We start from the raw sequence: 60948 nt of genomic DNA, 5'->3' as shown, positions 1-60948 counted from the left end.
ACAAGCCTTTATTTATGATAATATCCATGGTATAAATGTTATGACAACAATTTACAGTTATTTAGGCTATACTCTGCACAGCACGGGCAACTGCCCACATAACCACAGGTGGGACTTACAGTAACGTACAGTCTAATTTGTAAAACATTTTTTAAAAATGAGAGATTATAATAAATAACACAAACCCATTCTTTTGCAAGTTTCATCCCCCTCGTCTTCTCTGGCCCCAAAGTTCCCACCGAATTACTAATTGTGCTGCCCAAACCTGAATTTCCCATAAGAGTACTGGCCTGTTGCTCCGGCTGTTGGCCCCAAAGTTCCCACCGAATTACTAATTGTGCAGCCCAAACCTGAATTTCCCATAAGGGTACTGGCCTGTTGCTCCGGCTGTTGGTGGTCCACCTGGCTGACTGCTGGCGCTGTAGCTGGCCTCCATTCCAGGTGGCAGTGAACCTAACCAGCTGCTGCCACGGTAGCAGCCTCCTGCCCCGGCTTGGTTGGCTCTCCGTGAACCTGGCTAGCTGCTGCAGTGCTAGCCTCCTGCTGCACCCAGTCCTGCCCGTTAGTGTGATTGCTGCAGCTGCCCTCATCACCGGTTGTTGCTTTTCTGACTCGTTTTGAACCATTTTTCTTTTTTTGAAAAAAGACAGTAAATGCAACTGTCTTTTTGGCATGTTGGAATACCGTTTGATCCTGGCTGTTTGCCTCCAAGGTGTTTTTTTTTTTTTTTTTTTTTTAATGTCATGGGCATGATTTGTTGGTCCAGCTTTTGCATCAACAAATCTCCGACTCTTTCAAATGACATTAATTTTTTTTTATAAACAACATGCGATTCTTGGGATTTGTTCTGTAAATGAATTTATGCATATTATTATTTTCATTTCATACTGTAATGTCCGTAACTATGCACGGTCCCTTTAAGAGACGCTGGGACTGGAGAGCTGTGAGGTAGTAGGAAGTGAGGGGGAGATGGGCGAGAAGCAAAAGTTAGCAGTCGAATGTAGTGGCAGTCCACTGTAATTTTGTTTATTGTTTTCTTATTGTTGCCACAATAAAGTGGAGAAAGCCATCAACGACTCCTCTCTTCTTTCCCCCCATTTGGGACTATTACAATTCTTTTTTTTTTTTTTTTTAACGTTTTTATATTATTATTATTATTTTCTATAAACGAGAGGTGCCGGATCTGCCCAAAAAAGCCCTGGAACACAGGGAGGCCAAAATCAAGAAGTGCCCGTGTTCCGGCAGGAACCGACCCAAATTAACCCCTGCTCTGTTGACTCATTGGCTGACATTGACGGCGCTATACATCCAATCTATTTGGACTGGGAGGGGCTAAAGCCAAGTGGATTGGACGTCTGGCGCCGTCAATTGCTCTGAAAGATGAGCATTCATGGCCTTTTTTCCCAGTTTAAATAAATTGGATGCCTGGAGAGTGTTCTACCAGCCACCAGGGGACAGTGTCCACTCATTAATACCCTCCAGTTGTAATGTGATGAAACACAGCACAGAAACAAAAAGTGATGAAAATCGAAATGAAATGAAATCGTTTCTTTTTAATGCATCACATAATCACAGCGGCACGGTATGACGTCACCACATTGCGACGTAAACAACAATGGTGAGTTTTGACGGAATAAGGTTTTTACTATTACATTAAACTGCGTGTCATTTTCAAAGCTCATTTTAGATGAGTTCCTAACATTAAAATAAAGCATATAAAACCAACGTCATTTTACTCGGGGTTCCTTGATTAGTTTTTGTGAAATCCTGGCGTGCGCTTAACTTAACAGTTGGTGGCGGTAATGCACTTTTTTAAGTTGCCAACCGCCTTTAAACCTCGAAGAAGAAGGAACGGCAGAAGAAGACGCCAAGAGACGCTTCAGCTTACTCAAGAGTTTTTGTTTTTGTATTTTTAGCGAATCGTTAGCAAATGGCACAACATTATCTACGTCGAGCGGTCCCCGGTCGGAACAGGGTTGTCATCAATCTTTGCCCAAGAAATGTTTTCTGAAAATTGCTGTACTCTCAGAAATCATGTCTGCTGTAACGCCACAACCACCTGACTTGGCAGTGGCGTCTTCAGAAAGCCAACGAAGGTGCAGTTCTCTTCCTCAAGCTGTCAATGACGCGAGACCGACCGAAGCACAACAGCAACCGAACTGGGTATGAAGCTAGCTTATCCATTTACGAGGTTATGCTAACCTGACAGCGATTTAGTTGTGTTTTTACCAACCATATATCCTGAAAGTAGATTTTCCCCATGTACTGGAACTTTTATGTGTTGGAAAAACTCTACGTCAGCAAGATGACATATTTAACGTGCTGATTGTAGTAACAGTATCAAACATTCAAGTTAGCCTCACGGTTGGACTAATGTGATTTGTGCTTGGATTCTTTATGTAGTTTTTGTCATGAACAATCTTTTTAAGCAGTTGATATCACAATTAATTGGTAATCATCAGCATTATCGATCGGTTTAATGTGTTTTCATTAGTTATGTGGAGTCCTGTGTTTACATTTTTTACTCCCTAACACTCATTTTGAGTTTTGAGGTGGACATGGACAACATTAATTACTAGTCCTCAAAAAATTAGCATACTGTGATAAAGTTCTTTATTTTCTGTAATGTACTATAAACATTACACTTTCATGTATTTTAGATTCATTACACACAACTGAAGTAGTTCAAGCCTTTTAATTTTATTGATTATTTTGGCACAAAAAAAAAAGTCAAGAAAGACCAAAAATCCCTATCTAAAAAAAATTGGCATATTTCATCCGACCAATATAAAAAAGTATTTTTATTACAAAAAAAGTCAACCTTCAATTAATTATATCAGCTATGCACTCAATACTTAGTCGGGAATCCTTTTTGCCACTTAGATAGCGGCCTTAACCTCATCCACAGTGTTGGGTCTGGTGTCTCTCAACTTCCTCTTCACAATATCCCACAGATTCTCTATAGGGTTCAGGTCAGGAGAGTTGGTAGGCCAATTGAGCACAGTAATGCCATGGTCAGTAAACCATTTACCAGTGGTTTTTGGCACTGTGAGCAGGTGCCAGGTCGTGCTAAAAAATGAAATCTTCATCTCCATAAAGCTTTTCAGCAGATGGAAGTATGAAGTGCTGCAAAATCTCCTGATAGCTAGCTGCATTGACCCTGTCCTTGATAAAACACAGTAGACCAACACCAGCAGCTGACATGGCACCCCAGACCATCACAGACTGTGGGTACTTGACACTGGACTTCAGGCATTTTGGCATTTCCTTCTCCCCAGCCATCCTCCAAACTCTGGCACCTTGATTTCTGAATGACATGAAAAACATGCTTTCATCTGAAAAAAGTACTTTGGACCACTGAGCAACAGTCCAGTGCTGCTTCTCTGTAGCCCGGGTCAGGCGCTTCTGCCGCCGTTTCAGGTTCAAAAGTTGCTTGACCTGGGGAATGCGCCACCTGTAGCCCATTTCCAGCACACGCCTGTGCACGGTGGCTCTGGATGTTTCTACTCCAGACTCGGTCCACTGTTTCTGCAGGTCCCCAAAGGTCTGAAATCGGCCCCTCTCCACAATCTTTCTCAGGGTGCGGTCACCTCTTCTGATTGTGCAGCGTTTCCTGCCACACTTTTTCCTTGCCACAGAGTTCCCACTAGGGTGGCTTGATACAGCACTCTGGGAACAGCCTATTCGCTTTGAAATTTCTTTCTGTGTCTTAGCCTCTTGCTTGAGGGTGTCAACGATGGCCTTCTGGACAGCAGTCAGTTTGGCAGTCTTGCCCATGATTGCGGTTTCGAGTAATGAACCAGGCTGGGAGTTTTTAAAAGCCTCAGGAATCGTCCACAGGGGTTTTGAGTTGATTCGTTGGTTCAGTTGATTAGGTTAGTGGCTTCTTTAGAGTACCTTTTCATGATAAGCTAATTTTTTGAGATAGGGATTTTTGTTTTTTCTTGACTTTTTTGCCAAAATTATCAATATTAAAACAGTAAAAAGCTTGAACTACTTCAGTTGTGTGTAATGAATGTAAAATGTATAAAAGTCTAATGTTTATAGGTACATTACAGAAAATAATGAACATTATCACAATATGCTTTTTTTTTTTTTTAAAGGACCAGTAATTGACTGACATGATGGACAGACGTCTTATCACCATCAATGGCACCTCGAGTCAATTTAAGGAATAACATTAAATGCGTTGAAATGCAGGAAGCAGTGGCGGATGCTGTTCTTTCAATGAGGGGAAGCTCAAAGTGTGTCCGCCTGTGACTGCTTTGTGACGGTGGAGGGGTTCAGCAGCACCCGCTGCTCAGTAGGGCAAGCAACTAGAGTGCTAGAAGTCAAGTCTCCAAACACAAGCAGCTGCAATTAAAGAAATTTTAAAAAAATAAATAAATAAAAATAGCTTTATTTTCGCTAGTCGTTTTTAACAAAGCAAGTGTCGATTCTGGTTCAACTCAGAACAACGGAATTAGGATTTAAGAATGCCTCCTGTGGATATTAATATGTCAGGATTACTGATTAGCTCATTTCGCTGTCAGTCAAAAAGGGATTCAGCCCCAGATCATCCAATCATCATGTAGAGAATCAGTGTGTCTGGGCCAGTCGAGCCGCTCCCACTGCCCATAGACCTCCAGAGACGCACAGCCATGGGCGGGATAAATCCAGCCTTTAGCCAATGACTCATCTCGTTTCACTGTAGTCGAACATTGCACTCTCAACTCTGGAGACACACAGCGTATAGCCTAAACCCGGAATGCCCCAAAATCAACAGGTATTGAACTAGACTTGCCACAAAATAAACAGAACGTGACCCAGAATGCCCCAAATTCAACTGGAATTGCCCCAAAATCAACTGGAAAGGACCCAAAATGAGAAGTGACTGGAATGCCCAAAATCAATAGGAAGTAGGCCTGAACGATATATCGTTTAAACATCGCCATCGCGATGTGCGCATGTGCAATAGTCCCATCGCAAGGACGTGCGATAGTTTTTTAATTTCATTTTTTTTAATCCACAAACGTTTGTTTTGAGGAAGGAGAGGGGAAAAAAAGCGCACAGCTTCTCTTTCTCTCCAGCAAGTCATCGGCTCCTCCCCCTCCCCCTGCAACAGCGGAGTGGAGGGAGGAGGGGCCGAACAGCAGAGCGGAGGGAGGAGGGCCCGTTCTCAAAGTGAAAGCAAGCAATCAACACGTTGGAGGAGCAAGGAAGACTGTATCCAAAAGGAGTTTTGGAAGTATTTTGGCAAGAACAAGACTATAAGGGACAAAAAACAGCCCTGTCGACAGTGCCTCGCCATGGTTGCCTCAACAAGAAGTAATCTGTCAAACATGTGGGACCATTTAAAACGCAGGTATCTATGCATTCCTGCTACGAGCTCCCCATCAGAGGCTTTTTAGCACAGGTGGGAACATTGTTACGTGCCAACGTTATTGTCTCAAGCCTGCTATAGTGGATAAACTAATAGTCTTGGCCAAAAACCTATGAGACCCAGTTGAGAATTGCTGAGCAAGGAAGGTGGACGATATGCAGACAAATACATAACACAGCTGAAGGAATGTCTTTTCTTCTTTTAATGTGACAGCTATCAGGAAGGCAGGAAATTTGGGAGTTAAAATGGTTCTGTTATTCATCACAGTTATTTGCAGTTATTCAGTTCAATTATTTACAAGTTCAATTGAGTTTGTTTCTTTTATATTTAAATTTATTGTAAACCGTATTTTTCAAATAACTATATATAGTACAGCTGCACATAAAGTTTTGATACTTAATATTTTTGTTGAAATATTTTTACAACTTTGTTGCCGTTTTGCAGTTTTATATTGTTATATTTTGTGTAAACAACTCAGGGGACTAATGCACTTGCACTTTTATTAGTCAGATTTAATATTTAAGTTCAAATATGTTGACAACTTTGTTGTTTAACTGAGGTTTTTATGTATTGTTATAGTTTGTGAACTCTTTTGTCATATTTAATATTTTTGTTCAAATATGTTGACAACTTTGTTGTTTTACTGAGGTTTTTATTTGTTATAGTTTGTGAACAACTCTTTTATTTGTCATATTTAATATTTTTGTTCAAATATGTTGACAACTTTGTTGTTATTTTACAGAAGTTTTTATTTGTTATATTTTGTCAAAAACTAAGGGGACTAATGCACCTGCTCTTTTATTTATCATTTAATGTATTTGCTGCTGTTGAAGTGTAAAATATTGTATTCAATAAATGATCTATTTTGTGCAGACATGACTTCCTGGATACCTTCATACAGAAATCTTCATCATTAACAAATTAAACGGTATTATATGAATACACTGTGGTCACGGTGTGTTATGTAAAGTATTTCCAAACACCTATTCAAGTCATTTAGTGAAAATTTCTTTAAAAAAGATAGATCTTTTTTTTTTTAATATCGCAATATAATATCGCAATATATTGCAAACCTAAAAAAAATCGCGACAATAGTTTTTTCCAATATCGTTCAGGCCTAATAGGAAGTGACCTGTAAATATCCCAAAATCAAGAGGTGTCCTAAAATCAACAGGTATTGAACTAGACTTGACACAAAATAAATAAAACATGACCCAAAATGAAAGGGAAGTGACCTGGAATGCCCCAAAATCAAAAGGGACCCAAAATAAAACGTTCAGTGACCCGGAATGCCCAAAATGCACAGGAAGTGACTCAAAATTAATGGGAAGTGACCTGTAAATATCCCTAAATCAACAGGAATTTAACTGAAATTGACACAAAATGAACTCTCCAATGCTCTAAAATCAACAGGAAGTGACCCAAAATGAGCAAATGACTCATAAATGCCCCAAAGTTAACAGTTGACCAAGAATCAACAAATTCAACTGGAATTGCCACAAAATTAACAGAACGTGATCATAATTGCCCCAAAATCAACAAGTGACCCAAAATTAACAGGAATTGAACAAGAAGTGACCTCTAAATGCCCCAAAATTAGCAGGAAGTGGTCTGTAAATAGCCCAAATCGAATGTCCATGAGGGATAGTGGCGATTACTCGAGGAAATTTACTTCAATTAGTAAAAGTCTTAACTGCGGAAAGAACTATATTTAGCACTAATGTCTTTTTTTGTAAACATTTTCTCCAGGTTGAGGGGAGCAGGGCCCAACCTTTGAGTAATCCCACCATGAGGTGGTTACTAGAGGACAATCCCAGCAGCAGGCAGCCTCCAATTGACGACTGCGTGCGGATGGGGACGCTGTTCGGGATGTTCAACAAGTGTCTGCGAGGGATGGGTTTCAGCCAAATGTACTTTGGGGACAAGATAGTCGAACCTGTTGTGATTGTCTTCTTCTGGCTTTTGCTGTGGTTCCTTGGCATTCAGGCCCTGGGACTGGTGGGAACGCTTTGCATCATTATCATTTACATCCAGGACTAAAGAGGTGGCCATTTTCTGGAAGCTGTGGATGCTTCTGCACACTGGATCAACAGTAAATGCTGAAAATTGTCGCATTTTAGCATTTCTGTGAATGTATACTACTCTGACAATGATTGACATCCAACCCTGAGTTTATCACTAGTAGACGTCCAAACCGTTTGAAGTAGGAGTGTGGCAGCGAATTAATGTTTTCATTTGCTGCCACACACCCACTTCAAACAAATTGGACGCCTAGCTCTGTCGTTGGCAGCCGATTCGTTAAAAATGTCCAAGGGCATGATGCCTTTTTTTTTTTTTTTTTTTTTTTTGGTGCAAGGTTAAAGGTCCATGACATTGCCATCCCTAAGGACATTGATCAGTCACGCCCTTTCATATCAAAACATCCATGCATGTCTTTTGGACCTTGCTTTGTAAGATGTGGAGGACCGTAAAGTTCACTACTGCTGATTGCATTTCCCGGAGGGAAACAATAAAATCACGTGGAAAATGAAAGCAAGTTCCTCTGACTTGTTAAACGTTTCATGCAAAAAATATGCCAACTTAATTAGGATTCATAAGTTTTTATAATACTCTAGTAGTGAGTAACAATGTACCGTATTGGCCCGAATATAAGAAAGTGTATTTTGCATTGAAATAAAACTGAAAAATGCGGTCTAGACATACCCATTCACGGAGCGATGTTCTGTCATGACAACTCTCAGCTACTCTCCCCATTCACGACGCTAGATGGCGCCAGATATCATTGAAGCGATGTTCTGTCATGACAGATCTCAGCTACTCTCAAGTTTGCATTGTTTTATTGCAGTGTTTTTCCTTATTCAGATTTGTATCAAGACTATAGTTACAGTTAGACTTCACTTTGATGGTTAATGCAGTTATTGCAATTTTGTTGTTTGGTTTATTTACATTTCAAAAACCAGAAGCCATTCATTTACGAATGTGATTGCACTTTAGTTTACATATTTAAATGTTCAGATATTAAGATTTGAATGAGGCAAAAGAACATGCTTTTTCTCTCAAATATATTGTAATTATTTTCTGTATAAAAATTAATTTGGTGTTCAAAAAGTCTTTTTTTCAAACTTGAGTTTTGAAAAAGAGGGGGTCGTCTTATAATCAGGGCCGTCTTATATTCGGGCCAATACGGTATATTGCCAAAATGATATAAAACTTTCTATTGGCATTTTACATAGATATAAATAGACTTGTTCCTGCAATGTACATCACTGCCAGCAAATGGCACCCAATTTGCGTGGACTTAAAACATTCAATATGCCATGGTAGTATCGACAAACGGCCTCAGCACTTAGTGTTTGCTAACCGTACGTGAGTAATGTAAGACGATTGGAAACACATAATAAAGACAATTCATTCCAATATCAAATTTAGAATAAAGCAGTCATAAGTCAAAACCACTGGTTAGAAATAGACTTTACCATTTACATCTGTATGCAATTATGCTGCGCATGTTTACACTTGTTTTAGGTTGCAGCAATACTTCAGGTATTTAACCTCTGCGGCGGGGGGGCGGGCGTCTTTGTTGTACAGTTTTTTTCACCAAATTTAAAATGTGCTATATCATGGGATATCGGTATATGACATTTTTTCCCATATTTAACAGTACTTGGGGCAGCGCGCTGACCTGATTGTGTATTCCAGTGTACGTCAGATTTAATACAGTGCTCATTGAAACGCCAAAAAGTGGTAAAGCTCATTTTTCTTCAATAAATTCTGATGACAATTTTTAAAACACTTTCCTATAGCATCACAAAAACAAAAGCAAAAAGCCAAAATTTTAACTCATTGGCTGCCATTGATGACAATAGATGTCCCATTCAATTTGGGGGGCGGCAGCAATCACTCAATTGCTGTCAACCCTCCTAGTCAAAATGGTTTGGACTTCAACGCCGATGAAACATGATCACTCAATGCCAGCCATCCCCGTTTACATGGATTTGATGTCTATGTCAATGGCAGTGAATGAGTTAAATATTCAAGGACAATATTTACATTATATACAAATACCTTCAATATTTCAGTGACTGTGTAACAACTACTCTAGTGTAACTTAGTCTAATGGACAATACAAGTTTTTTATCATGTGAAACTGAAATGACAGAACCACTGAGTGAGAGGCTGTAATATACATGTATATAAATATGACTTGGGGGAGGGGGTCAATGTCCATTGCTGCCTTCTGATAGGATGCGGCTCGGCTCTGTGAACTTAGCTGTAGCAATGTAGAACAAGGCGGGACCGGGAACGAGAGCCAACAGCGGAAGGTCCTGCTCCAGCTTGTCGAGGCGTGAGATGGAGATGATGCCATACGCATGGAGTAACCAGTGACTGAACAGGACTACCAGGCGCTTCTTCTTGGCAACCAGGTTTTTGAAGGTCTGTTTGGAGAGTTGAGAAGAACGAGTCATGAAAGAGTTCATTATTCTGGAAAACTCACAGTTAAAACAAATGTTACTGTAGTTAGGTAGTACTTTCATGCGTTTTCTCAATCAGTCACATTGTCATGCTTAACTGAGAACTTATTATATAGTCCAGTGAAGAAATAGATATATTAGGCGGGACTAGATTTAAAAGAAGAAATTCAAATTCGTGACTAAGCAATAAATTAACCCCTTGATACCTGAATTCACACTTAACAAATATACATCAAAAAGTCATGGGGGAATACATAATATATATAGACAGAAAATTTTAATTGACAAATACAACAAAAAAATTGGAAAATCCTAGATCACAATATTTTTAAAAATACTAAAAACTAAAAATTAGAAAATATAGATAATTACAGATTAAAATAAAACTTGAAAAAAGATGACAAAAAAATATATGAGCAAGTATAGAAACAATATTTTTTTGAATAAAACATTTTTTAAAAATGTATGAAAATATTCTTTTTTTCCATTTACTATTTAATCATTTTAATTTTTTTTGCCAAAAAATTTGATGAAAAAAATGTTTGGACTAATTTTCTATGTCTATTTGTATATGTTCTTTTTAAAACTTTTTAGATTTTCTCATGATTTTTAGCTATTAGTTACCTACTTTTCAGTATATTTTTTCAACAATGCTTTTTTTCAAATTTATGAATCCCTAGAACGTCTTACATATATTTGTTAACACTTCGTTCGCAACTGCTAAATTCGAATGAATTAAACTTCTACTACAGGTAAACTCTAGGGTGTGAAAATTTTGTTTGAAAAGAGTCACGTGATTGGACTTCTATCACCGCCAATTCCACTGAAAGAGTTAAATGTATATTCAGGCATTACAGGGTTACGTAAAAATGACTCGAAAACTAATCAAACAACAAAGTGAAGAATTTTACCTGTATCTCGGAGGCAGACATGTACACGGCCAGAGTAACCAAAGATAGGACAAGTATTATAAAGGGAAACGCATAATCTGAAACAAACAAATGTTTTTATATTATAACTTGAGCGAACACGAGCTGAGTAGTAGGTAAAGTAGTCCATACTCACAGAGTAATCCTCCCCCGACAGCCTGAAGTACAGTGAGGATAGGGAAGAAGTAAAGAGCGGCATAGATGCTCTTAAATCGATCAGACTTGCCCAGACCGCATGCTATCTTTTTAACCAGCAGAGGGCGTAGCAGCATCATCAGCACCAAGCAGAAGGCATAATAGATTAATACAATGGTGTACCTGAGGAAAGAAAAGAAAATGATCACATTTTTGTAGCCTAGTCCTTTGCGAATTGAAGACATTAGAATCACTGACACATTTTTTTTCTATCACTGGATTGCTTCCCGCCCCACCCACCCATCCATCCATCCACCCATTATCTACCGCTTAATCCGGGGTCGCATCAAGGTGGCAGCAGCTTTAGCAGGGAAGCCCAAACTTCCCACTCCTCAGCCACTTCAACCAACTCCTCCAGCAGGATCCCAAGGTGTTCCCAAGCCAGTCGAGAAACATAGTTTCTCCAGAGTCATTCCCGGGGATTCCTGCCGATGGAACATGTCCGGAACACCTCTCCAGGGAGGCGTCCAGGAGGCATCCGAAACAGATACCAGAGCCACCTCAGCTGGCTCCCCTCAATGCGGAGGAGTAGGCACTCGACCCTGAGTCCCTCCCGGATGACCGAGCTTCATACCATATCTCTAAGAGAGAACCCGGACACCCAGCGGGGGTGTCTCGAAACTCATTTTGGCCGCTTGTATCGGGATCTTGTTTTTTTTAGTCACGGCCCACAGCTCGTGAAGGTAGGAACGTAGATCAACTAGTAAATCGAGAGCTTCGCCTTTTGACTCAGCTACTTCACCACAACGGACCGGCACAGAGTCCGCATCACTGCAGACGCTGCACCAAGCCGCCTGTCTATCTCCTGCTCTCGCCTACCCTCACTCGTGAACATGACCCCAAGATCCTTGAACTCCTCCAAAACTCGAAACAGCCTACAGGTAACAAGACAGCCAGCACTTCTACAGTTTGTAACCAGCCTTTAAGCACATTCTATTGTCAGTGTTTGTAACCATAGGCGGAGTTTTACTTTTGTTGGGCTGGGGGTAAAGCATGTTGATGACAAACAAAAGTCAAAAGTTTGAACACACCTAAACATTTTTTCCTTTACCTATTTTCACTACTATTGTAAATCCTCTCTCAATACATCAAAACTATGAATGAACATGTGGAATGGCCAAAAAAGTGAAATAACTGAACACAGGTTTTATATTCTACATTCTTCAAAGTATCCACCTTTGAGGTGTCGCCAAACTTTTGGCCAATACTGTATATACATCAGAGGTTGTGCTAGACCTTTTCGTTGTCTGTCATTTTGACTGACAGGGTCATAAAAATCCGGTCATAATCTATTTTTACCCGTCACTTAAATTTTTAAAATGATAATAATGACATATTCAATAGTATTTAGTTTTCATTCATTTTTAATTAATATTGTAATGCTTGCTTGGCGGCGAAAAATTAGACACGGACGTCGTGGTATTTTTCTCCCTCTTTTTACTCTGCTTACCGCCAGCAACACCAACAAAACAACAACTCCGCCCCCAAAGAAAAAGAGGCAAATATATACACAGGCGGCAATCTAGTCCACCAATTGGATGACGCACTGGCACACTGGGTGCACCAATAAGAACCTCGCGTTGATATGTCAATCACGGTGCCGCCGCCAGACCCCGGTGACTGTACAATATTCTGTCCGAACAAGCTTAACAGAATCCACACCGTGCCATCAAGCATATGAATATGTAACTTTTTCTCCGCAGTGACAAAAACAGCTGACTGTGGCCCCAGCAGGTAGCCTACATATGGAACAAAGAAATTAACAGTTCACCTGCTGTGGCCTGAACGCAGTCTTCCTCCTGGTGCGCATGGACTTGAATTGCGTGCCCGCTTGTGCATAATCAAATGTCTCAAGTGGGATTCCTTCAGAGGCTATTGTCATGAGGTTTTGGACTTCTGCCTCGGACAGACGACTTAGTTCGGACACTCAGTTGCCTTGACATTTTTCCGAGTAAGGCCAACGACGTCATGCATTAAGAGAGACAATAGCTAATTTAATATGCTCCCTCGCCACCCTGTGGTCTGGGGTGTGAATTGCAACCTGTCAAAATGACAGATGGACTTCAGTTTTTTCCGTCACCGTTTTAAAAAACCGGTCAACGACGGAAAATATTTGGTTAACGCGACCCCTGATATACATATATATAAAACTGTTCAAGCTTAGTTGTTGTTGGTTGCGTTTGAAAGCTTAAGTTTACAGAAATTCTAAATGTCCATCTCGCCTCCACAGGTGTAGTTTTGGCTTAGCAAAGCAAAAGCTAGTGTTTTAGGTGCTAGTCAAATGATCTGCTCGAAAAATGATTTTGACCCATTATGAAATACATTGTAGGATTCTTGTTCATTTCATTGGTTTTTGTTGTTTGTTTTATTGCTTTACAACTTTTATAGACAATATTTTAACAGCTAGGTCTTTATTTTAAAGGGGAAATTCAGAATTTTTGACATTAGGCTTTATCTTGGAGTTAGCGGGGGTTTATTTAGTCGTTGGAGTTGATTTGAACAAATTCCGTGCAGTTTGTCAGTTGTTTGTTAGTTTCAGGGCACCGGGGTGGCTAAGCTAGCGCGAGTCAATGGTGGTTGAAATCAACTCCATCGACTAATTAAACCCCCGCTAACTCAAAGATTAAGCCTTATGTGAAAAATTCAATTACATGTGATGACATTTTTTTGTTGTCATTTTTATGTTGAGGCAGCAAAAGGAGAAAAATTGGTAAAAAAGTAACTGATACGTTAGTTTTAAAATAACTTATTTACTTTGATAATAAAGTAATCGGTAAAGTAACTAGATTACTTTTTTGAGGTGTAATCAGTAATCAGTAATTAAATTACTTTTTAAAGTAATCTGTGACAACACTGGATGTGGGATAAAGTAAGATATCTCACATCACTCCTTCATGTAAGCAGTGACACTACACAACATCACATCTGGATTTAGATCTACTGAATTTTCTCTGATTAAGCACTTGCACCATCTATGGTGTCAGACAGGCCAAACCTTGACCTGCAGCCTGCCATTGCAGAAGATCTGGTTGGCCCACCCATGCCGATGAGCCACCTACCTGCAGATTAACTACTACTTCAGACAAATCAGTAAGTATGTTAAGTACCAAACGCAAACGCTTTGGTCACACTGCTTAATAGGAGCGAGGGTGAGAGGCTGTGGTACTGTACGAGCATGAAGCAGAAAAGCATGCATATATTTTTTACATTAAAAACCCGATCCTTTTCACCCAATTCCAACCCCCTGAAAAATGGTGCTTTCGGCCCGATTTCTGATCACATGATCAGATCGGGGACATCCCTAATTTGTATAATACCGTTTAATCTAGGCTTGCTGTATATAAAAGGGATCCAGGATCTTCACATTTGCTTTTTTTATGAAGTAAAACAAAAGTTTACATGTAAAAAAAAAAAAAAAAATTGCATGCACTACAATATGACTATTGCGCATGCACAGATTGCGATGGCGATGTCCAAACAATACATTGTGCAGGCATACTACGGAGCCTTCTCTCGCTAGATCAAAGCAACAAACCTGTCAATCATCATTAACTTTAAGTACCAAAGGCCAGTTGCACTGGTGACCAACAAAAGCAGCAAGAGGAAAAAAGAGGCTGTACGAGCACAAAAACATATTTCTTTTAACTAAACCCCGATTTCAATCGATTCCGATCCTCTTAAAAATGGCGCGGCCAGCCCGATTTCCGATCAAGTGGTCAGATCGGGACATCCGTGATAAATATTATTGAAATGCATGTTTTTCCGACAGTTATAATGAGGATAAAAACACTGTTGAATCCGGTGGTTTGAGAGGACAGGACTTACAGTGGATAGACTGCTTCCTGAGTGCAGTGCAAAGTGTTGATGTAGTCCGGACTAGGATTATACAGCATGGTGTACCAATCTGAGAGCATTTGGACTCGACAGGAGTTGATACTAAGCTTCCCTATTGGCTCCATGACCAACAGCGTAACCACGGCAGAGACACTGCACTCCAACAAGGCTGTGATGTGCTGCAGCAAAGCACTGGAACTGATATCAGAAAAATCCAAAATTACTAATACATACATTTATTCCTGATACTGACTCCAACACCCTGCAAAAATATACACTTTTTTGTTCATACTAAATTACTGCATTTTCACTTGAATTGAAAGTAATTGCTACAATGGCTTGGTCAGACAGACTGCTTTAACTCTTCAGCCGCCATTAAGAATGGTAGACGTCCAATCCAGTTTAAGTGTAGGGGCACTTTCTATTCATTTCCGGGGCACTTCCTGTTAATTTTTTTTTTTTTTAAACAAACAGTCATTCGCTGCCTGCCACCCACCCACTTTTAATGGATTGGACGTCTACAAGTGATAAACTCATTTCTATTCATGCTAGAAGTATGAAAAGATCTTTCATTGCCCCAACCAAAGTTGCCTCAGGGCAGCCACGTTGGTAGCGGCAACGTTCCCACTAAAGTCAATGCATTGACATTAAAATTAAGTCATAACTTGTTTGTTTTTCAAAGATTATTTTATCAATGTCAAAGCAGCTGCTAGTTACTCAGTGGCTGCCATTGACATAAATTGATGTCCAATCCATTTGAAGTGGGCGGGCTGGCAGCACTGCTACCTTTCCAATGGATTGGACTTCTACTCACTTAATTTCACAGCAGAAGTATGATTGGAAACTAGATCTCTAAAAATACATACAGTGGTACCTCTACATACGAAGTCCAGGACCTTGCTGGTAAGTCGAAATGGTCATATGTCGAGCAGGATTTTCCCGTAAGAATACATTATAATTCCATTAATTCGTTCCACAGCCCTAAAACTTACACTAAATCCTTATTAAATATGGCAGTTACTATTCCAAATGACAATTACACATAGCAAAACAAATAAATTATAAATAAAATCGGAATAATATACAGTGCCTTGCAAAAGTATTCGGCCCCCTTGAACCTTTCGCCACATTTCAGGCTTCAAACATAAAGATATAAAATTTTAATTTTTTGTCAAGAATCAACAACAAGTGGGACACAATCGTGAAGTGGAACAAAATTTATTGGATAATTTAAACTTTTTTAACAAATAAAAAACTGAAAAGTGGGGCGTGCAATATTATTCAACCCCCTTGCGTTAATACTTTGTAGCGCCACCTTTTGCTCCAATTACAGCTGCAAGTCGCTTGGGGTATGTTTCTATCAGTTTTGCACATCGAGAGACTGACATTCTTTACCATTCTTCCTTGCAAAACAGCTCGAGCTCAGTGAGGTTAGATGGAGAGTGTTTGTGAACAGCAGTCTTCAGCTCTTTCCACAGATTCTCGATTGGATTCAGGTCTGGACTTTGACTTGGCCATTCTAACACCTGGATACGTTTATTTTTGAACCATTCCATTGTAGATTTGGATTTATGTTTTGGATCATTGTCCTGTTGGAAGATAAATCTCCATCCCAGTCTCAGGTCTTGTGCAGATACCAACAGGTTTTCTTCCAGAATGTTCCTGTATTTGGCTGCATCAATCTTCCCGTCAATTTTAACCATCTTCCCTGTCCCTGCTGAAGAAAAGCAGGCCCAAACCATGATGCTGCCACCACCATGTTTGACAGTGGGGATGGTGTGTTCAGGGTGATGAGCTGTGTTGCTTTTACGCCAAACATATCATTTTGCATTGTGGCCAAAAAGTTCCATTTTGGTTTCATCTGACCAGAGCACCTTCTTCCACATGTTTGGTGTGTCTCCCAGGTGGCTTGTGGCAAACTTTAAACGAGACTTTTTATGGATATCTCTGAGAAATGGCTTTCTTCTTGCCACTCTTCCATAAAGGCCAGATTTGTGCAGTGTACGACTGATTGTTGTCCTATGGACAGACTCTCCCACCTCAGCTGTAGATCTCTGCAGTTCATCCAGAGTGATCATGGGTCTCTTGGCTGCATCTCTGATCAGTTTTCTCCTTGTTTGAGAAGAAAGTTTGGAAGGACGGCCGGGTCTTGGTAGATTTGCAGTGGTCTGATGCTCCTTCCATTTCAATATGATGGCTTGCACAGTGCTCCTTGAGATGTTTAAAGCTCGGGAAATCTTTTTGTATCCAAATCCGGCTTTAAACTTCTCCACAACAGTATCTCGGACCTGCCTGGTGTGTTCCTTGGTTTTCATAATGCTCTCTGCACTTTAAACAGAACCCTGAGACTATCACAGAGCAGGTGCATTTATACGGAGACTTGATTACACACATTTGGATTCTATTTATCATCATCGGTCATTTAGGACAACATTGGATCATTCAGAGATCCTCAATGAACTTCTGGAGTGAGTTTGCTGCACTGAAAGTAAAGGGGCCGAATAATATTGCACGCCCCACTTTTCAGTTTTTTATCTGTTAAAAAAGTTTACATTATCCAATAAATGTTGTTCCACTTCACGATTGTGTCCCACTTGCTGTTGATTCTTGACAAAAAAATTATATTTCATATCTTTATGTTTGAAGCCTGAAATGTGGCGAAAGGTTGCAAGATTCAAGGGGGCCGAATACTTTTGCAAGGCAATGTAATAATAATAATAAACGTAATAATGTAACGAATCGGGTTGTAATGTGGCGAATGTTTTTTGCTGTACCTGAACGCACCACGTGGCTGATTTGACAGAGCGCGGGAACGGTGAGCTTGAGTTTACCTTCGTTTTCAATGTTTTCTTGAGAACACCGTCAACTGCGGTAGGCGTTTTGTGTTGGATAAGTTGCGAAGTAAATGATTAAAAAACGTGACGAAGCTGGCAATTTCTTTGGCGATGTTACCACAATAATAATTGTCACCTTAACTTATAAGGACTGGCGAACGGTGGTTGGAGGAGGACCGTGGAGATTGTTGAGCCAGTTTACTGATGCGCACCCCACGCTCATATTTCTCTATAATTTGCATCTTCATTTAGAAGGTAAGCGTTGCTTTTTCCTGTTTCATCACCTATACCAACCTTTTTGAAACCTGTGTTGATTTCTCACACAAGAAAATCCGCCGTGCGTTCGTCTGCGGTGCTGTCATCGTATCTCAAGCATGTTGTCGGATGTAGAAACAAATGGCGAGTCAAATTTTACGTTGAATGTCGAGAAGACCGTGTGTCGAAGCGATCGTAGGTCGAGGTACCACTGTATTCCACATTATCAGCGCATTTATTTGAACTCCTTGATAGCGATGATGCCATTTTAGTGCCGTATCGGTACCTATACTAGTACGCTTCCACCCTCCCAGTTTAAATGGACTGGACGTCTTTAAGTGTTAGACTCATTTAAATATACAGCAGAAGGATGAATATTGCATTCCTGTTGTTCAAGACTTTGTGCGACACATTTTGCAATTACGCATTTTCAAATAACTCTCACCTTTTCTTTCCAGAATACCACTCAATGAAGAACCAGTGAAGCACAAGAGGTAGCATGGCCATGAAGCCAAGATAGAGCCAATCATACAGTTCAGGGGACTCAGTGCAACGCTCGCACACTTTCTGGATATTAGCCCGTTCTCCACGAGGGCAAACCTGTAGTCGATCCCAAAAAATACAGGTAAATCAGATTATATGAGCTTTATTTGTTATTAATTGCGACAAAATTTAATTCCAAGTTCAGCCCCACCGAGACAGTTACAACATTACATAGAACGTGAAGGGTGTACAGGCCAAGCTGCCTGCCAGATCACTATTAGGCTCGAGCGTATGACGTGGCACTCGCGAGGTTTCCGCCGCTATCGCCATTGTGGAAGCGAGAAACATAAGCAATGAGGCATTTCAACACAGGTCGCTCTTTAAAAATGGTTGGAAATTATTGTGCGGTAAAGAATTGCAACAACCGATCGAATAGAAAGGAGAATGTACAGCTCGACGGAACACCATTGAGTTTCTTCCGGATCCCTACATGGAGAAAAGGCGAGGGAAAGCTCATATCTGAACTTACCAAACGTCGAAGAATGGCATGGGTGGCCTCGATCAGAAGGAAGGGCATAACGTTTGATTCTCCAGTTACACACTGAGTTTGCTCTATGCACTTCCACTCCGGTAAGTTAATTTCGTTTGTTTACGCAAATTTCAGTAACTTTACGCCCTAAGTCGGCCTGTTGTTAGCTATTGCTAAAGCTAAACAACTAGCATGCATACATGTGCATTGTCTTCATAAGACATAATTCATGTCGTTGCTAAATGAAAAAGCTGTAATATTTTGACGTGAGAGAGTGGCAAAGAATTTGTACACAGGCTACATTTTATGCAGCAAAAGATTTGTACATCCGTGGTCACAGACTAATGTAAACACACATTGCCTACCTTTGCTAGAAAGATGTGTTGCCGTTTGCTATGGTCATAAAGTGAAGATCCTGCACCCATCCGCAGCAAAACTGTTCGTAGCTTTGTAGCGATTTGTAGTTTCGGAATTGCTGATGAGTGTAGTAACATATACCAAACACTAAATACAGCATGATGTCCATTTCGCGTAGTGGTGGAAGCTTGTCGACATCTTTATTCCATTTGTGTTCGGCTTGCTCGTGAGGGTCAACATTTTTCACATCCTTAAAATTGCTCACATATCTGTCCTTCGCCGTGGTAACAAGTTTGTCTCTGTATCGAACTGGCAAGTATTCCTTACTTTTTTCCATCTTTGGTTGCCGCTAAGTTTAAATGTCCCGTGATGCTTCCGCAATGGTTGCGTTGTCGCAAATCTCGCATGATCCCGTGCTGCTGTGACGTAAACGCTCGAGCCTAATTAAGAGTGCTGCTGAAGTGTGAAATGGAACATTAGGGGGTTTAAAAAAAAAAAAAAAAAAAAAAAAAAAAACGACCTTTCACTGCCCTTCAGAGGAGGAGGAATGATATGCCCGAGAGAAAACAAGCCCCAACATTATAATGTGCACGCGTATAATATGAATGCAAGTTGATTAAAAAGTAACTCCCTATTTCAAAATACTATACAATATAATATTTTTCTGTTTTTTGGTCTATGTTTCATGATGTATGAGAATTAAATCAATGTTTTTATTTTTTTCTAAGGTCTTTTATGGAAAACTAGGCCATTTCATCAGAACTAAAGCGGACAAGGCCAGCACAAATTGCGATCAGCGCTCAGATCAGAAGCCTGCATCTGTCATAGTATGAGGTTGCATGAGTATGTTTCGTTTCGGCAAGCGCAAAAAAAGTATATTCATTAGGGAGGGCCCATTTTCTCTCTCATGTCCATAAGTTCTCTATTACCATCACCAATGTACCGATCTCTCTTTCTACTCAGGTTAAGAGTCTGGGTATCATACTCGACAGCACGCTCTCCTTCTGGTCACATATCAACAGCATCACCAGATCAGCCTATTTCCACCCTCGCAACATTTCTCGTCTTCTCCCTTCTCTCACCCGCCATACCGCTTCCACCCTGGTCTTATAACCTCCCGGCTTGATTATTGGTCTTATAACCTCCCGGATCGATTACTGCAACTCACTGCTCTTTGGTCTTTCTAACAAGTCCCTCCAGAAACTGCAGCTCCTCCAGAACTCAGCAGCACGCCTCATCACTCAGACCCCCGCCACACACCACATCACCCCCATCCTCCGTCAACTTCACTGGCTTCCCGTCAAACAAAGAATCAATTACAAGATCCCTATCATCACCTTCAAAACACTCCATGGCTTGGCCCCTCCCTACCTTCGCAATCTACTCTGTTTAAAAGATCCACCCCGTCCGCTTCGCTCTTCCACTATCTTCCCCCTTTCCATCCCCCGTGTCCGCCTCTCCACTTTTGGTTCCAGAGCTTTTAGTCATTGTGCCCCCCAGCTCTGGAACTCCCTAACCCTTGATCTTCGCAGTGTATCTACCCTTTCACTTTTCAAATCCAGACTCAAAACACACCAGTTCACTCTTTCTTAACCACCATGACCCCGAGCTCTGTTATATCTTTACTGTACTTTTAATCTTTTATCCTTTTAATATCTTTTTTTTTTTTTTTTTTTTAATGATTGTTATGATCATACTGTGATTCCATCTCTCTTGTGAAGCGTGTTTGTGTGGCTCGAAAAGCGCTCTAGAAATAAAATGTATTATTATTATTAGGGCTGTCAAAATTATTGCGTTAACGGGCGTTAATTATTTTTTTTTAATTAATCACGTTAAAACATTTCACGCATATAACGCACATGCCCCGCTCAAACAGATTAAAATGACAGCAAAGTGTCATTTCCACTTGTTACTTGTGTTTTTTGGTGTTTTGCCGCCCTCTGCTGGCGCTTGGGTGCGACTAATTTTATGGGTTTCAGCACCATAATTATTATTGACATCAACAATGGCGAGCTACTAGTTAATTTTTTGATTGAAAATTTTACAACCTTTATTAAAACGAAAACATTAAGAGGGGTTTTAATATAAAAGTTCTATAACTTATACTAACATTTATCTACAAGTCTTTCTATCCATGGATCGCTTTAACAGAATGTTAATAATGTTAATGCCATCTTGTTGATTTATTGTTATAATAAACAAATACAGTACTTATGTACAGTATGTTGAATGTATATATCCGTCTTGTGTCTTATCTTTCCATTCCAACAGTAATTTACAGAAAAATATGACATATTTTATAGGTTTGAATTGCGATTAATCACGATTAACTAATTTCAAAGCCGTGATTAATTTGATTAAAAATTTTAATCGTTTGACAGCCCTAATTATTATTATTATTATTTGACACGGACGCTTCGGGGCAGTGTTCTGGGGTGCTAATCACGTGACTGACTGATGACATCAGAAGCGCTCGATGCATTTTTTTGGTCAAACTGTGGTTCAGATGTCAAACATCGAGTAACAATCGGTGCGCAACTCTCTAGAAAATAGAATTTCATGTTGGTTTATAACAGTGATTCTCAATTATTTTCTATTATCCCCTCACCCCGAAAAAACTAAATGTTTCGTGCCGCCCCCCAACTCTCTGCAGCCACTGTAAATATTATCATTTGTCTATACAATTATTGTTATAAGTACACCTCTGCATAACACTGTGTCCTTTTTTATATTAAAGGAAACAAGGTAATATAGATCAACTTACAATAAAGTATAACTTTATTAACATTGTTTTGTTTGTAACAGAAAAGATTTGAAGTGCATCAATTTGTCTGATTTAAAAAAAACTTAAGTCACATCCAAACTGTAAATATGCACTCAAGGTATTTTTTGACCATTTGATACTGAAAAATAAATGTAATAAAATCAATACAGAATAATAAATTGTAATTGATTACCAACAATAACTTATGAGGACAATATGCCAAACAATTTAACCGAAAAAGCAATATGGTGCTTTATGATGTGTGCTCGCTGGTTTACTGATGAAATACTGACAAAGTGAGACGATTGTTGTAAATATTCAGCACATTTTTGCTGAAAAAAAATTAAGCGGCTTATCAGTGTGATTGGGGACTAATGTCTTTAAGTGACATCTTAACTGCAAACAATTTTAGACACAGTCAACAGACTTCTCTTTCCTCGTCTCCCACTCCATTAAAAGTCAAAGCCAAAAGCTACATATAGACATGTACCGCTTACCGGTTTCAAAGTATACCGTGGTATGAAAACGTCAGTTTCAAAGCCGGAAAAAAATTCTGTCATACCGTCGCTATGGTATTAGCTATTTTTTATGTCCCAAAAATGCAGGGAGGAATCCTCGCTTGCCGCTGCAACACTCAACCCTCCGCTACCGATTGTTGCTCTCTGTCAGTGAGTCAGCTTTGCTACATGGTGGCTGGAGGGTGTAAAACTCCTGAACTTTTTCTCCCTTTAAATAAAATTAAACCACTGGTATGAGAATAGTTTGGCTACAGAAAAGCTCCAGACGGCCGCGGCTTAGAGGAGGGGGGCCAACCGATATGTAAAACATGTTTGCAGAGGATACCTGCCGAGGACGCAATACCTCCAATATGATTTCGCATTTATACAAAATTAATGGTTCATAAACACTGTCATGAACGTTTCCCACCAGCTACGAGAGTTAACTCCAGCGTGTTTAGTATGTCTAGCAGTGGTAAAACATGTGGTGTTTTTTTTCTCTCTCTGGCAACTGTCTGTGTTGATAAAGAGTGTGTGTATAATGTAAGCATGTTACGAATCATACACATGTGCTTTTTTAAAATAATTGAATTATTTTTGTTCTGATGGTAATATTGTTGAGCTGTGGCTGTAGGTTTAGGCTCACTTAAAGTATTGACTTTATTTTAATTTAGAATATTTCAGTTAGTTATTTTATTTTATTTTTTATTTTAACTTAACATTATACTTAAGTTCCAATTTGCTGATATGTTTTGAAAAATAAACATCCTGTTCAATGGAAAAAAGTTTGGGTTTTTTTTTGTTTTGTTTTTTTTTTCGCATTTTCGAGCTGTAAAAGCAATAACGTGATAGCGTGAAACCGTGATATTTTGCCTTAAGGTTACTATACTGTCAGAGTTTCATACTGGGACATGCCTAGCTACATACACTTCGTCATATTTCCTGTCTTAGCTCTCCATATCTCCAGTGCTCCTTGCTGTGTGCTCTTGTTTGGGTCCAAAATACTGCCCGCACTCTGAAAATGAGACCGCCACTGCCACCCACCGAGTGGATATTCAATTACACTTCATTCTCGTACAAAAAAAAAAACATGTTCCCCAAAGTCACATGCGCCACCCCCGGCATCTCTCTGGGGCGCTGCACTATTTGAGAAGTACGGGTTTATACTTACACCACAGTCTCTTTCAACTGATCCATTCAACATTATTCTGCCGCAGTACAGGCCCGGGCACGTAGCGGTCATGGCTACACCTGAAAGAGATGAGACAGATATTACTGATTTTGAGTAACAAAACTTCATGTTGATCTATAGTTCATACATTGGTCAATTTTCAACAGATAACATAAATATGATATGTCATCAAATTATCGATTCAATGAATCATTCATATAACAGGGTGTAATAATCGAAAGCGTCATTTAACTCATTGGCTCCCATTGACGGCAATACAGATTCAATCCATTTTGACTGGGAGCTGGTGAACATAAATACACAATGTTCTGCTGGATTTGTTGTGTTTTGGTACTAGTTTACCTGGTACAGAAATGTTCCGTGTCTTAGCGGGGCCATATTATCAGTCCTAAAAAAAACTCCCAGTTCTCCCACAAAGGGTTCGTTTGCTTGCAGCTTTCAATTCAAAAAGTGGTATTTCTCATAATTCCGACAGCACGTGAAGGTAGCACTATTCCTTCGTTAGCTGCACTGCTTCAGCAATAAATAAATCATGACATTACAGATATCCATAGTTACATATAAATATACATACATACAAATACTACTGCTGCTGCTAGTAGTAGCACTGTAGTATGTATTGAAGGGAAACACCATTAGGCAAAATTTTAGCGACCTAGCAAAGCAATCGTTCCAATTCAGGAAACTGTAAACATTATCGCACAGGGTCTACTCAAAACACAAAATAGATTGTAACTGGTGTTCAGAAACACTAACCATTCATAGCGAACTATTCTCAAGGCCTCCGGTTTTCAAATATTACCATCCAAAGCGGAAATACTTGAAGCACTGTCAACAAATTACTGCCGATGCCAAACAAAGAAATGAACGTAGACGCCGCCTATTGCCGTATGCGATGCGTCAGCACTTCCGCCATTTTAGATGTGGCAGAAAGCAGCACTGATACAACGGTACACTGCAGAGTATGTATGCATATTAGGGGTGTAACAGTACACAAAAATCTCGGTTCGGTACGTACCTCAGTTTTGAGGTCACGGTTCGGTTCATTTTCGGTACAGTAAGAAAACAAAATGCAAAATATAAATGTGCTAGTTGTTTATTACACACCTTTCAACAATAGGAACATTAGCCTATACAAAGCTAGAATTCTTCTCAAAAAGTAGCGGGTATTTAAAGATAATCCAACAACAATTTGCCTTTCAGACCCCGCGTATTGGTCAGCTTTGTTTCTGGGAGAAAGAAGAAAAAAGAAGTCCTGTGCTAAAGAGAAAAGTAATCCCAATGACAAAGATTTTAACATGTATTTTACAAATGAAATGCCTCAATTAATCTTTTTTTTTAATATGAACGGTTTTCAAAAGCTTTACTGGTGGATTTTCTGAAGTTAAAGCCCCACACAGAAATTAATAAATTTAATTGTGTGAGCAGGATCTGTGTATTATTCTTATTATTTAATTACAGGTGTTTTAGCTCATTTCAATTTATTTTATTTAAATGGGCTATTATTTATTTTATTATGTGTTTATATTTTAGAAATGTGATGTAGTATTCATTTATATTGTATATTTTATGTTGTATAACTTTAATTCCTATGTGAATATTAGTTCCTACTTGTTTTGTTGTGGTAGGAGGGTTTTGTATTGAACACGGGGCCGTGTTGGTTATTATTATAGCAGAGAAGACAGCGGTAAATCAACAAAGACAAGTCGACTGTGCCCCGATCTACCACTCAAGAGATCTGATGGACTCAAAAAGTGGGTTACGATTGCGTATTAGTTTGAAAATCGACCGGATCCAACGCATTTTTACACAAGTGACTTCGGGTCTGCCCAATCCTAGCTACTGGTGGTAGTATTCACACAGGAGGGTCACGTCTCGCGTCAAATAATAAACTCTGCCGTTTTTTTCGCGTGCGTTGTGTTGAGCCGCTTCTGGGACACGTCTAACACGCGGCCGCACTGCGACTGGTGTGCATTGGCTGATTGACTTTAACGCTCACGTTTCACTGCGTTCTCGCTGCGGCCACGTTGTCACGCCGTTGACGTTTCTGGGTTATACTGTCCTACCGTGTTGGTCCTCATTATAGTAGAGAAGACGGAGAAAATATAATCTACACAAAGAAACTGTAACCCGATCGACACACAGTCTCGAAAAGTAAGGGTTACATTACGTCAGAAACTCGTTCGGTACGCCTCCGTTCCGAACCCAGCACCACGTACCGAAACGGTTCACTACAAATACATGTACCATTACACCTTTAATGGGTATATATATGGCGGAAAACACTCAGGTGACTTGAAGTTCCGCTCTGAGACCCCCAATTTGGCCAAATTTCAAAATTGTCCGATATGCATGTGTGATACATCATTGGAAAGCTTAAAATCTCTATTTTCTGGGGGAAGAAAAATTTGGGAAGGGAGGGCATTTTTTTTATGTTTTTTAAACAGCAAAACTCTATCTGGAGGTGAGAGCAGGCGAAAGCAGAATTACTGACGGCATGACTTTAACGAGATATTATCGCGTACTTTCCCTGTTTCGATCCAAAAACTCCATGTCGCATGTATCGCTGAGTGTCAAGACACAGCTGTGAATCGCAACAACTGGATTTTGGGGGGATTTTATGATTGAAACATAGTAATATAAAAAGGGTTGCGATGCAGAAATCGCAGAAATCAAGGAGTGGTCGAGATTTTTCTTTTTTAATATATTTACCCTTTTAAATGTTTTTTTTCCCAATTTTTCTTTGTTTGGATCGATTATTTATCATCTAACATATCGGGGGAAATGTGACAGTAACAAAAAATACAATTTAGCGATAGTTATGAGGTTGATATCCGTGACTTTTTTACAGGCGCCATTTTTTTCATTGTGACGTAATTTGTTTAAAAGTTTAAAATGTGCGAGTGAATAATTTTTTAAAGTCGTTTTTTTTTTTTTTTTACAAAATATTAGACATCAATTAATGATTCAAAGCTAAAAATGACATACATTTTGAATAATAAATATAATTGCTTACCTTGTTTTCATGGCTGGGTTGAAACAAAAACGGTTGCGCGAGGTTTCCTAGGTAAAACGGGCAAATTAAAAATAGTTTGGGGGCTTAATGCGCCATGAATCTGCTATGGCAGCATATAGACATATTGTTCTTTCAAACACAACAGTTGTTTTGGCTTAAAATACAGCTATTTCTTTTAAAGAGTCTTGTCTGTGTTTTCCGCCATGTATATGTATGTATATGTATGTGGCGAAAAACACAGACAAGGCTGAAAAAGCAGTTTCTGCTCTTGCACCCCTCTTTAAAATGAGCTGCTATACAATATCTCTATGTCCTACCATAACAGTTCATGGCACATTAAACCCCTGAACTATTTTTAATTTGTCCGCTTTACCCTAGACTCCTGTTTATAGACACCATGCAACCGCTTTTGTTTCAACGCAGCCGTAAAAAGAAGGTAAGTAATTAGGGCCCGAGCACTAGACGTGCGAAGGCCCTATTGTTTTGCAAAGGATTATTATTATTATTATTAGGGCCCGAGCACTGAGCGTGCGAAGGCCCTATTGTTTTGCAAAGGATTATTATTATTATTATTAGGGCCCGAGCACTAGGCGTGCGAAGGCCCTATTGTAATGCAAAGGATTATTATTAGGGCCCGAGCACTAGACGTGCGAAGGCCCTATTGTTTTGCAAAGGATTATTTTTTTTTTTTTTTTTTTTTTTTTTTTTCAGTGCAAATGAAAACGGCCAATTTGGAGGCCTGAACATGCACGAAAAGTCACCAAAATTTGCACATACGTCCGGAAAATTGTAAATTTCGATAATTTTGCAACGTTGCAAAAAAATATAACAAAATGGCTCAGTGGCGCCCCCTTGAAATTTTAAAATTGGCCTATAACATTAGGGTCTGTCAGCGTAGAGCAATGAAATTTGGGGGGTCTATACCTTGTCCAAAACCGCTCCAAAAAAGCATTTACACGCATATTCCAAACCCAACAGGAAATCGGTTATTTTGGATCAAATATGAAATTTTTATCGATTTACAGGGTGCACATTTGAGACCTTTTCGCCGAGGGAGTTAGTTGGATCATCTTCAAAATTGGTGAGACTGTTCAGGAGACATATGAAATCTTAAGTTTTGAAAATGGTGCGTTTTCATTCACGGGTCTGACCTGGGCGTGGTGCCAAAGTCGACCATTTTTTCGGCAAAATGACAAATTCAGTAAATGACTTATAGTTCCTTGACACAACGTTCAATCTTTTTCATATTTGGCATGTATGTGTGGTATCCCACCCTTAACACGAGTGCATTGAAATATTACCCATTAGGTCTAGCGCCCCCTAGTGAGAACAGGAAATGCCTTTTTTTACGAGACAGGTTCCTCCTCCAAGGGAAAAAAATCTGTTGACCTCAAACCTGTATCAGGGGAGCCTTAAGACCTGTGTTCAGGTGCCTGATGAAAAATATTGAGGTTTCGTTGAGGCGGAGGGGTCCAAACAGGAAAGTGAAAATGAACGTCAACAATTTGTCACGCAAAAAACTTTGAACAGTCATAACTCGGCAGATATACAACATATCTGCGCCAAACTTCCCGTGTTTGTTGAGAGTCATACCCTGAAGGTTCTTGTAGGGGTCATTTGCATCAACTCTACAGTGCCAACTAGTGGCGACAGAAAGAAGTTTTAAAAAAGGCCTTTCCTATTGGGTTTTTTCAACATAGAGCAAGGAAATTTGGGGAGTAGATACCTTATGCAAAACTGCTCCAAAAAGTCTCTTGCACCCATTTTCCAAATCCAACAGGAAATCGGGTATTTTGGATCGAATGTGAAATTTTCATGGGTTCACAGTAGGAGTTTACATTTGGAGGCTTGAATATGCACAAAAACTCGTAAAAATTTGCACATACATGCGGCTTTAGATAACGTTCGATAATCTTGCAATGTTACGAAAAAATGTAGCAAAATGCCTCAGTGGCGCCCCCTTGAATTTTTCAAAAAGGCGTTTCCTATTAGGTTTTTTTAACAGAGAGTGATGAAATTTGGGGAGTCGATACCTTGTGCAAAACTGCTCCAAAAAGTCTCTTGCACCCGTATTCCAAATCCAACAGGAAATCGGGTATTTTGGATCGAATGTGAAATTTTTATCGGTTCACAGTAGGAGTTTACATTTGGAGGCTTGAACATGCACGAAAACTCACAAAAATTTGGACATACATGTGGCTTTGCATAACGTTCAATAATCTTGCAACGTTACGAAAAAATGTAACAAAATGGCTCAGTGGCGCCCCCTTGAAATTTTCAAAAAGGCCTCTCCATTTAGGTTTTTTCAACGTAGAGGGATGAAATTCGGAGAGTCGATACCTTGTACAAAACTGCTCCAAAAAGTCTCTTGCATGCATATTCCAAACCCAACAGGAAATCGGGTATTTTGGATTGAATGTGAAATTTTTATCGATTTACAGTGTGCACATTTTACACATTGGCACCTAGGGAATTAGTTTGATCATTCTCAAAATTGGCGAGACTGTTCATGAGGCATATGAAATCTTAAGTTATCAAAATGGTGTGTTTTCATTCACGGGCCTGACCTGGGCGGGGTGCCAAAGTCGGCCATTTTTTCGCCAAAACACCGAATTTGGAAAATGACTGATAACTCCCTCATACAACGTTCAATCTATTTTAAATCTGGCATGTGTGTGAGGTATACCAGCCTGAGCAGGATTGGATTGAAAATTTACCATTTGTGCTTCGCGCCTCCTAGTGGGAACAGGAAATGCCCTTTTTTTACGGGACACACTCCTCCTCTAAAGGGAAAAAATCAATCTACCTCAAAGCTGCATAAGGGAAGCCTTAAGACCTGTCTTCAGGTGCCTGATGAAAAATATTGAAGTTTCTTTGAAGCGGAGGGGTCCAAACAGGAAAGTGAAAATGACTGTCAACAATTTTTCTCTCCAAAAACTTTGAACAGTCATAACTCGGCAGATATACAACATATCTGCGCCAAACTTCCCGTGCTTGTTGAGAGTCATACCCTGAAGGGCCTTGTAGGGGTCATTTGCATCAACCCTACAGCGCCAACTAGTGGCAATAGAAAGTCACTCGTTTTTCCAATACATGTCCAGTTCTTTTCAGGTTGGTCATTGTAGTTTCAACACCTATTAAAATACTTATTTACGGCCCATGTCCACGTGTCTCTGTCTGTTGCCGTGACGACCCTTTATTCGCCATTAAAAGGAAAACACCGAATTCAGTAAATGACTAATAATTCCTTGACACAACTTTCAATCTTTTTCATACCTGCCATGTATGTGCGGTATCCCACCCTTAACACGAGTGCATTGAAATATTACCCATTAGGCCTAGCGCCCCCTAGTGAGAACAGGAAATGCCTTTTTTTACGAGACAGGTTCCCCCTCCAAGGGAAAAAAATCTGTTGAGCTCAAACCTGCATCAGAGGAGCCTTAAGACCTGTGTTCAGGTGTTTGATGAAAAATATTGAGGTTTCGTTGAAGCGGAGGGGTCCAAACAGGAAAGTGAAAATGACCGTCAACAATTTGCCTCGCAAAAAACTTTGAACTGTCATAACTTAGCAGATATACAACACATCTGCGCCAAACTTCCTGTGCTTGTTGAGAGTCATACCCTGAAGGGTCTTGTAAGGGTCATTTGCAATAACTCTACAGTGCCAACTAGTGGCGACAGAAAGGAGTTTTAAAAAAGGCCTTTCCTATTGGGGTTTTTCAACATCGAGCAATGAAGTTTGGGGAGTCCATACCTTATGCAAAACTGTTCCAAAAAGTCTCTTGCAACCATTTTCCAAATCCAACAGAAAATTGGGTATTTTGGATCAAATGTGCAATTTTTATCCATTTGTAGTATAGTTTACATTTGGAGGCCTGAACATGCACGAAAACTCACCAAATTTTGCACATACATGCGACTTTGCGTGGATTTCGATAATCTTGCAATATTACAAAAAAATGTAACAAAATGGGTCAGTGGCGACCCCTTGAATTTTTCAAAAAGGCGTTTCCTATTAGGTTTTTTTAACGTAGAGCAATGAAATTTGGGGAGTCGATACCTTGTGCAAAACTGCTCCAAAAAGTCTCTTGAACCCATATTCCAAACCCAACAGGAAATCAGGTATTTTGGATCAAGTGTGAAATTTTTATCAATTAACAGGGTGCACATTTGAGACCTTGTCACAGAAGGAGTTTGTTGGATCATCTTCAAATTTGGTGAGACTATTCAGGAGACATAGGAGATCTAAAATTTTCAAATTGGTGCGTTTTCATTCATGGGTTTGACCTGGGCGTGGTGCCAAAGTTGGCCATTTTTTCGGCAAAATGACTAATAGCTCCTTGACACAACTTTCAATCTTTTTCATATCTGGCATGTATGTGCGGGATCCCACCCTTAACACGGGTGCATTGAAATATTACCCATTAGGCCTAACACCTCCTAGTGGGAACAGGAAACGCCCTTTTTTACGGGACGGGTTACTCCTCTAAGGGGAAAAAAATCTATTGCCCTCAAAACTGTATCAGGGGAACTTTAAGCCATGTGTTCAGGTGTCTGATGAAAAATATTTAGGTTTCGTTGAAGCGGTGGGGTACAAACAGGAAAGTGATAATGATTGTAGCCATTTTGTCTCACAAGTTTTGAACAGTCATAACTTGACAGATATATAAGATATCTGCGCAAAACTTGCCATGCTTGGTCAGCGTCTTACCCTGAAGAGTCCTGTAGTGGTCATCTGCATCAACTCTGTAGCGCCAACTAGTGGCAGCAGAATTTGAGGCCTTGGTGCCTCTGGGGCTAGTTGGATTGTCTTCAAAATTGGTCAGTCTGTTCAGGAGACATATGAGATCTTAACTTATGAAAATGGTGAGTTTTCATTCATGGGCCTGACCTGATTGGGGTACCAAAGTCGGCCATTTTTTGGGCAACACGCCAAATTCAGTTAATGACCAATAATTTCCTGATAGAACATTCAATCTATTTCATATATGGCATGCATGAGCGATACCTCGGCTTGAACACAAATGCATTGAAATATTACCCATTAGCCATGGTGCCCCATATTGGGAACAGGAAAAGCCATTTTGTCTCGCCACACATTTTAAACAGCCATAACTTAGCAGATATGCAAGATAGGTGCGCCAAACTTCCCGTACTTGGTGGGAGTCTGCAACGCCAACTAGTGGCTGCAGAATTTGAGTCCTTAACATGCTTGAAAACCAATATTTGAACATCTATGTGGCTTGGCGTAAATTTCAATAATTTTGCAATCTTGTGAAGAATTGTAACAAATGGTTTAACAGTGCCCCTTTGAATTTTTCAAAAATGCCTCTCCAATTACGTTTAACGTAGAGCAATTAAATTTTGGGAGTTGATCCCTTGTGCAAAATTGCACAGTATCATTTTAACTATATTCACAGCTAAGCCATCTGTAAATATCAAGTACATAATATATTCATGTTCACAGTACATCATTTCATGTGAATGTTTCACACTTGGTGGAGACACAAAGATAGGCGACCACAAAATAAGGGGAGTAGAGAACAGGTAAATATTTTTTTAATATATGAAACAAACAAAATCTCAGAAGGTTACATAGACCTGAATGGGCAGAAGTATGGTGAAAACAATACATTTAAATCACACAGTCAAAAATGACAATTTAAATTATTCCACAAACTAAACCTAGAATGCGAGAGAAAACTAAAAATAGCTGAACAAGAACAATGAAAGGGAGGAGTGAGAAGATAACTTCAACCTGCACTAAAAACTGTAGAAAACAGAGCAGTAGTACTGTGAAAAATTGGACTGGAACAAAGATCACAGATGGTTGGAAGTATCATTTCTGAATATCTGGCAGGGATGGACTGGAGACTTCTGTTGCTTCAAGCTCTGCTACTTTTTCTGCAGGAGAGACAAACATTTGCAATTTTAATGCAAAACATTTTTAAAATGCAAATGCAGGAGAGGTAACATTTTTCCAACATCAAACTGTAAATTTATACAATTTCTTGTATTTTTTTGCATTACATCCTTTTTTATTGTGTTAATACCACATATTTATCTCCAATACAACTTAATTTGACACAGAGTCGCAAGTCAGACTTGAGCCTATTCCAGTAGTGAACTTGCGAGAGGTGGGCCTAACGCTGAATGCGTTGCCAGTGTACTGCAGAGCCACCAGTGCATCGTCAGACCAAGTACAACATATTGAACATAGAAATTTAGCATGTACATATTTTATTGGTTGTTTTTTTTTTACATTACACTGAAGAGAAAACCTGCAATACAATAGCATATTGATCAACAATGTTGTTATAAGTAGGGGGAAAAAAAGCTTGTTTTTTAAATATTTTTGCATTTTAATTAGTTATTTATTAGTATTTGTATATTTGGTAATTTTACCTCCAGGAAAATGACATAGTCAGCAGGACACTGCAGGGAATTGAACCCCATCCCAGTAAACCAGGAGTACCATTACCAGTGTCTTTTGCTTTTTTGACATTACACTGAAGGGATAGCAAAACCTACAATACAACAGCATATTGATCATTGCTGTTGTAATGTAGGGAAAAAGAACCCGCCGTTTTTCATATACTTCATTTTACACTTATATAAATAACAATTTACATATAAATATTTCATTACTTCACGTATTTTTGTCCCTAAAATGGCAAACAATGCCCTCATGGTCACTAAAGTAGGTAGGCACAACTGAAGTCTCAACCTCATACTGTGTTGTTTTTACATACACATGGTCAATCAATGTGCCTCTTTCTGTTGTGGGCTGTGTGACTAGTTGAACGTACCCCCTATCTTCAGCAAATTTACAGACGCTGGAGGACTTTAGAATGTCTTCATTAAAATCACCCATGACAGCAATGGTGTTACTTAGTGGCTCTAACAAATCAAATAACTTGCTGAGGTGCTCTTTAAACAAAGACATGTGATAAGATGGAGGTCGATAAATGACAGCAACTAATATATCGTGATGACCATATTTGCTGACTGCACACTCCAAATTGAAATGTGGTACCTGAATTATGTCAAAGGTGACATCATTTGCACTAAATACGCCAACACCTCCATGTTGTTGGGATTGCAAATTTATAAACAGAGGATTATTGCCAGAATATGATAAAGTTCGTGGACAGCTGTGAAAACTATAGCCATCAACCTTTATGATCTCAGATGCTGGAAGGTTTGGTAGCCATGTTTCTGTTACCGCAATACAGTTAGGCTGTAAGTGCTCTGTGCATATAGCTAAATCTGGCGCATGCTCAATCAGTCCTTGCACATTCATCAAAAACACAGAGAAGGTATGTGGTTGACTTGGTGCGGATTCAACAAAAAAAGGAGGCATTCTCTGAATTGCCTCCTTAATGTTGTTTTTACAATAAATGTGTTCCTCTGCAAAGTCTTGAATAATTAATCCAGACAAGCTTCTCACGCGGCTTAACGCCACATATGCTTGTCCTGCTGAAAATATTTTATTCAAAGACACCACAGCACTGTCTACTGTTAGGCCCTGTACTTTATGTACTGTACAAGCCCAAGCCAGTTTAAGTGGAAATTGTCGACGTAATCCACCTTTACTAGTGACCTTTTCCTCTTCTGGCTCTATGTATGTAGAGGCCATCAGATCAACAGAAGCAGTAGCTGATTGTTTCCTCCTCTGTGAACCAACCTGATCTTTATCAAACTTGACATACACCCTTTGAGGAAAGCTGTTGTCTGAGGTTATGATATGCGTCACAGTGCCACACACCCCATTTACTAGACCATCCACAACATCCACATTCTTGCACAACATAACACGTGCATTTATTCCCAATAGTAGAGTTTCCTCCAAACATGTGTTATATGCCTTCGCATGATGTCCACTAATCAACTCGAGATTTCCCGTTTTCTTGTTGTGAACAAAATCTTGAGCTTCTACTTTAACATATTCAGGGCAAGTCCTGAATAACTCCTGAAGATTGTGTTGATTTACTTGTTTATTTGTCGGGAAGATATGCAATGCTGAGCTGACTTCACCACTTTCACAGTGCTTAAGTGTCTCAATATCACTGAGTAGCATTGGAGTTTCTTTGGACCGAGTTCTGATTCTGTTCAATAACTTTGCAAACAACTGATCTTGCTGCCGAACAACAGTGTTCAGTTCCACAACCTTAAATAAAGAGGACCATAGGTCAACACCTGGGTCAGTAACATACAGGGGTTTCCCTTTAACGGGAGGCAGCTGGTAAAAGTCCCCTACAGCAAGGACACTGACATTTCCAAATGGTGAAAAATCACCAGTTTGTTTAATTTGTCTCAGTCTCCCATGGATGTACGTTAACAACCTGTGATCTACCATGGAGATCTCATCAATGATTAGGATCTTCAGATCATTGTATTTGGCGCGTAGAGAATTTAACTTCTCTTCACCCAAAGGAGTATACGGTAAGCGTACATCCTTTCCTATGCTAAAGGTGGCATGAATTGTTGATGCCTGAAGATTAAAAGCAGCAATACCTGTGGGAGCTGTTAATAAAACACACATGCTATCAGGTTGACTACACACAGTAGACAACAATCTTGTTGCCTCATACTGGATGGCCTTGATTAAATGGCTTTTTCCAGTACCAGCACCACCCGTAATGAATACATGTAGTGGTGCTGGTTTTTCCCCTATTACTTTTTGAATGCACCACTGTCGAATATTATAAAAAATACAACGTTGTGTATCATTCAAAGACCGAATCAATGCCAAACCATCTTTTCTCGACAAGATGTTTCTCTTTTCTAAATGGGAAATTTGTGGGCAATTGACTGCTAATTCAGGAATACATTCTAAAAGTTCCACATCTGGCTGTTCTTGTTGGGTCCTCAATTGCAGAGTCTCTAAACACTCTAATTCCTGCTCAGGACACAACTCACACCAGGCATCTTCCAGTTCACCATTGCTTTCAACTGACTTTTGAAAGTCATCCAGCTGATCTGCTTCAAGTTCAAATTTGCTTCTATTGGTGTCAACAACAAACTTGACCGGATGTCTGGACCCATCGAAAAACTTTACTTGGCCATTATTGTAAAATTGTTCAAAAGTTTCACATTTGGGAGGTTTAAGTTGCGCATCTGCACGATAGGGAAGGAACAACTGCATGATACTACGATAAAATAATTCTGGATTTTTTGTCTTTGAAAAGCGCATGTACCGAACAACAGCAGGCTGTGTTCTAATTCTTTTCGTGACAAATCCACAATCATTTTTCAATCTAATCTGTATTTGCGATTTCTCGTTTTTGCTCAGAATACGATATTCAGAAGCAAAAGTTGCCAGGCACATGTCAGTAAACACAGCATTGTCTGGCCTATTCTTGTAACGGTCAACCAAACTCATCATCCAAATGTTTTCAGAGGTAAGATCATGTGATAGTGCCTTTTGCTTTAATACACTTAAAGGCAGACTCATTTTGACCACATTGTCACCTGTTGGAACAAAGACAACCTTCCTTGAACATTCCTTGAGATGTAAATTTGGTGTCAACCTGTATACAGCCTCCTGAGCGCACACATCTCTGTTGTGCAGGTAAACACTGCCAAGGTTCTTTAAGGCTTCTTTTGCACTCACATTTCCTCCAGCTGCTTCTCTTTGTGCATTCCCCAACAACAGTCCTATTTCTCTCTCTGCTTTTGAGATATAAGAAATAATGTACACCACGCATGCATATGCATCTGCAACAAACTGGATGTCCATGTTAGCATTCCAGCACTTTAAAAGTGGCTTACTGTACTGATTGATCCAAACTTCATTAATCTCTCTTTTCATTACTATTTGTGTGCCTCGAGCACAGGATTTATAGGCCTCTTCAAAAACTTCCTGACTGACATTTACACTCTGAAACAAATGCTCCAGACTCTCAAAGATTTTGGTTTCATCAGAAAGAGCTTTTTTGACTGAAGCCAGGATTGTTGCTGCTTGCTCTTTGGAAACTTTGTCTTTTTTACAATCACAGGGCGTCTTGTCATCTGCGTTTTCAGCATGACACATGCACGTCTCCAGATTTTCTACACTTTTCTCATGGCATATAAATGTTCTGCATGATGGTGGTCTGGGAAAATTAAAACGACAAACTTTGTTTTTCTTTTGACAAGTTTTTGAATGTCGTTTTGAATGTTGCTGTACATTTGTCACAATGTCAAGTAACTCTTTGTCTTGTGTTGGCAGCTCACAAGTGACATACTTGTCAATAAATGCAACAACCTCTTCATCACTGTTTTTATTAATCACTGGGGCATTTTCTATCCAGAACAAACAATGAACATGAGGAGAACCACGCTGTTGAAATTCAATGCGGTAAAAGTAGTCTTTAATTTTACCAATAGGTTCTGCAGGAGACATGAGAACCTCCCTTAAGAAACAATGCCAACGAAAATCAAACATTCTTGCGGCTGTGACAGGATTGTGACGCAAAAGTTCACACCTGTCAGCCCATTCTAACTGTTCCAATGTTTCTGTTCGACCTTCCTGCATTAAAATGCTACACAGAAGATTTTTCCAACGCATATCAGCAGAGGAAAATGAACAAAACCAAGTAGGAACGCCGAGCTGTCGAACACAAGCCAACAAATCACTCTGTGCTGCCTGCCAGAATGCTGGAGTCCCTCTAATAGGTTTAAGAAAACGATACCCATTGTCAAACTCCAACAGATTTTTAAAAAATGCATCATCATTTAAAATGTTAACATCGACTTGTTGGAAACCTTGCCTACCCTTCCCTTTTCTTAATGCTATTGACACATTTGAAATAACTTGTTGTAACTCTGACATGTACTGAGCATAAAATATGTATTCTACATTACGGGCAAATCTACCATCAGCATGTAAAATTCTGTTGTTAAAATAACGTGCCAATGTTAATTTGTGCTGCCTTCGTTCATGAAATGTGTTAATTCCTTGAGGAAACAATACTGGAAAGCACTTTGCTTCATTAGTCATATCTGAAAGCAATTTGACTGGATTGTTTCCCTCAGCTGGAGCTACATTTAATACATTATCAACATACTGGTCCAACACTTCCTGACCAATGTCCACTGGCATAAGACATGTGTCTTGAAACATACAGTGTTGTTGCCTGTCATGCAGCAGTTCATCTTCAGCCAAATCTGGAGATGCTTCTAGACTTTTTACATGGCCATCATTTTCATTCCCTGTAGTTTCCACTTCAGTTCCCTTACAAAAGGTATTCAGCCATGCATTATTAAATTCTATATCTTTGTAATGCTTATTATTTAGTTTAAGATATTGCAACGCCTGCCTAATTCGCACACTATCAACAAATTGATATTCATAATGTCCTTTATATGTTAGTTTACGTTTCAATTTAACTCCAATTAAAGAACCATCCATTTCATTACGAGGAAGTAAATTATCAGTCTGCACGATGTTAGCAGGAACACAAGTAACAGGACCATGAACTCCATTTTGCCCACCTTTAGGCAATGCTAACATCTTCATGAATGGAATATGTAAAGCAATCAAATGCTGTTCTAAACTATTTAAACAAGCCAATTCTGCTGGAATAGGCTCAAGTTCAAGATTATTAATTCTACTCTCAGGGGGAACCTCACCTTTATTAATTTTACAATGACAACAATAACAAATCCAAAGTTGACCTCTGGCTGTATCTGTATACTGACAGGGCAAATCACACTTTCCACTACATTGGTGTAAATAGTCCTCAGTGATGCACTTTAATGCTACTGAAGCTATAGCTTTGGTTTTGTAATCATCTATTTTGCACCCTAAAACTTGATTTTTAAACAACAACCTATGACAAACACAGCAAACAAAATCTGGACCGTGCTTGACTTTATCAAGAAATTGTTTCATGACAAAATCAAACTGTTCAGACTTTTCTTTAATTTCTTGCTTTTTCAACCTGTTTGATTTTCTAACACGGTTGCGATGCTCCAAATTGGCACTGTACTTAGCTTTGCTGTAAGCCCTAATATTCTGTTTATACAAAGCATTGTCCTTATATTTTTGGATACCGCGTGCTTTTAAATTTTGTTTATACAAAGCATCGTCCTTATATTTTTGGATACCGCGTGCTTTTAAATGTTGTTTATACAAAGCATCGTCCTTATATTTTTGGATACCGCGTGCTTTTAAATGTTGTTTATACAAAGCATCGTCCTTATATTTTTGGATACCACGTGCTTTTAAATGTTGTTTAAACAAAGCATCGTTCTTATATTTTTGGATACTACGTGATTTTAAATGTTCTTTATACAAAGCATCGTTCTTATATTTTTGGATACCGCGTGCTTTTAAATGTTGTTTATACAAAGCATCGTTCTTATATTTTTGGATACCGCGTGCTTTTAAATATTGTTTAAACAAAGCATCGTCCTTATATTTTTGGATACCTCTTTTTTTTTGTTTTTCTTGATAAATTCTATCTTCATGGTATTTCTTCTTATTCTTGCTTTGTACACCGTCTTGCTGTGAAATATAGGCCATTTTATTCAATTTACTACGTACATTCCTATAGGATGAATCTTCCTGATATTTAATTCTTTTATGCCTGTTATACTTGTTTTTCAAATAATTAGAGACACAAATACCAGGTCTTTGCACTTGTGTGTCCACATCAGCATCTACTATACTACTTACATTTGAAGTCACACGATTTGAATCAATCACATTGCTGTCTTTTTTAGTCTGTCGTCTGATATTGTAGACTGATGGAGTTGTGTATACTTCACAATAGCCATAACATTTGTGACTTTGTGGCAGATGAACGCATACTACATTTTCATAATGGTTGGCATTTACATTTTCTAAATACAGTGCCTGATTGGAAAACTGCATTGCACTACAAGTATATTCAATCCAGCGATCCTGATGATATGTAAATATACTCATTTCTAAATAATCGGCAGCTGCTTGAATCTCAATTTCTGTAGCCCAACTACCAACATAACCCATTTTTGAATTGCTCAAGTATTCAGCCACAGAGGAATACTCACTTCTCAGAAGACCCTGATACAAGATTGCATTTTTTTCTATCTGCTTCACTACTGCAAGTCTAATCTTTCTATGATAGTTTTGCGTACCGCTGACGGCCTGACTGACTGCTCTGAAGAAACAATTCCCATCACCAACTACTTTCTCATTTTTACAAGGTTTACCTAAATGGCCAACTTGGGTAGATTTTGAATCAACCTTTTGTAATTCAATATTTAACCGTGTACACAGCACTTGTGCTACATTTTCTCTTAGAGGGACAAATTGTAGTTCTTTTTCTGTTACATTACTGATAAAAACATCTGGAAGATCATTGCTGGGAAATATTACTTGCTCAGTCTGTGTAACAGTAGAGCCAAAGAGCAATGTGGAGTTGACGGCGGGAGCAGTGGGAATAACGCGTACACCTGCAATCTCAAAAAAGTTCTGTGTTAGGTTCATCATATTTGCTAACTTGACAAAATGGTCAAACACAAGATCAAGGCACCAGTACACCACAACAACACTGAATCCATTTACATCAACCATCCCATTTGTATTACGAGAATGAGAATCTACCACAGCGTACATTCCATTCTCCTTAATTATTGCAATTCAATGTCAGAAAGCAAGTGTCATACTTTCCACAAATCTGTGCCAAACCATCCTTTAAAGGAGTCAACACTCCTGCCACAACAAGGTCTCCACTAACCACATTTACATCACCAGTTACAAAATCACCATATTCAAAGTCAAAACTCTCGCCATCAATAACTTGCTGCTTGGGTAAATCTGGAACACAAAGAAGCTCAGATCCTCCACTGATCTTATTATTCTTTCTCAGAGAAGAATACAACTCATCACCCAATGTTACAACCCGATCAAGGTCAGCTGACTGCCATGAAAACACACTGTGGGTGGTATGTTTAGCGACAGCTACTAGACTAATAGCCATACACTGAACACCTCTAAATTCAAACCGAGCGTCTCCTTGGTGGAAACTCCCACGAACTGACCTCTTAATATCACGAACCCTAACAGAAAGAGACTTAGTCTTACCTTTGTTGCCTCCTTGCAAGCGATGTTCCTCAACACACTTACCTTTGTTGCCTCCTTGCGAGCGATCATTGTCAACAAACTGCACCTTCACACTACTCATTCCAGGTGACTTCACAACAGCACTGGATGCGCCCCTCTGTAAAAGAAAAAAATACATGATATAAAATAATCTCTTAATTTGTGGTTGACCTGTCGCGATATGCAATAAGACAAAATATCGCACAAGAAATAAAAATGATGGCAATCATTTTCCCAGCTGCGATTTATCGCCACGTGTATATGTGCTTGCGTGTGCTGCATGCACTCGGCACATGTGCATGTTGATTACAAATGAGAGTCCAGATTTCACAAATGTTTATTGGCCATCAACACACAGTGGAATTAAAGTTCAGACATACAAAACAAGGAAACACTTCTATATTAAACATTGTAAAACATTAGCATTGCTACATTGAGGCTAATGGAAAAAAAACTATGTACTAACCACTTTATACTCCTACAAAACATGACTCCACAATGCAAAATTGCAGTTAAAAGGTGACACATTAAACATGAAGACTCACTGGCACTGGATTAAAGAATTTGCAACCGATGCGAACAAAAAAAAAAAAAACTTATTGATACAACATGCATGACGACAGAGAGGTGCTTTCTTTTTACTGACGGTAAAGTTTACGGTTAGTGTCTTTGGTAACATAGTTCATGTGAACATTTCAAAATAAAAGCGTTTTATGTTCAGATTTCTGGAGGCAATCGTATATACTTCAGGTTCTACACTAAGAATAAATTTAAAAATGACACCCATTATGAAAAATTTTATTGGCCATGATATGTTTAATAACTTTGCTTCAAATTTGTTGCATGAGCACTTTGCAGTACAAGATGACAGTCATTTTGGATTAAATTAACACTTAATGGGCTCCAAGTGGCGAACAACAAAAATGACAGTGGGTTTCTCACCCATTTCATATTCTGCACATAACCAACTCTAAAATGAATCATTATGCAGTGTTTTTATTTAATATTTATACATTTTAAGCTCGTGTTTTATCCAAGAACAATTTTTCTACATTTCAATAAGTGATTAGGATGTATTGTCCCAATATTCGTGTTTGAATAAGTTACAAAAACGGCAATAACATTGCATATTGCAGTAATTTAGGAGACAATATATTGATTACTGAAATTTGTTATAGCGACAGGCATAGTTGTTGGATAAAGCTTGAGTTATGCTTCTGCGTTGCGATGATGTCAAAGTGACTACGGCGTCAATGAGTGCGTCTGATGAATAGAAGAGTTTTGCGTCCTTTGTGTTGTACAGGTCGTTTGTTAACACCGCTAGGTTGCCCTGACCAGACCGGATAGGCTTGAAGAGTCTAGCAAAGTCTTCCATGGACCGGACAGGAAAAAACAAGCCATCCAAAGCGTACGGGCAAAGCGCAAAGACAGCGGTCATCCACGTCGCCACACAGGACGAGAGCTCTCGTCCTGTGTGGCGACGTGGATGACCGCTGTCTTTGTGTTTTTTCAAAAAGGTGTACTCACTTTTGTTACCAGGGGTTTAGATATTAATACTAGGGCTGTCCCAAACGACTAATTTTCTCCCGATTAGTCAGCAGACTATTTTTACGATTAGTCGACTAATCTAATAATTAATTTTTTTTTTTTTTTTTTTTTAAACTAATTTAGCAATGAAATTTTTGTTGACGCTTATCAATTCACACAAAACATATTGGAACACTCAAATTATTTATTAAAGTACAAATAAACACGTAAATAACAATAATAAATCACAAATAAACAATGAGTTCAAATGCTGATAGAATTAACTGGTGTAGCATCCCGATTGAAAAGATGGTCTCTTAAACTGATGGTTTACAACTTTTATTCCATCCTTGATGTAAACACACCGTAAGAACTACGGTGCACACAAATAAAGCAACACAATTAGAAATTAACAAAAACTTTTGATGAATGAATTGCCTATATGAATTGCCTTTACCTTAATTTATTACCTTATCATTGACAATCTCTCCCTTGAGTACAATCACTGTATATATTTATGACCTTTTAACCTTATATAATTTTCTATACCATAAAATAAACCATAACATGAAATAAACCTTTCAATTAGCATTAAGAACAATACTCATAGCACTTATAGGCCCATTGTCAATGAAACATTATTATTTAGTAAGGCGACAGCACCCTCTGGTGTACAAAAAAAAAAAAAAAAAATTACAAACTGGGTGAAGGCGCTTGAGGTGTTTATTCACAGCCGACGTGCAGCCAAGCTTGGCATTGAAGAGACAGGACAGAAGAGTGTACTCTCCTTTGTTTCTTTGAAATAAGTCAATGTTTTGGACACTCTGGTGTGCTTTTTTTGGCTTTGTGCCGCTTTCCCCGCTTGCAAACAGAGCATCCGACATTCTAACTTTCCACGCATATATTTTTTTAACCCTTCATTAACCGTCGACGGGATGTTGTGCTCGTCGACTGATTAACGTCATCGATGACGTCGACTAGTCGGGACAGCTCTAATTAATACACATACTATTCATCGTGACAAACTGTCATTTTGTCAGTGTTGTCCCATGAAAAGATATTGAACTATATCTGCAGAAATGCGAGGGGGTGTACTCACTTTTGTGATGCACTGTACAACCCCTTATCTCTGTTGGTACTCCAGTGTATATTACTAACCTGTCGTTGATTGGGTCTCCGCTTGACCTCAGCCACCGTGGACCTCTGCTTCTTACACAGCAACTAAATGGAAATAAATACATCCATTACTTTTCGGATAATTTTAAAATTTATTATATTACCACTTAATTTTAAAACATCACAATTTTTTATCTTAAATCATGTCTATAACATTACCGGGTTGCGTCTTGGAACAGCCGTCACATCTGGTTGCTGTAGAGCTGATGGAGTAAGTTTGTCCATCTCCTCAAGTAGGGCATGGCTGAACCGGACAGGGTTTAGTGGGATGAAGCAGTCTCTCACCACAGGCTAAATACAGATACAAAACACATTACAGTTTTTCTTAAATAACAGCAAATTTACATTTATGGAAAACAAACACTGAATACATGCTGGTGAAGGCTTTCTTAAATAACAGCAAATGTACATTTATGGAAAACAAACATTGAATACCTGCTGGTGAAGACTTTCTCTCTTGGGAGGTACATGAGATGAACTTGATCCCATTGCGCGCCGCTGTGGTAAAGGTGAAAATTGTTAGTATCACATTTAAATATAAACATTTCATGAATGTGATATATATGTGCTGTATTTTTACTACATGTCCCTTCTTTCAATTATTAATGATCATTAGATTCATTTATTTATTTTTTACCTTTGAGCCAACCATTGTCCACTCATCAAGGTTCACTGCAGGAGGTGGTGTAACCTCAACTCCCCTCACAATGGCAGAACTTTTTTCAGGTGCTACTGTAGCAGGAACACACTTCAATGCTGATCTAACAGGAACAGTCACAGGCCGAGGGACTTGAACCACGTCACGTGTTGCCTGATAGTAAAAAAAAGCAACAAAATAGACACCATGTACAAGTTACCAATTAACATACAACCACATACACTTCCAATACTTAAATAGCTACAGATAGTAGCTATCTTGAGAACTTGCAACGCCCCCCAAAAAACACTTCTATTAAGTCTCATGATGCAGATCTATCAAACTCACCGTATATGACGCCTTCCACAGCAGTTGAACGAGGATAGGCATTCCATCAGTGTCAGACAAATGAACCTGTAAAGATCAGACATATTTAATTCATATAATCATTTCAAACATCAAACATACCAGTCTTATTAATTGAACTAAATATTTACTTTGTTACATCTATTTTATACAATCACTAATTCATTTAGATTTTGTATTACTGTCAAAAGTCCATTTGTTCATTATTTTTTCATAAAGAGAAAAAACTTTTACTTGTACTTTTAAATCAGCAACACAAGTTTAAATGTCTAAACCTGTCAAAATCTTACTTTTTTTTCCACCCGCCTAATTTTTTGGCTCAAAGAATCATCCCCCCCAAAGAGCATTATTATTATTGTTATTATATTTTGGGGGTGGGGTATAGAATTGTATCATTTTTGCGCATTAGTGTTACATTTTAGGTGACTCCTTCCATAAATTGTTAGTGTTAATGTAATTTAAGTACTGGAAAATATTTTTCACATTTAAACAAAATCGTTTTGTGTATCCAATCATGGCTCAAAAATAATACGAATCGTGTCATGAATTTTTGTATCGTTACAGCCCTACAAGTAAACTTTAAACAGATCAGACAGCTGACTATGACATTGATCTAACAACTTACACCATCTTGGGCCCACAGTTCAGATTTATCCAAGGAGAAATGCTCCACTGCAGACAGATACTTTACTCCCACTTCAGCAGCAACACGTCTGTACTCCTGACGCAGCATCTCCTGAGGATACATCTCCATGTTGTAACGTGGAGGAAAATCCACAACTACAACCTATTCCCCCAAAAAAAAAAAAAAAAATGTCATTAGACAGAATTCATCTGTGACATAATACACAAATGTTACTGCAACAAAACAGGTCATGTCATCATAATGTAGTGTAACTACACACTTACATTGGAGCACTGACTAAGCGCAACAGCCAACAGTTTCCTGAATCCAACACCAGCTCTTTCATGACTCTTGGTCTGTGTCAGATCGTTGCTGGGAGCAAGGACACACACCACATCAGGCACTTGGGGCAACTTCACGTTAGCAAGCTCCATCTTCTCTTCCATCGCAGTAGCACCCGGAGTAGACATAATGCCAAAGGACAGATCTCCCTCTGGCATCTTCACAAAACCATCAGCTATGGCTCGTAGATGGGAATCTCCCACAAGAAGAGCAAACTGCAACAAGTCAGAAAATTAGATCACATTAGTACATTATTGCTTTTACCGATCTTTACTTATCATATCATCTGTCTACGATGACTGCATTAACAGTATTTATATTCATAAAGTATTGCATCAGAAAAAAAAAAAAAAAAGCTACCTTCTTATCAGAAGACTTGGGTGGAATGACCAGTTTGTGACATTTTCCTGTCAGCTGCGAAACTGGCCATTGGCATACACGATGACGGTACCCAGTACCCCGACCTATAAAAAAAAAAAAAAACAACAACAATACAATAAATTAGCACCAACATGTTTCCTTAGACCAGTACAATTCATAATATTTCCACTATAACTTACGATTCATCGTGCTGCGTTTGTCTCTCAACATAATCAGCTCCACAGAAAGCTGGATGTCCAGATGCCGCTTGTCTGCTGTTGCTCAACAATCTAAAAGATATCAACATAAACCCATTAGGAATTTTTATTAAAATTGTTATCTCATAATCAGTCTCAATAACCTTTATTTGTAAAATTAATTGCTCACAATAACAAATTACTTCTCCCCAAAAAATAATCCACTTAATAACTCCGTTACCACATTGTAAGAGTTAATATTCGAGCAGACAAACTCTGGTTGCGATGAATAATACTTATTAGCGACCACACAACAGAACAAAACTGGCGTAAAATGCGCTGCTCAACGCAGCTAAGCCAAGATAGCAAACGTGAGAAGAGGAAGCTCAGAAGGATGCAGGCGCTGAATCCAAGGGCCGCTCATAAAACAGGTCCTGGAATGAGAGCAAAAACAAGTCATGAGCCGATGATCACAGATAATTATCGAACAAATGCAAAAAACAACTGACCGTGGAACCAAACAAGCTTATCAGGCAACAAGGTGGCAGCGTCCTCCAGCTTTTAAAGATTGTTGATTGACGCTGCCAGCACCTATGGCTGCTCCACCCGTTTGACATCAAACCTGTAATCAGAATTAAAAACACGAGCACCTCCCCAGACAATAACATCCTATTGCACAAAACTATGTACAAGATGCTACTTTCTCCTCGCACGTGACGTCAGCGCGTTGTCCCATTAATAATAGTCCAGGCAAAACGTGATGCTTACAGCTGGCAAAATTAAACTATTCCTCAAGGTGAATAAAATTACTCTGATCAGTTTTTACACTCCAGTTTCAGCTCTAGTATCTATGCCTTTTTACTCTCCTTTTATGGAGATATATTTGTGTCACATTTCTGAGCGATTCAGCCATTTTTAATTCGTCATCACAAAAGAACGAGGCCACCGATACACGTGGCGGGCTTTTTTACAAAAATAACTTCTACAGTTTGGCTTACCATCCACACACAGACGTACAATTTGGTCACTAGAACCGAGGACTTTTAAAAACTCCGACTAATGTAAAAATGTGCGTATTCTGCCTTAGATGCGGTGTCTTATGTACATTGTAAATAGGAACTCTTGTATTTTGAGGATCGCGCAGTACAGATATAGTTTTTGGTGTTTTGATGTAGTCATGCCAATGAATAAATAAACGTCGACTCAGATGAGTTCAACAAACTAAATTCTGTGGTTTACAAGTTTTGAGAAACGCGAAATTTAACAGATTGAAAGCATTTTTTTTTCTCCAGTCAAAACGATAACATCAGCAATAGCGGCTAATGCTAACATGCTAACGACCGGTCAGCTCACGTGGCAAGGGCTAAACACACTACATGTTGACCTATTTTACTTTTTGCCGTGTTTACATTCGAAGACTAAACTTACGCAGAGAGGATTTGGAATTTTACAACATCACAAAAACATGGCGAATTTATTCAAAAACATAATGCACATATGTAAACACATCGTTGACCGCGCGCGATTGCGACCCGTTTTAATGGCTCACGAACACGATCGTTGAAACATATTACGTTTTGTCATTTAGTGAGCTTGAATGCACACCAATAAATATACACAGTATATAAATGCTACATTAACTACTATTTCTCTGTCAAAACGTTTGCCACATGGCACATTATTGAATGTAAACGCCACGTTTGAAACTACATAACAAGGCTAAAAAAAACAAACATTACGCTAATCTAATCAAATGAAAATTCTACTTACCCTGTCACCAAACAAATCTGTAGAAGCTTCAAATCTTGAAGAAAACCTGTCGAATAAAAAGCTTTTTTTTTTCCAAAAAAGTGAATAAAACTTTCAAAATCTCACAGAGTTGTCGACAAGAGTCGTCACCGTGCAAGGTTAGAAAGGACCGCCCCCCACACGTCCAAACAGCTTTATATAAATGACGTAAAATCTTTAGCCAATCACATAATAGATAAGCTTGAGGAACGCCCACCGAGCATCTAGGCGGACCTAAATGAAAACAGGGCGCTGTGACGTGTACGGTAGAAGACGTCCTCTTCACGCTACAGTGTACTGTTGTGTATGAGGACGAAGGATTCAGCTGATTTTGCGGATTAATACTTTTATTTTTTGCATCACGCCAGCCAAACGGCTGCAGAAAAATCATTCTGTATGCGGGAGAGGCGTATGCGCCTTTTTGGAGTTTCAAAAGGTTCCCATTCACCGTGGATATTTACTGTGGGACCATTGGACTTACAAGGAAGTGAGTAAACATCTTGTTTTGTATTATGTCAAATACGAATACAGTGATTACAAAGTAAACACTATAAAATTCCTTTAAATAAAGGACTACTTAGGTTTGATCATTGATAGGCATGTAAAAAGCTGTCCTCATGCCCATTAGCAGTTAGCTGTTAGCACGTTAGCTGCACTACAATTCCAGCCACCCTCCTTCAGCGAACGAACTGTAAATTGCTCTCCGCCGGGCGGTTTGCCGATCCGCAAAGAAACTCGACAACCGGGTCGTCATGTCAAATAATCCAGGCTAGTTATGTGTGATTTTCCACTTCGAAGACTTTGAAACATCCCTCGGTTCGGGTTAGCATGTCGGCTAGCTGTCGCTCCTTCTGGTCTGTTTACATTCTCCGAAGCCGGGGAAGGGAAATGACATATGTCCGATTTAGGTGTCATAAAATATCGTTCGGGAGGTGTGACAGTAAAGGTAAAGTCGACTGTTTTGACCATTATGGAGTAATTTTGCCATGTCGTCTTGAATAAATGGATTTTTATTATTTTATATTCCATTTAGCACAAGATTGTTATTTGTCATGACCATGCCATTTATTTAGCAATTGGGGAAAGTACTTGGGTAAAAAGAATATCCTGTAAAAATATTGAAGTAAAGAGACAGAAACAATGACATTTTGCCGCTCTCTTCGTCGCGTTTTCCTCATTGTGAATAGTTCCCCCTCGATGAACTGACTGGTCCTTCTCAAGCCATTTATATAGCTATTGGGGAAAAATACTTGGATAAAAAGAATATCCTGTAAAAATATTGGAATGAATGAAATTTGGGGAGTAGATACCTTATGCCTAACTGTTCAAAAAAGCCTCTTGCACCCATATTCCAAATCCAACAGGAAATCGGATATTTTGGATCAAATGTGAAATTTTTATCGGTTCACAGTTTGAGTTTACATTTGGAGGCCTGAACATGCACGAAAACTCACCAAAATTTGCACATACATGCAACTTTGCGTAAATTTTGATAATCTACAAAAAAATTTAACAAAATGGCTCAGTGGCGCCCCCTTGAAATTTTCAAAAAGGCCTTTCCTATTAGGTTTTTTCAACGTAGAACGATGAAATTTGGCAAGTCGATACATTGTGCAAAACTGCTCCAAAAAGTCTCTTGCACCCATATTCCAAACCCAACAGGAAGCCGGAAATTTTGGATCAAATGTGAAATTTTATCGATTTACATTTGAGACCTTGTCGCTGAAGAAAATAGTTGGATAGTCTTCAAAATTGGTCAGACTATTCAGGAGACATATGAGATCTTAAGTTTTCAAAATGGTGAGTTTTCACTCAAGGGTCTGACCTGGGCGTGGTCCCAAAGTCGGCCATTTTTGGGCAAAATACCAAATTCAGAAAATGATTAAAAACTCCGTGATACAACGTTCAATCTTTTTCATTTCTAGCATGTATATGAGATATCCCAGCCTGAACACGACTGCATTGAAATATTACCCATTAGGCCTGGCGCCCCCTAGTGGGAACAGGAAATGGCCTTCTTTACGAGACAGGCTCCTCCTCCAAGGGAAAAAAATCTATTGACCTCAAACCTGTTTCAGGGGAGCCTCAAGACATGTGTTCAGGTCCCTGATGAAAAATATTGAGGTTTCGTTGAAGCGGAGAGGTCCAAACTGGAAGTGAAAATGACCGTCAACAATTTGTCTCGCCAAAAATTTTGAACAGTCATAACTCGGCAGATATGCAACATATCTGCGCCAAACTTTCCGTGTTTGTTGAGAGTCATACCCTGAAGGTTCTTGTAGGGGTCATTTGCATCAACTCTACAGTGCCAACTAGTGGCGACAGAAAGAAGTTTTAAAAAAGGCCTTTCCTATTGGGTTTTTTCAACATAGAGCAAGGAAATTTGGGGAGTAGATACCTTATGCAAAACTGCTCCAAAAAGTCTCTTGCACCCATATTCCAAATCCAACAGGAAATCGGGTATTTTGGATCGAATGTGAAATTTTCATGGGTTCACAGTAAGAGTTTACATTTGGAGGCTTGAATATGCATAAAAACTCACCAAAATTTGCACATACATGCGGCTTTGGATAACGTTCGATAATCTTGCAACGTTACGAAACAATTTAAGAAAATGGCTCAGTGGCGCCCCCTTGAAATTTTCAAAAAGGCCTCTCCATTTAGGTTTTTCTAACATAGAGTGATGAAATTTGGAGAGTCAAAACTTTGTGCAAAACTGCTCCAAAAAGTCTCTTGCACACACATTCCAAATCCTACAGGAAATCGGGTATTTTGGATTGAATGTGAACTTTTTATCGATTTACAGTGTGCACATTTTACACCTTGGCACCTAGGGAATTAGTTTGATCATTCTCAAAATTGGCGAGACTGTTCATGAGGCATATGAAATCTTAAGTTATAAAAATGGTGTGTTTTCATTCACGGGCCTGACCTGGGCGGGGCGCCAAATTCTTCCATTTTTTCGCCAAAACACCAAATTCGGAAAATGACTGATAACACCCTCATACAATGTTAAATCTATTTTAAATCTGGCATGTTTGTGAGGTATACCAGCCTGAGCAGGACTGGATTGAAAATTTACCATTTGTGCCTGGCGCCTCCTAGTGGAAACAGGAAATGCCCTTTTTTACGGGACACACTCCTCCTCTAAAGGGAAAAAACCAATCTACCTCAAACCTGCATAAGGGAAGCCTTAAGACCTGTCTTCAGGTGCCTGATGAAAAATATTGAAGTTTCGTTGAAGCGGAGGGGTCCAAACAGGAAAGTGAAAATGACTGTCAACAATTTTTCTCTCCAAAAACTTTGAACAATCATAACTCGGCAGATATAGAACATATCTGCGCCAAACTTCCCGTGCTTGTTGAGAGTCATACCCTGAAGGAACTTGTAGGGGTCATTTGCATCAACCCTACAGCGCCAACTCGTGGCGATAGGAAGTCACTCGTTTTTCCAAAACATGTCCAGTTCTTTTCATGTTGGTCATTGTAGTTTCAAGACCTATTAAAATACTTTTTTACGGCCCATGTCCACGTGTCTCTGTCTGTTGCCGTGACGACCCTTTGTTCGCCATTTAAAGGAAATATTTTTTTTCAGAGACTCAGGCAGCTTATAGAGCCACAATATTTGGCACACTTGGTCGAATTGGCCAAGTTAGAAGATTAATTTTGGTTTTGAATAAGGGCTTGGCTGCACAGCTCAGTAGTGGCTCCTTTTTTGTAGTACTCTCTCCAATAGGGGTTTTTATCTCTTGGGTGTGGGAATGTAATTAGGCGACTTTCGAGCATGTTAGGTTCTAATGAGATGATTAGAGAGGAGGATCTGCCACCACCCTGACCTGCACACAGTCCGAGTTGCGTGACGTCCGAGTTGCGCTAGATTGCGAGGGCCCGTTCAGTCCTGCTTGCAGGCCTAGTTATTAGGGCCCGAGCACTCTCAGCGTGCGAGGCCCTATTGTTCTTCGAAGGATTATTATTATTATTTTTTCATGGCAAATGAAAATGGCCAATTTGAAGGCCTGAACATGCTCAAAAACTCACCAAATTTTGCATATACATCCGGCTTCGCGAAAATTTCGAAAATTTAGCAACGTTTTTTTAAAAAATCAAAAAATGGCTCAGTTGCGCCCCCTTGAAATTTTAAAAATGCCCTTTGCTTTGATGTTTTTCAACGTAGAGCGATGAAATTTGGGGAGTGGATACGTTGTCCAGAGACGCTTCAAAAAGTCTGCAGCACCCATATTCCAAACCCAACAGGAAATCGGATATTTTGGATTGAATGTTGAAAAACATAGCATTTTGGGCGAAAACCAGCATGCACGTTTCAGACCATTGCGCCGAGCCAGTACGTTGGATCTTCCTCAAAATTGGTGTACGTCTTCATGAGACATATGAGATATTAAGTTGTGAAAATGGTGAGTTTTCGTCCACGGGCCTAACCTGGGCGGGGTACCAAAGTCGGGTGTTTTTTTGGCAACGCGCCAATTTCAGTAAATGATTAATAACTTCCTGATACAAGGTCCAATCTTTTTCATATTTGGCATGCGTGTAAGGTGTCTTAACCTGAACACGACTGCATTGAAATATTTTCCATTAGGCCTGGCGCCCCCTTGTGGGAAGAGGAAACACCCATTTTTACGAGAAAGGCTCCTCCTCCTGGTGAAAAACATCAATTGACCTCAAACCTGCATCAGGGGAGCCTTAAGACATGTCTTTAGGTATATGATGAAAAATATTGAGTTTTCGTTGATGTAGCAGTACCCAAACAGGAAAGTGAAAAGACCCTCGGCATTTTGTCACAAAATGGCCAATTTCCAGGTCTGAACATGCTCGAAAACTCACCTAAATTTGCACATACATGCGGCTTCATGTAAATTTCATGAATTTAGCAACATTGCCAAAAGATGTAATAAAATGGCTCAGTGGCGCCCCCTTCAATTTTTAAAAAAGGCCTGTCCTATTAGTTTTTTTCGACGTAGAGTGATGAAATTTGGGGAGTGGATACGTTGTGCAAAACTGCTCCAAAAAGTCTCTTGCACCCATATTCCAAACCCAACAGGAAATCGGGTATTAGGGATTGAATCTTGCACAACATGGCATTTTTGTCTAAAACCAGCATGCACGTTTGACACCATTACGCCGAGGCAGTAAGTTGAATGCTCCTCAAAATTGGTCAGACTATTATTGACACATATGAGATGTTAGGTTATCAAAATGGTGACATTTCATTCACGGCCCTTTCCTGGCCAGGGGAGCAAATGTGTCTTATTTTTGACAATACAATTCAGTAAATGACTATAAGTCGCGGTTTTTTTCATATTTTGCTTTGGGGTGCGACTTATACTCAGCAGCGACTTATGTGTGAAATTATTAACACATTATGATAACATTTCCCATGTTATTTTGGTGTTTTGGACTAATGGTTTTGTAAACTTGTTAGCATGCTATAGTTATCTGAATAACTCTTAATAGCTATGGCCACGTTCGCGTTCTGCCTTTGGCAATGTATGTTCAATTGTATAATTGACTTTTTTAAATTGAAATGGATGCATTTAGTTTGTGGCGCTTTCACGCCCACCTGGGAGCGCACTCGCACTTGTTTACGTGAAGAAGAGCGCTCGCACACCAGAAGAAGACAGACAGCTACGTAGCTTTGAGTGAGTGAGTGAGTGAGTGAGTGAGTGAGTGAGTGAGTGAGTGAGTGAGTGAGTGAGTGAGTGAGTGAGTGAGTGGGCGAGTGAGTGAGTGAGTGAGTGGGCGAGTTAGCGAGAGGGAAAGACGGCTGCGAAGCTACGTTCATTGTTTATGCTTTTAATTATTATTATTCTTTTTTCAGGGCAAATGAAAATGGCCAATTTGGAGGCCTGAACATGCACGAAAAGTCACCAAAATTTGCACATACGTGCCGCTTCGCGTAAATTTCGATAATCTTGTGTCGTTTTGAAAAAATGTCAAAAAATGGCTCAGTGGCGCCCCCTTTACCCTTAAAATTTTCAAAAAGGCCTCTCCTCTCAGGTTTTCAACGTAGAGCAATGAAATTTGGGGAGTAGATACCTTATGCCTAACTGTTCAAAAAAGCCTCTTGCACCCATATTCCAAATCCAACAGGAAATCGGATATTTTGGATCAAATGTGAAATTTTTATCGGTTCACAGTTGGGGTTTACATTTGGAGGCCTGAACATGCACGAAAACTCACCAAAATTTGCACATACATGCAACTTTGCGTAAATTTTGATAATCTACAAAAAAATTTAACAAAATCGCTCAGTGGCGCCCCCTTGAAATTTTCAAAAAGGCCTTTCCTATTAGGTTTTTTCAACGTAGAACGATGAAATTTGGCGAGTCGATACATTGTGCAAAACTGCTCCAAAAAGTCTCTTGCACCCATATTCCAAATCCAACAGGAAGTCGGAAATTTTGGATCAAATGTGAAATTTTATCGATTTACATTTGAGACCTTGTCGCTGAAGAAAATAGTTGGATCGTCTTCAAAATTGGTCAGAGTATTCAGGAGACATATGAGATCTTAAGTTTTCAAAATGGTGTGTTTTCACTCAAGGGTCGGGCCTGGGCGTGGTCCCAAAGTCGGCCATTTTTGGGCAAAATACCAAATTCAGAAAATGATTAAAAACTCCGTGATACAACGTTCAATCTTTTTCATTTCTAGCATGTATATGAGATATCCCAGCCTGAACACGACTGCATTGAAATATTACCCATTAGGCCTGGCGCCCCCTAGTGGGAACAGGAAATGGCCTTCTTTACGAGACAGGCTCCTCCTCCAAGGGAAAAAAATCTATTGACCTCAAACCTGTTTCAGGGGAGCCTCAAGACATGTGTTCAGGTCCCTGATAAAAAATATTGAGGTTTCGTTGAAGCGGAGAGGTCCAAACTGGAAGTGAAAATGACCGTCAACAATTTGTCTCGCCAAAAATTTTGAACAGTCATAACTCGGCAGATATGCAACATATCTGCGCCAAACTTTCCGTGTTTGTTGAGAGTCATACCCTGAAGGTTCTTGTAGGGGTCATTTGCATCAACTCTACAGTGCCAACTAGTGGCGAAAGAAAGAAGTTTTAAAAAAGGCCTTTCCTATTGGGTTTTTTCAACATAGAGCAAGGAAATTTGGGGAGTAGATACCTTATGCAAAACTGCTCCAAAAAGTCTCTTGCACCCATATTCCAAATCCAACAGGAAATTGGGTATTTTGGATCGAATGTGAAATTTTCATGGGTTCACAGTAAGAGTTTACATTTGGAGGCTTGAATATGCATAAAAACTCACCAAAATTTGCACATACATGCGGCTTTGGATAACGTTCGATAATCTTGCAACGTTACGAAAAAAATTTAACAAAATGGCTCAGTGGCGCCCCCTTGAAATTTTCAAAAAGGCCTCTCCATTTAGGTTTTTCTAACATAGAGTGATGAAATTTGGAGAGTCAAAACTTTGTGCAAAACTGCTCCAAAAAGTCTCTTGCACACACATTCCAAATCCTACAGGAAATCGGGTATTTTGGATTGAATGTGAAATTTTTATCGATTTACAGTGTGCACATTTTACACCTTGGCACCTAGGGAATTAGTTTGATCATTCTCAAAATTGGCGAGCCTGTTCATGAGGCATATGAAATCTTAAGTTATAAAAATGGTGTGTTTTCATTCACGGGCCTGACCTGGGCGGGGTGCCAAAGTCGGCCATTTTTTCGCCAAAACACCGAATTCGGAAAATGACTGATAACTCCCTCATACAACGTTCAATCTATTTTAAATCTGGCATGTGTGTGAGGTATACCAGCCTGAGCAGGACTGGATTGAAAATTTACCATTTGTGCCTGGCGCCTCCTAGTGGGAACAGGAAATGCCCTTTTTTACGGGACACACTCCTCCTCTAAAGGGAAAAAATCAATCTACCTCAAACCTGCAAAAGGGAAGCCTTAAGACCTGTGTTCAGGTGCCTGATGAAAAATATTGAAGTTTCGTTGAAGCGGAGGGGTCCAAACAGGAAAGTGAAAATGACTGTCAACAATTTTTCTCTCCAAAAACTTTGAACAGTCATAACTCGGCAGATATACAACATATCTGCGCCAAACTTCCCGTGCTTGTTGAGAGTCATACCCTGAAGGGCCTTGTAGGGGTCATTTGCATCAACCCTACAGCGCCAACTAGTGGCAATAGAAAGTCACTCGTTTTTCCAATACATGTCCAGTTCTTTTCAGGTTGGTCATTGTAGTTTCAAGACCTATTAAAATACTTATTTACGGCCCATGTCCACGTGTCTCTGTCTGTTGCCGTGACGACCCTTTGTTCGCCATTTAAAGGAAATATTTTTTTTCAGAGACTCAGGCAGCTTATAGAGCCACAATAGTTGGCACACTTGGTCGAATTGGCCCAGTTAGAAGATTAATTTTAGTTTTGAATAAGGGCTTGGCTGCACAGCTCAGTAGTGGCTCCTTTTTTGTAGTACTTTCTCCAATAGGGGTTTTTATCTCTTGGGTGTGGGAATGTAAATAGGCGACTTTCGAGCATGTTAGGTTCTAATGAGATGATTAGAGAGGAGGATCTGCCACCGCCCTGACCTGCACACAGTCCGAGTTGCGTGACGTCCGAGTTGCGCTAGATCGCGAGGGCCCGTTCAGTCCTGCTTGCAGGCCTAGTTATTATTCTTCTTTCTTCATGGCAAATGAAAATGGCCAATTTGGAGGCCTGAACATGCACGAAAAGTCACCAAAATTTGCACATACGTGCAGATTCGCGTAAATTTCGATAATCTTGCGTCGTTTTGAAAAAATGTCAAAAAATGGCTCAGTGGCGCCCCCTTGACCCTTAAAATTTTCAAAAAGGCCTCTCCTCTCAGGTTTTCAACGTAGAGCAATGAAATTTGGGGAGTAGATACCTTATGCCTAACTGCTCAAAAAAGCCTCTTGCACCCATATTCCAAATCCAACAGGAAATCGGTTATTTTGGATCGAATCTGAAATTTTTTCGGTTCACAGTTGGAGTTCACATTTGGAGGCTTGAACATGCACGAAAACTCACCAAAATGTGCACATATGTTCAACTTTGCGTAAATTTTGATAATCTTTGAAAAAAATTAACAAAAAGGCTCAGTGGCGCCCCCTTGAAATTTTCAAAAAGGCCTGTCCTATTAGGTTTTTTCAACGTAGAATGATGAAATTTGGTGAGTCGATACATTGTGTAAAACTGCTCCAAAAAGTCTCTTGCACCTATATTCCAAATCCAACAGGAAGTCGGAAATTTTGGATCAAATGCGAAATTTTATCGATTTACATTTGAGACCTTGTCGCTGAAGAAAATAGTTGGATCGTCTTCAAAATTGGTCAGACTATTCAGGAGACATATGAGATCTTAAGTTTTCAAAATGGTGAGTTTTCATCCAAGGGTCTGACCTGGGCGTGGTCCCAAAGTCGGCCATTTTTGGGCAAAATACCAAATTCAGAAAATGATTAAAAACTCCGTGATACAACGTTCAATCTTTTTCATTTCTAGCATGTATATGAGATATCCCAGCCTGAACACGACTGCATTGAAATATTACTCATTAGGCCTGGCGCCCCCTAGTGGGAACAGGAAATGGCCTTCTTTACGAGACAGGCTCCTCCTCCAAGGGAAAAAAATCTATTGACTTCAAACCTGTTTCAGGGGAGCCTCAAGACATGTGTTCAGGTGCCTGATGAAAAATATTGAGGTTTCGTTGAAGCGGAGAGGTCCAAACTGGAAGTGAAAATGACCGTCAACAATTTGTCTCGCCAAAAACTTTGAACAGTCATAACTCGGCAGATATGCAACATATCTGCGCCAAACTTTCCGTGTTTGTTGAGAGTCATACCCTGAAGGTTCTTGTAGGGGTCATTTGCATCAACTCTACAGTGCCAACTAGTGGCGACAGAAAGAAGTTTTAAAAAAGGCCTTTCCTATTGGGTTTTTTCAACATAGAGCGAGGAAATTTGGGGAGTAGATACCTTATGCAAAACTGCTCCAAAAAGTCTCTTGCACCCGTATTCCAAATCCAACAGGAAATCGGGTATTTTGGATCAAATGTGAAATTTTTATCGGTTCACAGTAGGAGTTTACATTTGGAGGCTTGAACATGCACGAAAACTCACAAAAATTTCGACATACATGCGGCTTTGCATAACGTTCAATAATCTTGCAACGTTACGAAAACATGTAAAAAAATGGCTCACTGGCGCCCCCTTGAAATTTTCAAAAAGGCCTCTCCATTTAGGTTTTTCTAACATAGAGTGATGAAATTTGGAGAGTCAAAACTTTGTGCAAAACTGCTCCAAAAAGTCTCTTGCACACACATTCCAAATCCTACAGGAAATCGGGTATTTTGGATTGAATGTGAACTTTTTATCGATTTACAGTGTGCACCTTTTACACCTTGGCACCTAGGGAATTAGTTTGATCATTCTCAAAATTAGTGAGACTGTTCATGAGGCATATGAAATCTTAAGTTATAAAAATGGTGGGGTTTTTTATCTCTTGGGTGTGGGAATGTAAATAGGCGACTTTCGAGCATGTTAGGTTCTAATGAGATGATTAGAGAGGAGGATCTGCCACCACCCTGACCTGCACACAGTCCGAGTTGCGTGACGTCCGAGTTGCGCTAGATCGCGAGGGCCCGTTCAGTCCTGCTTGCAGGCCTAGTTATTATTCTTCTTTCTTCATGGCAAATGAAAATGGCCAATTTGGAGGCCTGAACATGCACGAAAAGTCACCAAAATTTGCACATACGTGCAGATTCGCGTAAAATTTGATAATCTTGCGTCGTTTTGAAAAAATTTCAAAAAATGGCTCAGTGGCGCCCCCTTGACCCTTAAAATTTTCAAAAAGGCCTCTCCTCTCAGGTTTTCAACGTAGAGCGATGAAATTTGGGGAGTAGATACCTTATGCCTAACTGTTCAAAAAAGCCTCTTGCACCCATATTCCAAATCCGACAGGAAATCGGATATTTTGGATCAAATGTGAAATTTTTTCGGTTCACAGTTGGAGTTTACGTTTGGAGGCCTGAACATGCACGAAAACTCACCAAAATTTGCACATACATGCAACTTTGCGTAAATTTTGATAATCTACAAAAAAATTTAACAAAATCGCTCAGTGGCGCCCCCTTGAAATTTTCAAAAAGGCCTTTCCTATTAGGTTTTTTCAACGTAGAATGATGAAATTTGGTGAGTCGATACATTGCGTAAAACTGCTCCAAAAAGTCTCTTGCACCTATATTCCAAATCCAACAGGAAGTCGGAAATTTTGGATCAAATGCGAAATTTTATCGATTTACATTTGAGACCTTGTCGCTGAAGAAAATAGTTGGATCGTCTTCAAAATTGGTCAGACTATACAGGAGACATATGAGATCTTAAGTTTTCAAAATGGTGAGTTTTCATCCAAGGGTCTGGTCTGGGCGTAGTCCCAAAGTTGGCCATTTTTGGGCAAAACACCAAATTCAGAAAATGATTAAAAACTCCGTGATACAACGTTCAATCGTTTTCATTTCTAGCAAGTATATGAGATATCCCAGCCTGAACACGACTGCATTTAAATTTTACCCATTAGGCTTGGCGCCCCCTAGTGGGAACAGGAAATGGCCTTCTTTACGAGACAGGCTCCTCCTCCAAGGGAAAAAAATCTATTGACCTCAAACCTGTTTCAGGGGAGCCTCAAGACATGTGTTCAGGTGCCTAATGAAAAATATTGAGGTTTTGTAGAAGCGGAGAGGTACAAACTGGAAGTGAAAATGACCGTCAACAATTTGTCTCGCCAAAAACTTTGAACAGTCATAACTCGGCAGATATACAACATATCTGCGCCAAACTTCCCGTGTTTGTTGAGAGTCATACCCTGAAGGTTCGTGTAAGGGTCATTTGCATCAACTCTACAGTGCCAACTAGTGGCGACAGAAAGAAGTTTTAAAAAAGGCCTTTCCTATTGGGTTTTTCCAACATAGAGTGAGGAAATTTGGGGAGTTGATACCTTGTGCAAAACTGCTCCAAAAAGTCTCTTGCACCCATTTTCCAAATCCAACAGGAAATCGGGTATTTTGGATCAAATGTGAAATTTTTATCGGTTAACAGTAGGAGTTTACATTTGGAGGCTTGAACATGCACGAAAACTCACCAAAATTTGCACATACATGCGGCTTTGGATAACGTTCGATAATCTTGCAACGTTACGAAACAATTTAACAAAATGGCTCAGTGGCGCCCCCTTGAAATTTTCAAAAAGGCCTCTCCATTTAGGTTTTTCTAACATAGAGTGATGAAATTTGGAGAGTCAAAACTTTGTGCAAAACTGCTCCAAAAAGTCTCATGCACACACATTCCAAATCCTACAGGAAATCGGGTATTTTAGATTGAATGTGAACTTTTTATCGATTTACAGTGTGCACATTTTACACCTTGGCACCTAGGGAATTAGTTTGATCATTCTCAAAATTGGTGAGACTGTTCATGAGGCATATGAAAACTTAAGTTATAAAAATGGTGTGTTTTCATTCACGGGCCTGACCTGGGCGGGGCGCCAAATTCTTCCATTTTTTCGCCAAAACACCGAATTCGGAAAATGACTGATAACTCCCTCATACAACGTTCGATCTATTTTAAATCTGGCATGTGTGTGAGGTATACCAGCCTGAGCAGGACTGGATTGAAAATTTACCATTTGTGCCTGGCGCCTCCTAGTGGGAACAGGAAATGCCCTTTTTTACGGGACACACTCCTCCTCTAAAGGGAAAAAAATCAATCTACCTCAAACCTGCATAAGGGAAACCTTAAGACCTGTCTTCAGGTGCCTGATGAAAAATATTGAAGTTTCGTTGAAGCGGAGGGGTCCAAACAGGAAAGTGAAAATGACTGTCAACAATTTTTCTCTCCAAAAACTTTGAACAGTCATAACTCGGCAGATATACAAGATATCTGCGCCAAACTTCCCGTGCTTGTTGAGAGTCATACCCTGAAGGGCCTTGTAGGGGTCATTTGCATCAACCCTACAGCGCCAACTAGTGGCGATAGAAAGTCACTCGTTTTTCCAAAACATGTCCAGTTCTTTTCATGTTGGTCATTGTAGTTTCAAGACCTATTAAAATACTTTTTTACGGCCCATGTCCACGTGTCT

General features: G+C 39.5%; 2 protein-coding genes and 1 pseudogene across 2 annotated transcripts; 1 reads left to right on the top strand and 2 right to left on the bottom strand.

Moving 5' to 3' along the window:
• The first annotated feature begins 1830 nt into the window (after positions 1–1830).
• fam241a (family with sequence similarity 241 member A) lies at positions 1831–10235 on the top strand. The gene is made up of 2 exons (XM_057859801.1): positions 1831–2163; positions 7112–10235. Exons 1-2 carry the CDS (start codon positions 2035–2037, stop codon positions 7400–7402), a joined length of 420 nt encoding a protein of 139 aa, XP_057715784.1. The 5' UTR covers positions 1831–2034; the 3' UTR covers positions 7403–10235.
• jkamp (jnk1/mapk8 associated membrane protein) lies at positions 6766–24564 on the bottom strand. The gene is made up of 7 exons (XM_057859800.1): positions 24460–24564; positions 23683–23762; positions 18327–18481; positions 14784–14990; positions 10900–11081; positions 10746–10822; positions 6766–9798 (listed from the first exon to the last, which is right to left on the bottom strand). Exons 1-7 carry the CDS (start codon positions 24464–24466, stop codon positions 9580–9582), a joined length of 927 nt encoding a protein of 308 aa, XP_057715783.1. The 5' UTR covers positions 24467–24564; the 3' UTR covers positions 6766–9579.
• Positions 24565–32572: 8008 nt separating this feature from the next.
• Positions 32573–47988, bottom strand: LOC130931540 (uncharacterized; annotated as a pseudogene).
• Between the last annotated feature and the right edge of the window lie 12960 nt (positions 47989–60948).

The sequence above is a fragment of the Corythoichthys intestinalis genome, chromosome 15, assembly GCF_030265065.1.
Source record: "Corythoichthys intestinalis isolate RoL2023-P3 chromosome 15, ASM3026506v1, whole genome shotgun sequence".
NCBI classification, from domain to species: domain Eukaryota; kingdom Metazoa; phylum Chordata; class Actinopteri; order Syngnathiformes; family Syngnathidae; genus Corythoichthys; species Corythoichthys intestinalis.
Note: the sequence above shows the minus strand (reverse complement) of the source record. Positions and strands in the feature narration are given on the sequence as shown.

Excerpts from the sequence above, each read along its gene's own strand:
- jkamp (XM_057859800.1), bottom strand. Across the intron at positions 18,482-23,682 it reads CAGTTGAAAGAGACTGTGGT|GTTTGCCCTCGTGGAGAACG; the intron begins GTAAGTATAAAC and ends GATCGACTACAG. Across the intron at positions 9,799-10,745 it reads TGTCTGCCTCCGAGATACAG|ACCTTCAAAAACCTGGTTGC; the intron begins GTAAAATTCTTC and ends CTCTCCAAACAG.
- fam241a (XM_057859801.1), top strand. The coding sequence starts at position 2,035 with ATGTCTGCTGTAACGCCACAACCACCTGACTTGGCAGTGGCGTCTTCA. Across the intron at positions 2,164-7,111 it reads CACAACAGCAACCGAACTGG|GTTGAGGGGAGCAGGGCCCA; the intron begins GTATGAAGCTAG and ends CATTTTCTCCAG.